At 37.3% G+C, this 72089-nt stretch overlaps 2 protein-coding genes across 5 annotated transcripts in view; one reads left to right on the forward strand and one right to left on the reverse strand.

Moving 5' to 3' along the window:
• Positions 1 to 17506: 17506 nt before the first annotated feature.
• Positions 17507 to 53683, reverse strand: TBC1D30 (TBC1 domain family member 30). Of its 4 annotated transcripts, XM_072401302.1 has the most exons (15): positions 53596 to 53683; positions 52441 to 53511; positions 41936 to 42100; positions 34028 to 34089; positions 31743 to 31808; positions 31430 to 31555; positions 30888 to 31073; positions 27552 to 27720; positions 26659 to 26827; positions 25352 to 25457; positions 24557 to 24669; positions 23556 to 23692; positions 23106 to 23306; positions 21855 to 21914; positions 17507 to 19720 (listed from the first exon to the last, which is right to left on the reverse strand). In XM_072401302.1, exons 2-15 carry the CDS (start codon positions 52988 to 52990, stop codon positions 18960 to 18962), a joined length of 2871 nt encoding a protein of 956 aa, XP_072257403.1. In that variant the 5' UTR covers positions 52991 to 53511; positions 53596 to 53683; the 3' UTR covers positions 17507 to 18959. The 4 variants fall into 4 exon arrangements, with proteins under 4 accessions (XP_072257403.1, XP_072257404.1, XP_072257405.1 ...); XM_072401303.1 differs by lacking the exon at positions 21855 to 21914; XM_072401304.1 differs by lacking the exons at positions 41936 to 42100; positions 52441 to 53511; positions 53596 to 53683 and adding an exon at positions 34571 to 34898.
• An 11361-nt stretch (positions 53684 to 65044) lies between these two features.
• Positions 65045 to 72089, forward strand: part of GNS (glucosamine (N-acetyl)-6-sulfatase) — an 18288-nt gene continuing 11243 nt past the window's right edge. Inside the window, 2 exon segments of the mRNA XM_072399021.1 lie at positions 65045 to 65331; positions 71269 to 71507. Coding sequence (XP_072255122.1) covers positions 65154 to 65331; positions 71269 to 71507 — 417 coding nt within the window. The 5' untranslated portion in view covers positions 65045 to 65153.

The following is a 72089-nucleotide window of genomic DNA, read 5'->3' on the forward strand; positions in this document are numbered from 1 at the left end:
GCATAATTATTTACGTCACTTTGTTCAGGCCCATCCACGCTTTTCTCTTTCTAGTGGTTGCACCAAAATAAACAGACAGCAGACTGGAGGGAGCCAGGGAGGATGTGTCATTAAGCAACCTGTTAGAAGCAAAATTAGACATAAAAGAGAGGTCACGATACAGACCAAACTAAGAAGCGAAATTCTGTAATTGTAAGGGTCATCTGCTTCACTAAAGAACATAATTATCATGGCAGGATGTTCTTAACACAAATTTAAAATGTGCAACTTTGTTTTGAGTCTTTAAACCCTGTTTAGAGATAATTGTGTTGGAAGTGTGTTGAATAGTTAATAGTATAATAGTACCAAAAATATTTAGTTACCAAAATAAAATTCCAAAGGTTTTTCATTCTGTTCTCTCATTAACATATAGTCTATACAAATAGTGTACAAAACAATAAACATACCAATTGGCAGAACCAGATCTTACTATTCTCTTCCATCATTTTAGTCAATGATAAATGGTGCCTCAAATAAAGAAATTTGGAAGTGTAGAATACACATTTTACTATGCCCTAACTGTAGCATAAAAATATACTCAGCTATATAAGCAACTATTCAGTATTTAATACATCTGTGTAAACACAAAAGTATGTGTTTTAAGTGATTTTGCACCAGCTGACAACTAGTATGTGCCGTCTTTTTTGTTGTATAGCAGGTAACCCGAATAATTTGTAAATCTGGTGTGCAGGTTCATGGTTTTTTATTCACTCGGTCACAGTAATTTCTTCTAGGGTTTCTTTTACAATGTTGAGTTTGGGAAAAGGGATAAGCTCCCATCAATCACTATTTAGCAGAAGACCCAGCTTAAAGAAATTCTCCTCTTTGAATGAGTCGGGGGTCCTTCTACAATGTCAAAGAGGAGCTGCTTCCAACCCTTAACTAACAACGAAGACTTGACAGCTCCTTGCTGGCAGTCAACTTTATGCTTATATCTTTCTTTGGGGATATTGTAGACCATCTCAGACAGAACAGGGCAGCCCCAGGGCCCAATGCCATGACTAGAATAAAATAAAATGTCCTCTACAAGATCATTCTTTCCATCCAGAGTGAGACAGACAAACATCCCCCATTCAGGGTTGACTTCCTCTTCTCACTATCTGGCAACGCTTACAAATCAATCCCTAAACTAGGAAAGACTTCTAGCAGAAATTGAAATCACAGTTCTGGCCAACTGCAGAATATCTGACAGAAAGAAACAAATCTAGTCACTACAGTTACTTACAAGCTTATCTGAAAACCTTTGTATCATAAAAGCAGTCAGTGAAAGCCAATGAGCCACCTTAGACACTTATGTACAAAACTGAGGATGCTTAGTCCTGTCCTCTCTCTCCAGGATTCACCAATTCCCCTAACCATCAGAACTTAAGTCCAAAAGGCCATATGCTGCTTGTTGACACCCGGTGTGTGATCCACAGAATCCTCAGCCACCTGCAGAACAGGAGACACTGCTGCCCACTGCTAACCCCTGTACACTGGTACCGGAGTCTATTGAAGGGACATGTCCATCCATGGCCCAGCAGTATTCTAATCAGCTCTAAGTAGTGATTTATTAAAAGAAGTGGGAATGTGTGTTTCACATTGTGTGTATGTGTGTAGGGGAATTGCAGTGTGTGTGATTGGGGCAGGGACCTTGTTCTGTGTGCATGTATGTCTGTATTCAGTTACATTTTGTGTATGTGTGGGGAAAGGCTCATGGGGTCTGCATTGTAAGTGTTTAGTAGAACTGCGTGAGGGGTCATGGGGGGCTGCATTGTATGTATGTATGTGTGTGGGGGGTAGTGGGAGTTTCATTGTTTGTGCATGTGGGGGGCTGCTTGATGGTTGCATTGTGTTCATATGCTTGGGGTGGGGGATGATGGTCCTGGGACTTTGTTGTATGTGTGTTTGTGTGTGTGTTGAAAGGGGGGTATTCGAATGGTTGTGTATGTATTAAGGTCCATACTACAAATCGTCATATTCTGTGTAGTGTGGTGTTACTACAAGTTACTACAATCTGTGTTTATATAGCTGGCCTAAACTTCTATCTTCTGTTTTTGGGCATTTTAAGGCTACTGAGTTGGAGTGATGCATATTAAAATGCATAAATGAAATGTATAAAATAAAATGTATACATTGCATTTTTACACTGCATTGCTGTAATGCACAGAATCTAGTGCAATGCATTGCAGTTCCATTTTTTTTTTTACCATAACACACATACAGCACGCTACAACACACTTGTGTCTTTTTGTGCACCCAGCGCACAGGTGTTACTTTATCTAAATAGTCATTTTTCTGTGCAACACCTCGAATGTGCTTTTTGGGAAAAATGAGGGGGGGGGGTCATACTTGAAGCCTTTTACATCTAAACAGAGCAAACACTAATTATATGATGCTTGTGCCTCATATTAATATGACTTTTGTATACCACTATTACTATACAACTACAGAATTTTGACACATGTATGGGATTTCAGTAGTGAACATACCCTTTAATTGAGGCCAATACCCCCACCCTAGGCTGCTACACAGTCCTTAAAATACTCCATATGGGGCCATCAGGGATACCGAGAGATCCATATGATTAAAGGTGTCCAGAATGGAGCTCAGCACAGTGAAAATACTCGAGTAGAGAAATAGAGTAAAAGCATCATGATAAGTAAGATGTCTTAAGAAAGAAAATACAAACTGAACAACTAAATTAGGAGGGTGGCAGTGATATGTAAATGGATATGTATGTTCATGGAACAATGAGAACTGTCAATACTCCACCCCCTACACTTAATGCAGGGAAATAAATGTTCAGTGGTTAGATCTTTTCTATTGCGTCTAATGCTATTTATCCTCCAGCATTTTTTATATTTTTTTTCTCTTTATGTTGTGTATAGGACATAGGATTACTTGAGTGTGAAAGGGTTAGATCTTCTTGTTGAGTTGTTTCTGTGCTGTCTGAGTGCTCTTTGGGGACATTTATCTCCACTTTTTGTCTCAAAGAATTGACAGAATGTGAAAGGAAACTTTGTAAAGTTTTAAAGCCAAGGTTTATTCTGCTTCAAATTTGCATACCTTGTTATAGACTCAGTGACATCCCCCAATCTCTGTGCTTCTCCATACAGTGCAAGCAGCTCATGACTGGTGGGAGTGGCCAATAGGGTGCTGTACACAGCTTCTTGAAAACATCACTCTGCTCAGTCTCTTGAGAGTACCTATGCAAACATCAAAATACATTGATGAATATTAGTGGTAGAAGTGTGGGCATTTATGTGCAGGCCACCTTAGGTAAAGCCCACATGTGATGCTGGGCCTCATGGTGTAAAAATCATGAAATTCAATGAAAAAAAAATAGGTGTACCAGGAACAGTCAGGAAAAAAGCTGGATGATGCTGGGTGGCTGAGAAGCCTGTACAACTGCGAAAGACTAAAAGTTGATTAGTTCAGTAGGCTAATATTTGTATTGGTTATTCTAATCAATCAAATCATCTAATCAAATGAAATACTGTCTATTGATTTAGATACCAATTACACAAGCAACCAACGCATGTTGTCAAAAACACCCCTGAAGAAGCCACACTTGACGAAACGCATTGGGTATATTAAATAACATGGTCTGATGGTTAAATACTCTGGATGGTTAACAGTTTATAAGCTGACTAGTGGTTATATGTCTAGTGCCTAACATTGGCCTATGATGAACCCCAAGAAAATATTGTGGTTCAATTCAATCATTGACTACTATGTACTGTATTGAGCAATGTTAACTTTGAACACTAGATTGTTTAGTGGCCCCTTTCATATCTGTATGTTGATATATCTTGTGTATCTGTTTACGAGTATATTGTTTGTGCCAAAAACCCTGCTCACATCTCTGTCTTTACTTCTAAATGGTACTATAAGGGTAGGCACTTTTACTAGTTTTTTTGCAACACAAATTGTGATTTACCACCACCATAAATACACTTTAACTATCAGTAGGCTAGTGTTCAGCATTTTAGTGGAAGTGGTGTCCCCATTAGAAGATATTCCTTTACTTTTTGTTATATTATCAACTGTTACTTTTTCTTTTAATTTTTTATTACTCTTTATTGTAATGACAACAGGAACAGAAAATCTGGGTAACAGTGATAAAAGTGTGTCCAAAAAAAAAGGTCTTGGCTAAGGCTTCACTTTAAACCCAATAGTATGCAATAATGTGTCATTCTTTCTTTGTGACATAACCAGCTGTATCATCAGATCAGTTGAAGTAAAGACTCAAGCTTATATCTGGACTTTCAGCAAAGGCAGCTGCCTAATCCTCAGCCTAGATGACCATAGTATTATTTGTGACTTTGCAGTGTTGTTTCCTTCAAAAAGGATCTAAAATTAGACCACCCCAGTCCAGTTATATATTTCTTTCCTGTATCACTGTGTATAAAAATTCAGGACCGCCTAAGCTTTCACATTACCCAGACCTATTCCAACTAGAATTCCCAGTATGCTTTATGCTAGTGTATTGGGCCCACCTGCCTTCCTCCGCTCTACAAACATTCAGCAGGTGAAATGAAAAGGACAGTTAACGGAGATCAAAAGGAATGTTCAAAAGAATGTGTTAATCCATGTGGAATTCTTCAGGGCTGTCAATCACAAATACAAGGCCTGCTGGAATTTTAAGTGGAATTTCTGTTTCCCCTCTTTTCAAGCTGGAGGAAGTTAAAGTAAACACTTGGCTGACAGGTGGCACTTTCTTTGAGAGTCCGCTCACTGGTCACTAGGGATGGTTCAGCTACCAGTAAAAAAAGTTCTCATCTTGGCCTTTGTTTTGGGAAATGGATGCAAGTCGTTGCTTATGTGTTTTTTCTCCATTCAGTGATTCTAAACAGAGAAAATGCTTCTGAATTTTTTTAATGAAGCAGAAAATTCACTTGCTTTGTGCTCCTTCTTGAGGAAATTCTATTGATCACTGGATGTGGAAGTATTTGTTCTGTCATTCAGAAAGAACACAGAGCATGGCTGCTATTTGGGCTACCAATGTTGTTGCATGCTTTTGTCCTGCTGTACATAGGGATTTCATTTACTATAATCTACAATAACTATTTGGAGATGAATTGTCTGAGTATAGGCGACTTCCTGTCTCAACTTTAATGATTGCTTTGATGTTTAATGTGTATGTTTGTTAGACCAATTGCGTCATGAAGGCAAGATTGCCAGCGGTGCTTATGACATAAGCATGGGTTTTAGAACAACTATGAGGAGTGCTTAAGAAACAATCTTTTCTCATACAAGTATGCAGCACTGATCCACAATACTGGCAGCACCAATAAACAACATTAAAAGGGTTTTCACATTGTAGCAGTCATCTCTGTAATTCTGGGGTTCTCCTTCACATGTGATGGATTCAGTTCAGCACGGATAAAATAACAAAATTTTATTATAGTCAGCATGCTGATGTGGGTTTATTAAAGCTGAATTCCATGCAAACATATAAACACAGTTGAAATATGTAATTGTGAGCTGTTACACGTCTAAGGATTTGTATTCCTGTCCACCCAGCAAAGCCAGAATAGTGACCCGTCTTTTCCCTTCTGTAGACGTCACCTCCCTGCTTGCAGCCTGTGATTGGACATTGAAGGAACAGCACTGTACTGATGAGGTTTATTCTTTACTCACTTATCTTGACAGCCTATTCCTTGTCCGTGTTTGTGCTTACAGGGCACCTGATAGGTCCAAAACATCGCCCTTGACTAAATTCTCACATACATGTGATTATATGAGGCTTAAAACCAGTCAAGTTTCATTTTTAATATATTTGAGTTTTATTTCTGGCCCTTAAACATAATTAAAGGTCATAGGAAGACTTGTCAAACCAACATCTGAAAAATTAGAGTATATATTAGAGTATATAAAGGAAAATATCAGAAATGATTTTCTGTTTGCTCACAGTTGCCACTGAATCAATAAGAAAGCTGTAATGGAATGTCCAGAAACTGCGGGAGTCCAGCCATTTCACCGCGCGGGGACATCAAGCGCTGTTCAGTTGGCAGCTGGATATAAACAATAATGCCCACTCATGGATTATGGTTACTTTGGAGGAGACATTGAAATTATAATTCTACAATGAAAATGTGCCACTTACAGATTACATCACTACATCTGGTTTTAAACTAAATTTCTAAATATTATCAGGGTGGACCATAGAGAATTTTTCTGGATGCTCTTTAGTATATACAATAGATTTCCAAATCTGGTATTATACTCGTAGTCAAACTTTGAATTTATTTCTTTCTCTTCACGTACCTTTTGCATCCTCTGGATATGCAGTAATATGTTGAAACTTTTAACATTTTAATATTTTAGGTCAGTGGTGCGCAACATATTTTCATCTGGGGCCGCTGTTGACATTGGGATAAAACTCACGGGCCACAATGCAAACAAACATTAAAGATGTAAGTTTAAAACTAGAATAGTTTTCTTTAAAATGAAATTAAATTGAAATGTTTCTAGTTACCGTAATGTACCTGCAACAAATAAAAGAAATGATAAATCAAGAATCTCTGCAGTGGATACTTTCAGAGAAATGCAATTCATGTGACAGACAGCCATAGGGTACGTTCATAGGGTATGTTCTTATTACTCCATCTTCAGGGCCCTACATCTCCCTGTTCCTGAGAAATTAGGGTTTACAGAAGGTTAGATATGTGTGACAGGATGGCACAGTATGATGGGTATATTTTCCTAACCTGTGATGGCGCTGCAGCAATACATTTTTAGGGGGAGTCAGCTACATAAGTCACCCACTTGTCCTACATTTCCCCTGCTCTACTGCTAAAGAGAAATTGAGGTTCACAGAAGGTAAGTGGCCAGCTATGTGTGACAGGGAAGCACAGTATGACAGGTATAGTTTTTCGTATCTTGTGATGGAGCTGTAGTGATGAAATTTTATGGTGAGTTATCTACAAGAATCCCCCACTTACATTTCCCTTTTCTTACAAAGTAATTTGGGTTCATAGAGAGTAAGAGGATAGCTATATGTGACAGGGTAGCATGATATGTCGGTTATATCATTTTAATAGGGGGCGGGGGGACAAAAGGCATTCCTTACTGGCTCCCACATTTCGAGTTGCCAACATCCCTCTGTTCCAGAGAAATTGGGGCTCACAGAATGTAAGAGTTCAACTATGGACAGGCAGCTCACCAGGCGTTGAGTCCCTCACACCTCAACGCCTGCAGATTTGACTCCAGGAGGCAGTAAGCGTCACTGAGTGTCTTCCCCAGAGAAAGGGGTAACCGCACCGCAACCTTACTGCCAACCCGAACACAGCCTTAAAGTTTTGTGAACTTTAAGAGGCACCACAGCGCACAGACAATTGGCAGTACCCTTATGTTCATTGCCGTGACAGTGGCCCCCAGGGGGTCCCCAACATGCCAACTCAATTTTGAGACCCTGGTCTTGAAATAGCCCCTCTTAATGTGAAAATATACCTGATTGTTGTTAGGATTTTATGCTTGTGATCCTGTATCTGGCAACTTGGTATGTATGAAGGGCTTAAATTTAGTTTAGTAGCAGCTCTTAGGGTCCCCTGTGTACCCTGAAAATTTCACATTTCTATGACAATCAGTGAAGGAGATATGAAAGTTTATACGTAATGGGATAATGACAGCTGCATGGACACAGACAGAGTTCTCATGTTGGGAATATCTCCCAGTATAGTGGTAGTGTTATGTTGTAGAAATGTTTTTCATCAGTAATGTCGGGAAAAAGATAGAAAACAAGATAGATGGAGCCAAATTCGAAAGTAACCTGAAGTCCACTTTTTCAATGGGGAAAAGACTCTAAGATCCAAAGATAAAATGTAGTGGGTTGAAAACCAATAAGTCTAAGAATAATTCACTCAGAGACCTTACTTCAACAGGGATCAACAGAGATTCTGCTGCAAGCAGTCATGTATATTATAAAAGTTACCAAAAAATCCCAGACACTGGCAGCATATTTAGCAAAGCCTGTGTTGCTGAAAGAATTTTGAGACTGGTTTAGTGTATTTGCCTAAGTCAATCCACAGCCATAAACAATCATTTATTTAATTAGTTGATTACTATTTAGCTTTCCAAAACAGTTGTTTAGTACTCCTATTATGATAATACATAACAAACAATATAAATGGACTGGCTAAGGTTTCTGTTTGTTCATTCCTTTTATACTGTCTACTCTAAGGGCTTTTGTCACAAATCTGTGAATAAGAGGTACTGTATGTCTGCATGAAATGTTAAAGAGACCTCGTCACAAACTTATATATGCAGGATAAAGTATAAGAATAATACGTTTTTTAAATTTTTTTTAAGTGTTTTTCTTTTCCAAACTTTTTATTTACTTGCTATATTCCCTTGTTAGATTTGACTTTTATAGTAAGAGACAGTTCTGTAGCAGTAGCACAGCCCGCTCCCTTCTTGCAGGTCATAACCGTATTTTCTTCTGGGGGAATTACTCTGTGTGGATCATTCATCTCAATCTCTCTTCTTTTTTTTTGCAAGTAAATACCATTTATACCAAGTTACCTATTTACTTGAGTATACACCCATCAAAGAAAAGTATTCTAAGTTTTCACTAGGGTCACACCACTAGATGGTGCTGTGTCCTCATGTAAAATGTGTAATAAACGCCTGCCATTGAAGACATGAGAAACTAGTTTGTTACGCATGGGGCTATTTACTGGTGGCAGATAATAATGCACAAAAAATCATTCAAGAAAATATTGACCCATCATAACCAACTCAAAAATACACAAAATATTCATCATGTAAAAAGAAAAAAATTGTACAGACTGAATCAACATGATTTAAATTTCCCCCTCTAAAACAATGCCCTAAAAATAACACATCATGGATGTAATTAATTGTGTTAATTTTTTTAAAGACTATTTTTAACTTTAGCAATTATTTTGTGCCTTAGGTTTATCTGTATATGGTGAATGCACATATAATCCTTTAGAGAGACTGATGTTTAAATGAATAGCCTGCTGAAAGGGTCTTCTTAAATATAATTAAATGATCCTAAATAAAATATAATACCGGTAATTAGATTGCATGTTGCTCATATATATATATATATATATATATATATATTTGAAAAGCTGCAATGTGGTTGAATAGTCAGTATAAGACAGGTGCATAGTTGTACACCCTATGTGCAGATTTAGATGCACCATAGTTGTACCATATGGGCACATTTCAACCACTGTGTAATACCATGTTTTCTTTATTACAATGGCATTTACACTCAGTAGTATGACTAATATCCCTTTTGGACTGGATCACTGAAGAAAGGACTTAATCAGACACCAGATGTTACAAGCAGATCTTTGAAATAAAATTAAATTAATAGAGATGGATGCGTTGCTAGCCTAGCACTTAGGATGCTATCATATTACCCAGAACCAATGGCAAATAGGCATTTATTATAATCTGAATCCAATATGATTATAATCTAATCTGACTTTTTCATGAAAACATGATAGCTTCCAGCACACATTACAGTATACAAGGATTCACTTCCAAACCTGTACTCAAAACAGCTCCAATACTTTTAGCTTCAATCACATTGAGCAGCACATTTTCTTGTTTTTTGGGCGTTTGTATTTAGCTTCCAAAATAAATGGAAGAAATATACAAAACACTATCAGATAAAATATTGGAATTTAAATTCAGGGGCCACAAGACAAGTTGCACATAATCACTTAGCCATAATACTGCCCAACAGTTAATGATTATAATTGCCTATAAGAGAAATAATATTTCACAGTTTAGTATTTTCATATAAATGTCATTGAAACACAGCAGAAGCGTTCTTCCATATTGCCAATTGATCAGAAAACATTTGACAGCTACAATAGCCAGCTCCATTGCCAAAATTACAGACATCAAATCAAACAGAGTTGAATATTACAATTAATATTTACTTTCAGTGAACTATAAAATGGATATGAGGTATTATTTTGCACACAAGTGGCTTACTACATTTACCGACATTGACATTCATAATGTATGTGATATTTAGTTCTCTTCTGAGTAGGAATTGTAATTTCCAAGAAGCATTAACTTGGGCAAAGAATGACAGCTATCTGCCAAATAGTTAATTGTAAAACAGCATCTTCTAGCAAAACACAAGAGCACATCAGGAAATCATTGCATTTGAAAAAAAAAAATAAAAAATAAAAAGATGGAAACAAAAGCCTACTGTACAATCTGCTTGTTAGTATCAAATTCTTAACCATAGCAAACACTGCTCTTTTGATGTGGGGTTAGGATGCAGATCTAGTGTCCAAGAAGATTAGTGTAACATAAACCATGTGAATGTTTTGTTTAGCGGTTAATATGTTTGTATGCATTTTTGTCTAAATCCCTTGTGAAGTCTTAAAGGGAATCCAGTGTCATTTCAGCTTGATAAGTGATTGGTCAATGAATGAAATTACATTTCTATTGGTATTGCTGTGATATCTGCATGGAAAACAGTGGCTATATATTTCCATAGCTGAAATAATTATAAAAGCATAACAGCTTTACTTGGATTGAGAATATATGATGCTGCATTATTTTACTAACACATGAAAGTGGCCATTTATTTTTTTGTGTGATGTTCAGTTCATTCACCTTAATCTGCACCTAATCACCTAAATCATTTTTAATATGAAAATTTTTTTCATCAACATTTAGTAAGATTTAAAATTAACAGTCACAGATCCTATGATTTTTGGCTTTGCTATAACTGTTGTCATTCCATAATTCACAGCTTGATTCTGAAAAGAAAAAAAAATATTCATTTTTTTCCCAGAGAAAAGCAGTTTTTTTCCTAGAAAAATTGTTTTCCTAGGCCCTATGACAATAAGTAATGTTGTTGTAGTGTCTCAAGCATACACTTTAAATAGTGATAACAAAGCAAAATAACGCAAAAAAAAATATGATTCACCTTTAAAAACTGGGGTATTCATCTGTACCATATTACACATGCAATGTACATGTTTTTATTCAATAATATATCTGTGCTGTACCTATTTTTTTTAAGTTCTTGTAATGGAAAAAAAAAGTTCTAGTGCACTTGTACTACACCATGCTAAAAAGATTTACTTTTACGGTGCTTCAACAGAAATAAGTAATCTCCAATGAATAGTTTGTCTAATCAAAACGAAAATGTTATGTTCACTGTTGTCAAGTAAGCAATTCCATCCATGTGCCTACTTTTCCAAGAAATCTTCTAACATAAAAGGTTTAAAAGGTTTGTTTCCATTAGTGTACTGTGAAATCACTTACTTTCTATATAGAAAAAATAAATATAAAGTTTTTTTCTATAATCTGCCACTCACATTTTGTGTTGTAAACATTTTATTGAAAGGTATACCTAATGATGATAAGTTCTGAAAATATAAAAAAACTCAAATATACCAGGCATACTATAGCCAATAAATGTTTAATATTGATAAATAAAATATATACAGTTAGTTACTGTCAATAAATAGTGATAGTGTTTCAATAAACAAATGATGATAGTGTTGCAACAAGACAACAAGCAAAACTCCTCCATAAATCCAAGGTTTATTTACTAAAGGAGTTTAGACTGCTCACTTAGCAGAGTTAATTGTCAACTTTACAAGGGATCATTCACTTAGCTTTAGGTAAATGAGGTAAAGCCCTGCTGACTTTAGACACCCATAGGTGTAAGTAAAATGTTTTTTTTTCTTTTTACATTTTTTTGACCAGAATTAGGTTTCCTTGAATTTGCATTTTTTTTTACCAGGATTGGGTTTCCTTGAATTTTATTTTCACTAAGCTAAGTGCAGGGTATTAATTCACTTTACAAAGTATTTTAGTAAATTATCTCCAATACCATCAGTAAAACAGGCTTGCCAGTATAAAAGAAAAATCTAGGTTATTAAGGTCTTTTTCAACATTTTGAATTTGTTGTTAAATATCTCTGAAAGCGTTCCCTTGACTAATTTTCTTGATCATTGGCAGAGTTTTATTCCGCAAAAAAAAGCAGTTTAGAAATTTGTGAAACAGCATGTGAAAACCTACCTCCAAAAAACACAGAGCAGCACAGCATTCAGGAGCAGAGGACAGTGATGTTAAAGATATGTTGTGTTTAACAGCTGGCCAATATTGCCTTGTGATAATTATTCCTTAATGGTATTTATGGTGGGATTCCTCTGCCAGCTCGTTTGATGAAATTCCTCCTGGGGAATCTAGAAGCAAATCAACATTAACCGAAGGGAGCTTTCCAATGTTTTCATTTCTCACTGAAATAGCAAAGCTGGAGAACTATCTAAATAACTTCGAATTTTCCTGTCTGCAGAGGGACCCCACTTACACACAGGCTCATTTCAGGAATATATACTGGAAATTCATAAGTTTGGTTATTTCAAAAGATTAGAAAATTGACTGTTATACATTACAACATTTGCTTATTTTCTTTAGTCAGACAAATTCCACTATATCAATATAATTGCCATTCTTATTATCTGTGGGTTTGAAATTCACAGTAAGGCACATTTGTTCCTTCTTTTAACCTTCTGGTAAATGGTAGGTATATTTTAACAAAAGTTAACTTGTTAAACAAAGTAAAATGAGGCTCACTGACAATTGTAAACACTATATTGGAATAGCACGATATAGAAATGTTAATAATTTTAATTATGAGTAATTATGAGAAGCTAGCTAGTGCAGGAAGATTATTTGATTGGTTGTTTTGGGTTTATGCACCTTTCTGCCTGTGTTTTATCAGAATAAAAAAGTGTGCATGCATAAGGGGAATCTTGCACATCTCTGCATTTTATTGGATTACATCTATAGACTTGTATAGGCTGGGATTTTTGAAACTATGCGGTAGCAGCAGTAAATGTATACATTTTGTTTCTGTGTAATGGTATGAAGTGGATTTTTGCTGGGCTGAAATGCCTAGGTGATTTTCCATTGCAGACAGGTGTGGGAGTAACAATCCCTCCCAGCAAGTTGTACTTGTACTGCTGCCAGGAAAGAAAACTATATGTCTAGCAGTCGTGGTGTTGACCGTTTTCATGCTTTTCATAGGTTGCAGTAGAGATGAATAGAGGACATAGTGATGTAATTGTCAGGTCATTTGGAAATTGCCAGACAAAATGCTTCAGATATTTCCAGTTTATGTAGATGTTGCTGGTTCTTCCATCATTACAGATAAGTAGTTGATGGGTGTATGTGGTCTGTATCATCTTGTGTGGCCAGGTGCATAGCTATCAGCCTTGTAATTTAATGAAGGGAGCCTGTGCTTCTGCTGCCTTTTTCCCCTGCCACTTTGAAGGCCAGGGTGGCAGAGCAGAGAAGGGAACCTTGAGTCTGGCCACATGGGAGGCCAAATGACTTTGATTGGCGGCATTCAGCCTAATTACACCCCACATCCTGGTAGAGTGAAGACAGACTTGGGAGCCAGAGGAGAAAGTTTGGAGGGTAGGAGCAAGCACATGGCAAGAGATTGGTTGCCTGGGGTAAATAGTTTCAGAGAAAGCTCATGTATTATGTTAAATGTTTAGGGAACAGTATACATGCTACTGTGGGTTAGTGTTAAGTGAATTTGTGTGGTCATGCATATAACTATCACTGTCATCTATATCCAACAATCACCACGGACATCAAAGGCACACTTCCCATGTAATAAAAAATGGTGCAATCACTTTATTACTATAGATGCTTACCCATTAATTTCAGTGATTGAATACCATTTTCGGGGTTCCCCAGTCACTGAAAATCATTGCCACTTGCATATTATCTTTCAAGAGCATTGATTTTTTTTAAATTTGCCAGTCTTTAAAAATTTTATGCCAGGCTCATAGGCAAATTTTTTTTCTCAGGGCCACAAACGGCTCCTTTGATCTTGTCTTGACGACACAACACAGAACAATAAAGTGAACGCCAGACCCTAGATATCTAAAGAGTTTAAATAAGCCAAGTTCAACCTGCATTTTGCCCCAGTAAGGTCCTTTTTAATGGCACATTATCTGGAATCCCAATTTTCATGGATTTGAAGTTGTACTTATTTTCTCTATGTGGCAAGAGTGTATTTTTGATGATAATTTTCTGACAATAAATTTAACTAGTCAGCTTTATTTTATGTGCCTTGTGTCATAGGTATTTTTTTTTAATTAAGATTTTATGTTTGCCTGTTAAAGATTAAAAAGACTACTAAGAGGTATACTTATTTTTTCCACTTGACTGTATTCTGAGATTAGGCTCCAAATGCAGAGCTTACCAGGAACTTAGTCTACTTATGTAAGTAACAAAGTCAAAATGCAAAGGCAGTTTGAGAAAACATGTACTCTTACCACTTTCATAGAAATTAAGAGGGAAGCAGCAGCCAGTGCTGCTGATCAAAAGATACTTGATTAATTGATCATAAGCAAGTGTGATAAAATCAGAAATTTGGGCAGTTTGCTGGTCTGGAGCATTCAGGTGTGTGATAACACAATGCTAGGGAGGAAAGACTTTACCAATGCTCAAAATGAAAGGCACACTTCCCATGTAATAAAAAATGGTGCAATCACTTTATTACTATAGATGCTTACCCATTAATTTCAGTGATTGAATACCATTTTCGGGGTTCCCCAGTCACTGAAAATCATTGCCACTTGCATATTATCTTTCAAGAGCATTGATTTTTTTAAAATTTGCCAGTCTTTAAAAATTTTATGCCAGGCTCATAGGCAAATTTTTTTTCTCAGGGCCACAAACGGCTCCTTTGATCTTGTCTTGACAACACAACACAGAACAATAAAGTGAACGCCAGACCCTAGATATCTAAAGAGTTTAAATAAGCCAAGTTCAACCTGCATTTTGCCCCAGTAAGGTCCTTTTTAATGGCACATTATCTGGAATCCCAATTTTCATGGATTTGAAGTTGTACTTATTTTCTCTATGTGGCAAGAGTGTATTTTTGATGATAATTTTCTGACAATAAATTTAACTAGTCAGCTTTATTTTATGTGCCTTGTGTCATAGGTATTTTTTTTTAATTAAGATTTTATGTTTGCCTGTTAAAGATTAAAAAGACTACTAAGAGGTATACTTATTTTTTCCACTTGACTGTATTCTGAGGCTCCAAATGCAGAGCTTACCAGGAACTTAGTCTACTTATGTAAGTAACAAAGTCAAAATGCAAAGGCAGTTTGAGAAAACATGTACTCTTACCACTTTCATAGAAATTAAGAGGGAAGCAGCAGCCAGTGCTGCTGATCAAAAGATACTTGATTAATTGATCATAAGCAAGTGTGATAAAATCAGAAATTTGGGCAGTTTGCTGGTCTGGAGCATTCAGGTGTGTGATAACACAATGCTAGGGAGGAAAGACTTTACCAATGCTCAGAATGCTATGTGGGAACCATTCATTACTGTATTTAGGAACAAACCTCAATGATATAAACAAAATGTTGTAAATAAAAATGGGCCAAAGTTCTTTCATAGCAATGTGACACTGATAAAGTCATACAGAAAATAGTGACTTCAAATTACTGCTGCCAAAAACGTGGTTTTACAAGCTACTCATGGAGTGTACTTGATTTTTCTACGTCTTTCCATGTCCATTTTGGTTCATTTTTGTTAAATAAATAAATGACATAGTGGAATGTGGTGTTTTTTTCACCTGAGGTTCAACAATTTTAGAACTTTTTTTTTTTTTTTTTTTAATAAAACTGTAGAATTAAAAGTGTTTTTTCATTTTCACATGACTGTACCTATAAAAAAAAAAAAACATTTAATACTGGTATATAGAGAATGGCCTTTATTTTTATGAAGCTCTAGGCAGAATGTCTAATTAATTCAGTGCAACACTGACCTCTAGTGGTAAAAAAAAGTATGTAAAAAAAATCACTGTGCATCTAAAAGATTAAAGCGATATTCATGGTTAACATAATAAAAAATGTGTTCCACTTATGTATTAAAAAATAATAGTGACATGGTGAATTTATTTTTCAATTATGCCTGTATTGTTAAATATTCTGCCATTTCAGATTAATGCAAAAGTTGTTATACAAATACTGTAGTGGTTTTCTAAAATTGTGGCTAGGGAGGAAAAGTGTTACACCTCCATGTTCATGTTGCTGTATATTCCAGGTAAAATTTCCCCATCTTGGTGATGGTTCTCAGATCGCAAGTCTGACAGAAGGCGGCCAATCACTGCGACTTCCATTCTCTAATGAGCTGCCGTGGGTAGGTGCTCCATGTGGCATATCCCCAAAGGCAGTGGTTCGCTGGTGTGAGGAAGCAAAAACTGCACCAGAACCTCATCTCCAATTTTTTTTTTTTTTTTTTTTTTTACTACTACTAATGTGTACAAAATCACACTAATTTAAGTACACTAATTTCTGTACACTACTACATGTAAAACTATTTACAAAGCATGGGACACTGGAAAGTTGGGTCACAATCCAAAACGGTCCTGGGCATAATACAAAATAATAATTGTATACCATTCATTGTAACCGGAAGCATCTGAATAAATACCTTCATGGCAGGATCACTTTAACTTAGAAAAAAGTTAAACTTTAGACAAACGGCAAGCTTTATATTGTTGGAATACATACACACATGTCCACAGTTTTACCCAAGGATTTAGGTATCTGCGAAACACACCTGACAGTCCAAATGGTCACCCCATTACCATTACTGCTTCTTGGTTTGGTTCCCTGCTTGCTGGACATTGCAGTGTTGCTTCATTCTACTAAATATATTCCGGTTGCTGCTTACATTTATATCAGCAGATAACCAGAAATGGGGGGCATTCCATACCATAGGGTTCAAAGGCATAAGGAAAAGATTGACCCTGGTGTTCTGGTTTATTTCTGGGTACAAATGTCTGCATACTGAATATACCAATGTACTCTACAGAATGACCAATATGGTTCACTAAAGGTATTATCTCATTGTGTGTCCCTGCACACATATGATCAGTATAAATTATATTACAGTACAACAGAAATATTAGTCAAAACCTTTTGGGTACAATACATAATAAGGCCCTGGGTAACAGAAGTGGACTACATGTCTAGTAGTGAGTACTAGAAGAGGATTCACTGTTGTTGCTTTAATTTTTTTTAACTACTTTCTAGATCTTAATCTACAAGATCAATTTAAAGATAGTCAAGTATGTGTATCACTTCTTGACACATTCATAATAATAAAAAACAGTTTTTATATAGCGCCAACATATTATGTAGCACTGTACATTAAATAGGGGTTGCAACTGACAGACAGATACAGTGAGTGACACAGGAGGAGAAGAGGACCCTGCCTCGAAGAACTTCCGATCTAAGAGGTGGGGAAGCAGCATACAAGAGGAGGTGAACTGCAATTCTATTAACTTGTTCAAAGGATGTATTGTGAGAATAAACAGTTTCTTTTTTTTGTGAACTCAAATATCAACTAAATACAGCACAGATGTATACATGAATCGAAATGATTAGCGTTACTTAACTAACATCTTAAAAAGGTCACCATTACACAATGCATTTTAAGTCTTTATTACAGAAAAAAAGAAAAGAAAGCTATGAAACACCACAACATTGTAACTTTCACTTTGCATTGTCACCATTTTAGAGAATCCTTCCTATCTGGCACTTTATGAATACATGATAGTTGGAAAACAACTAAACAATAAATGAAAAGACATTTGACACTGAAAGTGAAAAGGTATTGTCTAGCTTTCTAAGAAAATAAAGACAAACAGATCAGCACAGGCAATAATTTAGATTCTAGAAAGAAAATCTTTTGTGTAACATAGAAGAACAAGGCAACACAAGATGCAAATCAAAGCATGCACAACTTGAACAGTCAGGGGGAAGTTGCTCCTTCCATTTTTAAGTAACTGCATTTCCCAGGCCTTGCCTAATACAAAGTGTGGCAATTTTCATGCAACTGTACAAACCTTAAAGAAAAAAAAGTTAGGTCATCTTGGGATACTTCTAATTAAACTGACTTGCATAGCCACATGGCAAAATACAAAGTATTCCTTTTTATTAATATATATTTAGCTGCTGTGTCACACTGCGATCATTATTTTGGGTCATAAATTAATTAAGGTGCTACAGGTATAATGCAAAGGATCCCTTAGTCTATGCACTGAAATTTGGCACTCAGAACTGATCTTGGCAAACAGTACATTCAGGTAAATTCCAACATTTCTGAGAACACTTTTATAGAGAATACAAAAGAAAAGAGTAGCTGGGTGATAGTCATATAGAGAGACACCGATAAAGTGCTTGTTTTGGTAGGCCTATATCCGCCCAGTCTTGATCACCATCAGTTACTCTCTTTATGACCTCATGAATTAGTATAACAATTGCAGTGAATGACATTATGATTGTATTGACTCATGAAAACCTTTCTTAATCATCTCCACGGGCTTGAATCCGCAATTACTAATTTCAAGATACTACTCCTAATCTCCCAATACTTCGGTGTGACAACTGTAACTGAATTCACAGGTAAAATAATAATTACTAAGACCTGACTGCACAATGACAAACCACCATTTAACTTAGTTTTTAGTCTGAAAGCCATATATGTGAATTTCTTTGCATTGCACTATGAAAGCTCATAGTCTAACACCACAGTCCAGATTTCCCTAGAACTTTCAACCAACGAAGAAAGACTAATAAGCTATTTGCACTGTAACCAAACAGTGAAATGGCCACAGAACTGTAGGCAGTGAGAACAAATAAATAGTCAATCAGCATAACCCATCAATATTAAATAATTAAACAGATACCATACAAAATCTAGAAGCATTTTTCTAGATTTGTACTACACAATCATAACAGGACCACCTTCAACACCAGAGCACAAATTCTGTACAACATTTTCCAAAACTTCACCCATGATATTTTTATGAAAGCAATGGCAGAACGAGAGAGGAGATTAAATCAGAAAATAGTCTGTCAGAAAGCACTAAGGATTGGCTATCGTTTCTTGCTCCCTGTAGTGCCATTGGCAGGCTTGTTGAAGCTTCTGCTCATATGTGGGAAATTTACAGTCGGGGTTCTATTGTTTGGCCCATATAACCCAAGATTTCTAGCAGCAGCAGATTTTCTTAGTGGCTTAACACTTGGAAAAGGTGTAAAAACCTGTCCCCTTGGGGATTTTGATAAAGTACCAGTTTCACTAGAGGAGCTGTGAGAATTAGAAGGCGTTTGTTGTACAGCTTGGATTGTCTCAGAGTCATCTTTTTTTTCATCAGTGGAGCTTAGCTCCAGTGCTTCTAGTTGGTTCTGTACAACAGTCACATTTGCATTTTCATCCTGGAAAACAGGCTCTGGAGAGTGTCCTTCGACCTTTATAACTGTCCTGTCCGAGCCACTTTCATCTCCTGTTTCTGAGTCGGCATTCTCCACAATGTCCTCATTCTCTTTGACAGAATTGACCTGATCTTTAGGGACTTCATTTTGCTCCTCTATAAGACCAACTGTATCACCATAGCCAAGCTGACTTTTTGCCTTTGCAATGTTCTTTCTATGAACTCGGATATGGGTTCGCCATGGAGAATTCAGCCTTGCTTTGGCTTCTTCACTGGGTAAGATCATAGATTTGGAGGCTGGTAACTGGATAACAGTGTTTTTAGACGATCTGTTCACTTGCTTCAACTTTTTACCAAGTAACAGGTGGTTTATTACAGGGGAATTATTAACCTGAGATGGCAGAATGCTGCTCACAGGTCCTTTATCTAAAATGAAGAAAAAAAAATAATGTAAGGTTTTAACCACAGCAATCATTTCAGGTATCAAAACCAGACAGCATATTTAAAGTTAACAATATCCTTTCCCAGGCATGGTGCATAGGCATAGCAGGAGCAGGTTGATATCCACCCACAATCTGATTGCTGATCCATTAAAAGATTGTAGTGGATGTGAATCTGAAAAGACTTTGGAAGCACACTGATCATAAGCAACCAATATTTGGCTCATGCCAAACCACAGGGGTCACTCATTCCAAGTCCATTGGAGGGCTTTCCAACCCTCTGCCACTTTCAGCATTACTTTGCTCCCACTTCAGAAACCATCTACTTTTTAGAAAGTCCCAGAGCAGCTTTTCCGTTATCCCAAAGCAGCTATTAACTGGAGTTCAAATACTGTTGTTGACTATTAGCTTAATAGTATATAATTTGTATCATCTAATTATATAACCCATTTTGTGCAGCTAGGAATACTGCTCTTATTTTTTTTTATAAAACTCTATACAGACATCAGATAGGGGTCAGATAACAGTTGCTGGAAAGTCTTTTGTGATCTATAGACCACAATTTGATTGATGGAAGAACAAACCACTGCTCTACACACAGCACTGTTTTGTTTCATGGAGGTAAGGAATAGGATAGGAAAGCACAGTGGTCATTCACCAACCTACTATGCAGATTGATGAACAACATTGAGGGACTGCTCTACATGTGCATTTTCACCAGTACAGTCCTTTGTCTCAGGTAACAATCATCTGATGTGTGTATGAAGCTTACCAGGGCATTGCTATCAGTTACAAACAATAGACTCAATCATAATCACAGCATATAATAATTACATGTATTAATAATGTAGACACTTCTTACCACCTCAATTACATAAACCTTAAATAGATTATAAGCACTTCACCGTGTTGAGAAAAGGAAAAAAGTGACCAATATACAGAGAGTTTGAAAAAAGGAATTTAAAACATTCAAAGTGTATAATTTTATTTGAAAAATTAAAAACCACCACCAATCATTGAAACATTATTGCCGGCATTATTATTAAATCAGACACTGAATTTACAGTACTGTACATGATAGTCATGAGATAAGCATGAGGGCTGTAAATGCTGGCCTCCTGAGAATGCTACTTGACTGGCATAGCGTCAATCTTTCGCAGTCACAGATCCAAAAGAAGCTGGCAGAATAAGTGACAGAATACCTCATATCTTGTTCTAGGTCCATGGCTTAGAAAAAGATAAAGAACCAGCATGACAGACAGGGAACTAGCATTCTCATACAGATATTTTAGCAGTGGCAGCCTTCATATTTTTTTTGCTGATAGCTGTACTTTAAGCAACTGAAACTGTATGTGTCTATATTAAGCAAATCAAAGGTAAGATCATAATTTAGTGTTTTAAAGAGGTCATTTGTTATAAAACATGAACAATCATTCTTAAAGGAGCAGAGACCTTCAGCATTACAAGTGAACAGCTACAGAATACAGATGTCGCACCAAATATTAAAGGTGTCACCTAAAGCACACATGGTGTTATAAAAAAAAATAAAAAAAATAATAAAAAAAAAAAAAGCTTATGTCAGTAGAGGCATTGCGAGCCAAGACATTTCTGGTCAGATGTGCTGAGCCAACTAGAGAATGCCTATCTCCCACCCTTACTATCACCAACCACCAACATGTATCTCTGGTGAATGACCCAGGAAAACAGCCAGCCAATATTAGCACTGGTAATATTGCAGGGGAATAATACAATTTTTAAAATAATAGGATTTGGACAATGACTATTGCACCCAATAACTGTTGTCTGGTTCAGCCAGTCTATAGACCCCTTAACTTGCCTCTAGTCTGGTATTCCATCACTGATCCTCATGGAAAACAATGGAATACAGCCACCCACTCCTACTGCTGTCTCTTTATTTACACTAGCATAGAAAGAAAAATTTATTTTTTAAGTCAGTTGATATGTGATAGTATACAGTATACAAGCACATACATGTATGGACTAAGCTGAGTTTTCTATTACAGTTAACAATAATCAGGATGCTCCATTAAAGAATGATCATACATGTTAGAAACCGAAAACAAAACCCACATTAAAGAAACAGCATTATTGCTAAATACCATTATTCAGCTGATCCCTGGGATCAAACAAAATCCCAGGATTACTTTCTTCTTCGAGTCCTAAATTAACAGAAACAAAAAATACAATGTGTATTAACAAATATTAAAAAAAAAAAAATGGTACATGTTGCTAGTTTGGTCTTTAAGCCTTAGTTTAGCAGGTATAGATCATTAATGTAATCATTATACATTAATCTGCACGGATAATATAAAAGGTATTATTGGCGACTTGTCTTTGAAGGAGCAAGATCTGGAGCAGTCAGGTATTCTTGTTGCTCCATTTACTAAGTTACTGTTTTAAATATATACTTGTTTAAACCCAAGAACAGGATGACAGCTCGATCAGCAATGACCACTCCAATATTACTATTCTGACATGTCCCTTATAAAGAGACTCTTGTGAGTACACCACAAATATTATAGTACCGCAGCAAGACATGGGTGATTAAATATAACCTTAGGATCAGTAAAGTGTACCTGAAATCACTTTTTTCCCCAAAAAAAGATCTGGATGATGACCTATGAAGGTGTTTAAAACACAATTTTTATTTGTTCCCTTGTGGTTCCATTGCTAAATTATTTTATTTTCCTGCTCATCAATTCTGCCTGAATACGCTAGGAAGTGACTCTGCACCCACCCTCTGTCAATCATTCCCTTATAACAGGCTTTCATTTATAAAAACTGTGAGAAGGATGTCAGGGCTGGTATCACTGCACAGGCATAAGGCTATGTGTGGGTTTACTGCCATGGTTGACAATAAGCTCCATTATCCAGCCACAGAAGAAGGAAGATGGCAGTGTCATCTCCACAGATCCAGTGGCTTCTTCAGTGGTCAGAAGATGCATTGGTGGAAGTTCTAGCTTCCTGCACCGTTAGGCAAGTATGTGGAAACAAACAGGTTGATGGACATTATTTTATATTAATTTATGGGTATTATTTATGAAGGATCAGGCTTATTTTAAAGCCATCACACACAATATCATTATTTGTGGTTATAATTTTGTCTTTACTAAAATATTGTTTATAATTACCAACATGTGGATTTCAACCTGTATGTAACTACCAAATGTATATTATAAAAGTCAAAATTTAATTCCAAAGTACAGTGGGGTTACATTATAAAAAGAAAAAAAGAAACTGATAATCTCTGGTCACTAATGCTACTTTTTTTTTTTTTTTCCTAAAATCTGGACCATTTCTACAAGGTTCTCCCTTATGAGAAATTAACAGATACATTCCAAATTCATTACCTGCTCTGATGTAAACCTGGTGGATTTGCTGCAGCTGTCTCTTTTTAATCCTGGAGTACTGCTGTTTGAGGGCATTGATGTCAGTGGTCATACGCTCCATCATCATACTATTGAACACAGCATGATATTCCCCACGACAAGAGTCAATTGCACCTGGGCTAAGCTCTGCAATGTTGCCAAGTTTCTGCTCTTCTTTATGGTCTGGAAAAAGCAGAGATGATGCTAAGGTGTGGATAATATAACATGCAACTTTTATGAGTTCTTAGGCTTCTACTTTGGTGTAATCAGACAAGGGTGAAAAAGTAATGTGTCGCAGCATGCCAGAGTGCTGCAAACTTGTGTATACATTTAGGTTAATAGGAAAAGTAATTATTTTGTAATTAATTATGCTACATGACTGGTGGTGCAATATTTAAGTATATATACTTCCAAAGTGTAATTTTAGCTTACCTTTTATTTGTTTCTGGTACCTTTGGAGCTCTGGTGCCAAAAGTCCACTTAATGGGCCAAGGCATCCAACAGAATTAGCATTTATGTCTTCATCTTCATCATTTTCTTCATCACTGTCTCGCATTTTGCTTGGCCTCCTAATATATTAACAAAGAGTAATAAGTGCCAGATGTAATGTATTCTGTAGTTTCTTCACATTTTGATGCTAAAATATTAAAACCTTTTTTGAAAATTGTTAAACTACCTGCATGTCTGATTACTGGTCTAATCCAGCACATATCAGGGCCCTAGTGTTTACTTTAAGTTTAAGCCCCCTGGGTGCTTATCATGCCCATGTCCACAGATATGCAGATATCAGATACTTTCTCTCTCCTAAATCTCAGCATTGGTAACTAAGAATGACAATTACAATAAGAGGCCAATTTTGCAGCTTTTGTGGATTTTTTTAAAATTTGATGGAACTTCAGCTGAAAAAAATCTGCAAGTGCCCCATAATAGATATATAGACATATTTGTAATCACTCTGCCAAGGAGTGTAGTCTTCTACTGATCTACTAATTCTCGCTATTCATTCTATATTACCTGGTTATGGTATGTTTTTACAACTATTTTGCATGACGTTTTCAACAATTAACACTTGTATAGTAACAATGTTTTTTCATTCTTGTAAAGATTTATAGGTGAATATACACTACCAAGGATCCACTTATGCTGAGAAAAGCAAAGGGATTTTATTTTTCAAAATTATGTACATCAGGGTTATTTTCTCCACTGCTGTTGTGGGTACTACTCAGCAAATTTATGTGTCTATTCATGAAGATACAGGTTTCTCTTGATATTTTCAGCTTGATCAGGCATATCGCATATTCAGTGTAATATCAAATGCCACATATGCCAAGTCCTCCATTATTCCTGTTAAGCTCTATCATACACCTGTTTTTGTGTATACAAAATTGGTTTTAAGTCTACAATGTGCAAAACACAAACCTATAGCTACATACCCAGAGAAGGAAGCAGACTTAACAGGTGCTGGGAAAGGTGTGATGTTATAGGTGTACTTTTCCCTCAGTTCTGCAAGTTGTGGAAATGGAAAAGGAGCCATGGAGTAAACAGTCTAGTGAAAGCAGAGACAAATATTACTTAGGATGAATTTGCATATATACACATATAAACACACATGTATTTATATCAAATGAACTTACACACAGCAATAAATGTACAAGTGTGACAGTGTGGCATATTTGACAAACCACATACTTAAAGCGTACCAAAACCCAGAATTTCACTTTACATAAAAGGATAGACGACCTTTTTTTATGTAAGGTAAAATTTATGTTTTTTTTTGCAACACACTTTTTTTTAAAAAGAAAAAGGGTGCAGCACCGCCGAATGCGAGCGCAAAGCCTCCCGGGATACCTACGTCACACAACCAGGGAGGCTCTTGAGTACTCCTGTGCATGCCACCTGTATTGCACCTTAGGTGTTGCACCTAATGAAACAGGAATAAACAAAATATTTACTTTGAAATAAAAGGGTTGTCTACCCCTTTATGTAAAATGAAAATTCTGAGTTTAGGTACGCTTTAATTGACTGCTGTATTCTATGCACTAATGTTGTATGCTACAATGCCCGGACCATGTATTAAGCTGTACTGTACATTACATACACTTGACTCTCAACAGCCTATGGTAGCCTGCCACCATTTTAGTAAAAGTATCCTTTTGGCTAGGATAAAAAATGCATTACCTCTATGTAGTGATGGATCTACATTTTGATGTACCCCACAAATTACTTACCTGCATCAGTTCATGGCTATCAATCAAACTGTCTTCAAGCATCTCCTGTGTGAGTTTGCCCATCATACTGTAGAATTCATCTGCATTCTGACAACATTCAATCTGCCTGTAACATAGACAACAAGGTTTTGTTATGCAACTATACAATACCCTTTATGCAGATAGGTTGAATTTAGTATACGTCCCTTACTGACTGCTACATAGTGCAACATCAGAAAATGGAAAATACACATTAACAGTTTCACATATTTTCTTTAATAATTAAGCCCAGTAATAAAAATTAAAGCTAAACTTCTGACAGGACAGCTATATAGCCTTTCAAATACATATATGGTAGTTTTTTTCTCAAAGTTTATATTTAATCTGTCCATCCAGTGCTAACTTTTAGACAGACCAACCAGGTTGGAGACTTCACTTTTCTCCACTGCAGTACAGCTAGGTCACCTCCCTGCCCTATTTCCTATTTTATTAGCAAGTTGTTTTTTTTATCTTTGATCAGCCTGAAGTTAAGCTATAAATGTTACAAGTAAAATAATGTAAATTACATGTAAATGTATATTAGTATGTTTGGCATAATACTCCGCTGTGTTTTTTCTCTTTTTTTAATAAATGTGTTTTTTTGTTTGTTTTTTTTTATTCTGTTGCAACAACTTGGATATCCCACAAGTAACAACACTTTCTGTTGTAGGCTGACAACACAAAGCCACTGCCTTGCAAGAGGAATCAGCATTGTCTGTTTGCTGTGTGAATTCCTTTTTTTGACTTTTAGGCCACCTATTTGATGAGCTTGATAGGCAGCCTAACACACAAATAAAGAAGCATACATGTTGGGCTGACAACACTACTGCCATTTGTGAGGCAGGATCTTGGTGTTGTCCCGCCTCGCAAATAGGAATAGGAAGTGCTGTTGCTGACAGGATCTCAAGATGACAACCTTTGTTCACAAAAAAAAAAATTAAAATAGAAAAAGATGCCATGAATTCTGAAAAAGAGATTTTGTGTTTATATACACTTTAGGCTGGAACTGACATATTTGACAAATTGGAACATTCACAAGCACCTATGGACTACTTGATAACCAACATAAATAACAATCAATATTACTCAAATGTTTATTTTTTTTACTGTCCATATACCCCGTACATACAACTGAAAAACTAAGATCTTGCAGCAAAAAAAAATGTTATGTTCTGTCAAATTGAATATTTTTAAAATATGATCATGTGTCATGTGAATTCGTCAACATTTTTAAATGACATCTCTAAAAAACTCAATTGTAATGCTTTATTATTTTTATTTTAACTTACTCTCCCAGCTTTGCCCAAATTGCCAGTGCTACCCTTAGAATGATCTCTGACCCCTCGAAGAACACAGAGTCCCAAATCTTCAGAACAGTGTGATTAGGAAGACAGGTTGCAAACAAAGTCAAGAACCATTGCATAGTGAAGACATTAGTCAGTGGGGGCTCATAACCTCCTGAAAGGTACAAAATAAAGAATTTTAGATTTCTAAAAAAAAAAAAAAAAACAATTTTTGCCTTTTATTACTGTCTTTTAAAAGCTGTTATACTTATATACAGGCCAGTATTCTGAAATGCCTGGTGATTTTCTTAGTTAATAATTAAAATAATATCAGCAGAGATCAGCCGTAACAGAACACAATTATTCGGACCTGAATGCACAGTTATTTACAATATATTGTGTTTTATTTACTTTGAATCTTTTCCATTTGCAAAATGTGTACATAGTTGCCTATCAACATTTGCTGAAATATAACTATATATTCCTTTGGGTGCAGCAGGTCCTATTGAGAAGCACTGCAACCAAAGTATTTTGTTTTGTTTTACAAAAAGTGTCATTTTAAGATGACCATCTATACAGAGCCCAAGATTGTTAAGCAGGATAATGATTTACATAGTATGCACAGTTTGTCTGTAAGTATCTCTATATAAATGGGCACAGGCTTAAAAAAAAATATTTTCAGTAATAACCAAACCTATACCAAAGTTCTATTTTGCATTAGCAGTTAAACTTTGTATTTTATTTTTTCAGTGATCTACAAATTAAAAATTAGACTATATACTACTAGCATACATAAGTACTCATCCATAAAGAAAAATCAGAAACAATAAAAGATGTAACAGAGCAGGGTAGTCCTTTATAATAAAGCATAATGACAGACATCTAATAGGCCCACATACCACCACTCTCTTTATTTGCGGTTTTCTGAAGCACATCCAGGTGGTGAGATAGTTCCGGTAACTTCATTCTCAAGAGATCCCTAAATACAGCCATGTCCACGGAAAGTGCTCGCAGATTATTGACAAAGTAGCTCTCTGGCAGCACTTTGTCTATAAGGTAAATCATGATCTATGGAAAGAATAAAACATTTTCTCATCGTCAAATAGTGATGAATTTAAGGAAGGAAAAATGTGCATCAAAAATCTACAAATCAATAAACAGTGGAAAAACAGGTAAAAATATACATAGATATATTAATCTTAATATTGTTAATTGATAACACTAATCTACAGGAACAGTTGCAGAACTGCAATAAAACAGTTGGAGAGCCTTTTTATGGGCTACCCTAATCAATGGGTCAGATTCAAAGACATTATTAATGTAGAAGGACATTTGACCCAGGAAACTCAATTTATGACTAATTCTTTTTTCATTTTTATTAGCAGCAAGCCAACCGATAAATGGAAGTGCAGTACAATTTTGTTCAACCAAAATGTACAATACCCAAATACACTCTAGTGCGATGTAGAGATTTACTGCTTATTTAATACAAGTCAATAGGAGTAAGCTCAATGTCTCTATGGCATTGTGACACACTGTAGTTTTGCCGGCTTCTTGTGATACTCATGTAGTGATGGAACTTTATTTCTGGCATATCAACAGGTATTTATGTACATTTTTATGGACTTTTTGCAAGTTAAAAAGAAAGATAAATTAAGAAAATTTATTGCAGAAATGTGCGATAACTTTATTTATGTTTTTTTTGCCTAAGTGTAATTTAGTGTAGTAGTCCAAGTCTTACATGCATAGGCAACACAGCCACCACTAGGGGTCAGTATTGAGATTTGTTTAGGGCTGTTCAAAGCTGAGTATTGGGAAGGTTTTTTACACATTACAATTCAGATAATACATATTCTGTGAACAGCTTTGGGAATTCCTAAAACTCTATACAGACCATCTAGATTTTAGTACATTTTACAACACACATATATAATTATATCTATTAAACCTGAACATCTAATGGGGCACTGCTATCCCAACACCACACTGCATACTAGTAAGATATATCATAGAATTGATCACCATAAACAAACTACAACTGGTTATAAGGATACATTTTCCCATTAGGTTTTGTAGCTGTGCCCAAGTGAGAAAGGAACCCCATGAATAAAATACAGATTGTCCACCAGGCTGTGCAGCTATTGGCAAGACTGTATCTGTCCCTATCTTATTATATGGGTAATGGAAGAAACATTAAATCATTTACATAGAGAAGGGCTGTCAGTAGGACAAAAAGATGTTAAGAGGTAAATCAATATTAATTTTAGGCATATGCTTTGCTGAAGAAAAACACAGAACTAGCAAAAGCTTTCTTCGATAAATGAAGTTGCATTGATCTGTGAGTTTTCACAAAGCATTAAAATGTATTTGAGGTTGATTTACTAAAAGGTGCTGGTGAAGTACTACCACATGCATGTACCCCCCCATTCCCCACCTGACACAGATTTGTGTTCGCAGATAGTGCCAAAGCAGGTGATAAGGTACATGCGTTTTGGTCCTGTGCCCTCCAGACCAATTTCTGGTACCAAATCACCCATCACTTACAAATTCACAAACATGCTTTATTCTTTCCCTTATGAACCACAATGAAACTTGTCTAGCCCTACAAAAATACTGTAATAATTCACATGGTGAATGCTGCCCGGGTCTGCACCTCAGCCCTCTGGAAATCAACAGAGCTTTGCATTAAAAAATGAAACAATATTGAACTCTTGGAGCACCTGACATTGCTATAAAAAGCACAACCTTCAAATCTCAATCCATCTGCCTTTAGCCGATTGATACCCTGTCTGATGACTAAAAATCTCCTGGCTAGACAGACCACATCTTCCCTGGAGTAAATTCTGCAGGCAAACAGACTCCAACTTTTCATACAGCATGGCTGTAACTTTCATCTACTCCTCCATCGCCTTTCATCCAACCACAGCGTTTTCATCCTCCAAAACCTCTGGTCTTCCCTTTTCCCACCCAATTCTGACAATAGGATTCCAGCTCAGATTCACCCTCCCCTTCCAAACTTCTATCCCAGCCCTACCTAGTTCTCTCCCTGTACTCTCTATCTTGGAAAGAAAAAAAAAATAGAATTAGCAGCTCAATAGGCCTAATCACTACCGAATAGTTTTGGACCTCTCAGGTCATCAAGTTGTAAGCCCCATATAGACGCCAGATCACCATTGCAGGAAATCATCTTTTATTACAGTGACTAGTAAAATAGCATGGCTTCTACAACAATGAAGTAACATTTTAAAGGCTTGACAGGGATTTTAATTTAACATTAAATAATTATTCATTTTATCCAACAAGGCCCTAACACTATATGGTGGTTAGAAAATCTATAAAGAGAATTAAGCGTTATACCAAGGTAAATCATAGGAAACAAAACTTTTTGACAACAGTACTGCAAACAATTTCATGTTATTTTTAACAGAATTAATGTCTTGAAATGGGCAAACACTATAAAACTACACATTATGCGCTTTCTTCTACCCACATTCTCCTCTACAGAACTCCCGATTGTCTCCTTGGCCCTCTCCAAACCCTAATGTACAGAATAAAGAATAGACATCCACAGGGCTAATGCCATTTCAATTTTAGGTATGTACACATTTGGAAAAATGATGAATTATAACATAGCTGTATTGATCCCTTTTTTATAACATACATAATTATAACATACTGTATCAGTCCCTTTTTTATATCCACCATTTTCAGGTACAATACCACACTTTTCTTGTATACTGAACATACCACAAGGATTTTTAGAAAAGAAGCAGATGGCAATCAGGCTTTTTCCAACCACTACATTTTTTCCAGTGATGAGTTCTACAAAGGAGATGAGGTCAGAAGAGCCTGTCAATCAGGATAGCAATAGCAGGCCATCTGCCAAGCACAGGCAAGGGGAGGAAACATCTGTGATAAAAATCCAGGGAGTTTTTTTTTTTTACCACACATATTCTAAAACAGAATCATTTTTGCTTTTCTTGCAGAGCCATCAATGTATTTTATATAGAGTTACACAAAGCACTAAATAAAATCAAAATAAAGTATATTGTATATTATATACAATGTAAATGGTGATGCAAGCATTTGCCAAGAGCTGGAGTATCTGTAATCTACCAGCATTGCAAGTACTGAAAACCATGTGTAAAACAGACACAAAAGTACAATAATGCCGCAATAACAACAAAATAGAAAATAAAAGAAAGGAATAAGAGTAATAGAACAGCTGTACATACCTTAAGTGCATCACCTTCGTTACCCTCCATTACTTCCAGGATAAGCGCAGCCAGAATGTTAAACCCTTGACAGTAGCCAACAGACTTGTTCCATCTAGCATAGGCCAAAAGGACCCTTTTAAGTACCACTCTATCCTGTTCTGCCTCTTGTCCACAGTAAGAGCTGCAGCCAGTCCTGTGGAGATCCTAAAAAAAAAGTATATATTGCTCATGAAATTGGTAAATGCATGCTTAATGAACTGTAATATGACCTTTATATAACAATCTGCTTACATGACACTGGCTAGGCTTGTGGCCTCCTGTCACATGATTCTGTGCTAAACTAAGTACCGTAATCCAAAGCACTCACTTAAGCCAATTCTAAATTGGTCAAAAAACAAAGCTGCCCACCACATAAGGAAAGTGTTCGTCACAAATAAATAGCACTTCTTCCTCGGCTTTCAGGCTCTTACTACATATGCAAGCATGCACTTGGCCCAGGTCCAATAAAAGTGCGCAGACATCCCTTTCTAATACTAAAAGCTGCTTGTGAAGGGTATTACCTTGACAATTTGGATTCCCATGGAGTCATCATCAGGATTGCTCCTTTCATTGAATGTAAAGCGCATAGTTTTATCCCAGTCTATAGAGATGCTATGTAAGTAATGATCTGCAAGTGTCAGCCATACCTGAAATCAGTAAAATAAAAACAGATTCATTTCACTGTGATTGTGATTTTACGCCACAAGGTAACAAGATGATATTTTTTATGAAATATACAATCATTAGCATTTTATATAAAGAAAAGAAAATTGATTTGCTCCTTTTAATAATAATAAACTAAACGGATGTATTTAAATGTTAACAAGTACTTACTCTCCTCCTCCACTCCTTAGGTATTCCAGTGGGAAGTCTGGCAACAGCTTTGAGTGCATCGTACCACTAGAAACACAGAAAACAGAACCATGAGAGTCCCTTATCTTTACACACTCCTATTAAAAGCAGAGAGTAACCCACTAAGGATAATCAAATATTTATGTCCAACATTTTTAAATAATAAGCTACAAGTTTTTAATTTTATTAATACCATTTGAAGATACAGTAATGTACCCAGTGCAAACCGGTACTCATAACTATGTTACCATTCAGTGTAAAATAAAAGTACAATGTAACCAGACTGAATATACAGCGTATATACTCCATGTACTATTTTCACTGCTTAGAGAAAGAGAAAACAAAAACATAGATGGAATGCTTAAAAACAAATCTACCTTCTAAATTGTAAGTGAAAACCTTATATGATTAATAACCCCTGAAGTGTGCTGCAACCCTGAGTTTGGACTTCTCTATATATAAAGGGTAAAGCTGTGATAACCTCCTGTTGCTTGTGTACATTATATCCTACAAGGGGACACAGGTACCTGTTAAAACACAGGTTAAAACACCCATCAGGTTTAACTGCTCTATGGGGCACTGTTGGTGAACGTCTTTTACTTCTGCTTGTGTTGCCGTTAGACATTTCCCTACACTTCCTGCCCTGGCATGACAACCTTGGGTTGGGTAGATCTCCCCTCCTCCTTCTCTCCGATGACAACAGTGAAACTTTCCCATCGATTTCTGCCCTGACAAATAAAGAGGAACCCCTGCTTTAAATACTACATCCAGAAAACTTACAGTACATCAGTGGGGTCTTCAGCAGGAAGAATGCCTCTTTATAAACTGAGCTAGCTGCTCCAGGAACCTTTTAAGAAACCCTGGTTGAGAAACTCTGCTCTACACAGTGACACAGACAGCGGGGGTTTTATTAATGACAGAGACATAATCTGTATGTATTGCCAAAAAAACACTTGGAACATGCAGTCAATTAAAAGATGTCAGCAACAGATTATATAGATTGTACACACTAAGCATGGTCCAGTCTGATATTTCTCAGGCGATATTCAATACAGGTGTATAAAAACATGCTGTGCAGAAATTTAACAATTAGATCAGGTATGGATGTATGTTTTCATCAAGTGTTTGAAATGTGACCATGTGATACACATTTTACCATGTGTGCCAGCCATGGTGCAGTACCTAGGCACACAACATCATGAAGCCTCTATGCTGGACTTTCTCCAAACTTTTTACCCCAGAAGAAATCCTAAAATGATTTTCAAGTCTTGGGGAACCCCTGCTAAAGTGATTTCCTCAGGTGTCAATGGGAAACATACCCCTTACATTAGAGATCAGTTGGAGGAATGCTCCCCAAATGAATGCCACCCTTGAAGAAAGCTTTAATGATCTCTAGGGTCATAGTGCTGACTGTACAGTAGGGTTGGCTGAAGAACTATGCAGGCGCCATCAATCATTTACAATTCAAAGAACCCCTAGGAACCCATAGATTTCATGAAGCCCTGATTGTGATGGGCTTCTCTATGCAGGCGATAGTTTCGCAGAGAACAACCTAGTAAACATAGTTATGGAAATAGATTACTAAACTTTACATATCATCCACATGGAAACACTGACTGTATTCTTTTTTCCATAATAAATGTCTTTACTGCACACTTTTATAGTTAATGGTTCAACTTTAGCTGTACATATTGTTATTAAATACACTTAGGGTCTATTTAAAAATGTTTTGTACCCAGGATTCACCCAACTTGTACCTGAAATGTACACATTTTCACATTGGATTCAAGTAGAAAAAAAACGTATAAATCATAGGTTGATCCTAATGAAATCCGATGTGAAAAATGGGGTGAAAGTATATTTAAATACACACCATGGTTGCAAGGCTGAACCATTCACCACAATATTGATGGAGACTTTAACTAATTTCTGTTATTATCTAAAATGCCAAAAATCACAGCAATTCTTTTTCCAATATATAAATACAATTTGAAGATACAGTAATGTACCCAGTGTAAACCAGTACTTAATAATAATGTAAAACACAGTACACTGTAACCAGGCTGAATATACGGTATATACTCCATGTACCATTTTCACTGCATAGAGAAGGAATAGATCTATAAAGAGGACTTGTATAACTATATTATTATTTTATCAGTTGGGTTACTGCAAACTCTACCTATGTAGTATTCTCTTCTAGAGAACTGTATCTAGCATGGTTTATAAGAGCACAGATTTACAAACACAAATCTCCAAAGACTTACCTGTTGAAATCCATTCTGCCCCAGCGAAGGTTCAAGTGTAAATTTCAATTTTGTGTCTACCCCTGTAAAAAAAACATATGTATGTTTAGCTATTAGGTGAATGCAGAGAACAATGCAGACGGGATATGCAGAGATCAGGACATATATGAGGAATGTACAAAGTGTGATGATTTCCTGGATGTGAAGGGCGCTGTCCAGTGCTGAAGCTCATCACACACACATCTCAGCCATGGATTCACACGTGTGACGTCATCAGCTTCCTTCTAGGCACCCATTCACTGCCAAACACGGACAGCAACAGGCCTTCCATCTATGAATCAATCCAGATCCCTGCCTTGTACATGCAATACACATCAAGATTCATACCAGGTGAATACATGGCACAGAGCCCCTTCTGATAACAAAGCAACTGGTGCTGAGCGGATTAGCTGAACAAGATTACACCACGGATGAATCCTGTGCCACCTTCTCCTACCCCTGATGACTCATGACAGCCATGGCACATTCGCCCAGCACTGCCCCCACATAACCCGCATCATTCACCTGGCTCCAGGGTGCAGAGCAGTCGGGGTGCTGTCCTGGCGATGCAGTTCCTCTTCTTTAGCACATTGCTGAGGATATTGCCCACTCCTCCAGCATTTTGCCTCTTCAAGCATCTCCCCCCTTTCCTCAAGCTGCAAGTACTTTTCTCCTGTCTCATCTAGGTGCAGCCCGGTGACAGATGCGGCTCTCACAGCAATCACACCAATGCATCTGTTTACCAGATCTCCAGCCTGGATCACCCGGGATCACCGATCTCATCAAACGGCAGATCCGGGGAATCGCTCGTACAAGCCGTCTATTGTCAGGAAATCTGCAGTGCGGAGGAGTGTACATTGCAGGGATGAGGAGGGACTGGCCTGGGATGCTCCACCTACCAACACTTATCCCTGATATTCCCAATATTGGGTGAATGGAAAACAATCACCACATTCACCCTACATGGAAACATAGCACTCCACTAATAACTAATGCTGGACTTTCATTGTGTTATCTCCAGGTGTTACTTGGCTTCATCCCCCTTTATTTCTATAAATCATCTCCTTGTTTATGCAGCACACATATATCAGGGTGGTCCGCTTGCTTGCTGTCACCTAATCCCCCCGCCACCCATATAATACATTTAGTATGAATAATAACAAAGAGTCCTCCAGCTGCTTCCTTTGGCTGCTCTGATGGCCATTGGAATGCTGGTGTCATCACATACAGTGGAGGTAAGTTTGGGATGAGGAACCCACTTCTAGAGACTGGACTGAATTTAACTTTGATGCCTAGACATTTCTTAGCCCTTACAGAACCATTACCAGTCTTTATTAATTCTAACTTTATCATGTTTTACCAACATTTACATACATATACCGCACAGTGCATATTTTACCGTTACAGAATAATAAAGCCATTTCCATACCAGAAGGAAAAACAAACACACCCTCTCTCATCTCTCCCCCCAGTTCTGCACCCATGAATAATGATCACATGGCATCCTTTTTTTCGATATGGTCATTTTGGGTAATTACAGGGCTTTGTTGGAATTCACCCTATTAGGTCTTTTTCTCACTTTCTTGTCACCAGGGGAGAACATAAATATCCCAAATCAGTTCAGCAAACGGGTTCTACACAGGGGCCCAGGGTTGGCTACAAAGCTTTGGTCATAACCACACGTTGTGTTCTAATGAGCCCAAAGCTCCAATAAACTGCCAACAATAATTGCTCTTATCAAAGCGTTGTGGGGTATAGTATCATAGATAAAACCTTGTAGCTATTTTCCTGTATCTGAGCTGAAACAGAGGCCTTGTGGGTTCATATATATGTCTTATAATACGTCTCAACCTTGGACAGTTTTTTCCTTTTACTCTCGACAATAATTATTTATTAACTCCAATTAGATTTTTAACCCTAAAATATACATTTACACTTTCAAAGCAACTCCCATTTTATTAATTCCTTTGTTCCCTTCTCTGAGCTGTTCATTCCCTTAGCAAGTTAGTAGTGCCACATTAAGGAGCTTGGGTACACTTCGTCATTCATGGCTTGGGGGTCAGAGGACCTCCTTATACTACACAAAGTCTGCCCACAACCTGAGGCATGGGAGGGAAGATAACATGGTAAGTAATTGTTGTTTATGTTACACCAGACAAAAAGTATCCTTAAGCCCATGCTAAAACTAAATACACAGATGAAAAATATATATAGAAGAAGTTACTGTCATATCAGCCCAGCCAGACAGATGACTCCACTTTCTGTTACAGTTATGGATATTAGAGAACTACATGAGACATAGATATTAGATTCAGAACTACAGCAGTGCGCTGACTGGACAGTAGAAGAGCAGCAGCAGACTGATGGGTTCAGTGCTTTGCTAACTTATCTTTCCTTCTCCTGTCAGCACATTTGCATGCAGAATAACTAATTGTCTCCAAGCCCTATCCCTCTTTTTCCCAGTGCAGCTGTATAGGGGGCTGGAGAAAGCAAAAGGCAGCTCAAATGCACCGGATACGTTAACAAAACCTTAGCAAATTTTCCATGATTTGTGTGGCAATCTTGTATAACTGTATCTTACATTGATAGCATAGGAAACAATTCGAATACATAAAGCCAATGATACAAATATATATGTACTTATTTTCAAAATGTCATTACAAAAGCCTCTAGAACATGTCCAGGAAGTGAAAAGGTGCTTTACCAGGACACAGATTTTATTTCCTGAAGAATCACTTTCATTAATCACCACTCCTCTCTCTCTGTCCATTACCTTTCCAGGACAGATAGCACTTTGCAGATAAGCTAAACACATTAAATCCAGGCTTTCAGTGTGCAGCTGTATTTTAAATAAGGGGATGTTATGGAAACACTGGCTCTAGGCTTTAATTTGATTAGTGCCTTTTTAATTTTGGAAAGTATAATGGTGCTAAAATATGGGTAGTCATTTCACACATCTGGGTTCTTCAGTGTTCTTCTCTTAGTAACATTTAGACACTGCCAGCAACACGTTTCTATGAAAAATGCCAAGCTTTTGTTGCCAATTGTTGACAACTGTAATTATTGCCACATTAATATAGTTGACAACATATAGTTCAAACTGTCATTAGCAAAAAGATGCAATTGCACACAGAGCCCTAGACATAGTGATATTACCTAGAATGACTTCTCGCAAGGATCTGATTAGGCAAAATAAAATGATATTCCAGGCAAGAAATAAAGAACACATGGAAATGGACGCAGTGCCAACTTTGTACTGGCTCTGTGGATAACCATTACTCATCATGATTGGGGAGAGGAGATACAGAAACAGCAAAGAGGTTTTTCAAATGGTAGACAGCTGATATAAATATTTTTCACTTTACAAAAATAGTTTAATGTGCAGAAAAAAAATTACATTTTTTTTACAATACATTAATTTACATTTTTAATTTTAGAGGTTCAGCTTTATTACCCCTTAATGAACTTAGGGTTTTGAACTTTCAGAGGCTCTAATTAGGGTATCCATCTGAAAATTCAAGCTGCCTGGCTTTCCTGACAATTGCTCCAAGACTCTGCTTTAGTACTAAAGTATTTCCATTTTTTGATTTGTATACTTTTCCACATCAGTGATTTAGAAAGTATAAAAGCCAATCACTGGATCAGCTTTATAGCCAGTTACATGTATAGCATGCAAAAGTTTGCTGCCACACAGGAAACCAGCTCCCCCTAACTTCAGTGCCAGCTCCCAAAACTGCCACACAAGTCCTCAACCTGGACGCTTGTACGCCATCCTCCTATCTTGTCAAAATCCCATTACAGTCAGTCAGCTAGAATTTTAGGAAGGCCACAATGGCAGCTCTTATTTGTTGACATTATTTTACTTTTAAAAACACACACACCTATACACCTTCAAACAACTATAGCCAATATTTGAAATAGATGTTGGGAAAGTCCTCCTAGCCCGACTTTATGGTGAAACTTTCAGGTGCACAGTTTTGGCATGAGTTTTTAAAGGAAAGGGGCATTTATTGATAGAAATGACCATGTCAGAGGACCTGTGGTTCAACTTTTCATATTATTCAGAAAACAACAAGAATCCTACAAGCATTTGTAAAGATGTGTTTTGCCTCCACATATATATTTTTACTTTCATAGTAGATTGCAGTTTTCCTTTAATGTTCCAGTTTCTGAATAATCTGTGACATTATGTGATCTTCAGTGAATCACTATAGGACTCAGCTTTAGCAAACACACAATGCTGACAAAAACCTCTCCCCCAAAATCAACTTTCTGACAATTCTTAGTAAGACATGAAAAACATCATTAGCTCATGCTGAGTGGGAGAGAGACATCTGTGCCTACTCCAACGCCAAGGACACATTGCCTGCAGTCTTTAAAAAATAAGTGCACTTTTAACACAGCCTAACCCATGTAAGTTAAATACCAATCCAAAAACACTACATCAATAAACTTTAACTTGCTTACTTCCTCCTCTTTCTTTATCCGAAGCCTAAGGTTTTTTATAACAATGCATATATGGCTTCACCAATTTATTCACAGTAGTAGGTGCACCAAGGAAAGTATCTCCAGGTTCACTTTCATTGCATGTATTGTTAACTAGTGACACCTTTTATAAGACATGTTGCTCTTTTTGTCAATGAGTCAAACAATTAGGAGGGAAGTAAAAATATATATTTTTTAAACCACAGTATTATGCTATGTTAACAAATACACATAAAAAGAAACACTTGAATTGCTTACATGATCATGGTTTAGACTCTCTTGGCAAAGATATCAAATCTGAAACATACAGTGAGCAATTTCTATTTTTAAATGACTACACTCATTTATCACAAAAACAATCAAGATTTCAGAATATAAATAGAAAATCCCTGTAATGTAGCTACCTCTGCACTACCTCTGCTCATTTAGAAACAGGAAAAATGTAATCATGTTTTCTTACTATTTCCACACTACCACAGGCTTCTACTCTGTGCAACATGTGGTCTCCTAGAATTCTCTCTATTCTGTAATTACAGGCACTGTTATCACCTACAATGAAATGGTCCTGCTTTGTAATTGAAGAAATGTAGGGCCCACTCACAACCTGGCGCATCAGAGAAAATGGAAGAGTAATGGCTGCGAGGAGTGCAAGGTATAGGAAAAATTAGGTCCTCTTTTATTGTCCCCCAGTCAAAAATGAGAATTTAACCATTGAAATGCAATGGTAGACCCCATTGCAAGGGTTCTTGGTTTTAATTTCTAGAGCTCAATCTAATTTGAGCCAATAATTTAATTATTTATGATACATAAATATATATGTATTTTTTCACTTGGATTTAAAAAGAAAATAGGTTATAATAGGTTATTAAGCTAAAGAAGTAGTCACTAGTAGTCATATTCAAATTGTATTTGCTTTCATTCTCTCACTGCCAGGGAATATCTTTGTAAGGCTTTGCACTAAAATCTTGACTATTTACCCTTCTCTGCTGTATGCAAATTGTAAGATTTACCAAAAATCTGTACTAAGGAATCTAGGGATGGTCTTTACTAACACTCCTCTTGAAAATGCTAGTTGACTGGCTATCATGCTAACCTAACCCATGGTAAGCAGAGCTCAGTAAGTCCAGCAACACGGATGCAGACCAAAAGCTCACTTGAACTTTTATTGCATGTCAGTTGCTCAAAGTTATTTAGACCAGAGAATCTGGCAGCTAGCACAAGGTGGTTTTCAATGGGAGCACTTACATTTCTCTCCGTACAATGTTGGTTTTAAAAAGAACCTGCATGAACAGAAGTCAGTCAGCCACCATTACTGATCATCTTTTAAAAAGCTAATTGCCTTGTTTCCTATTAGGTAAACCCATATGGAGAAAACCTGCTATTGTGGACCCCTTTATTCTGAAAATTCTGGTTGCCTGGATGCCATGCTGATTCAATGGCTTCTATGCCTATCACTAATCACCAATTCTAACCAGCATGCAGATCGGGTGTTCTGCATACCTATTACAGGCCGGAGTTTCAGAATTAGAAGTTTCCTTTAAATAAGGAAAGCCAAACATGAGGCAGCAAGAAAGCCCAGATAAAAATAATAAAAATAATGGAAATGTGTCAGCAGACATAAGTGACATAATTGTCCTTTACTTAAAACAAAATGCAATACTCCCTAAGTTGATGCAGTTTTCCACTGCCTGGATATATTCATATTACCAAATACAGAAGTTAATCGACAATGCTAAAAGTAACTTTAGAAACCTTTTATTCTATGTTATTTTTAATTTTTTCAAGTGATAGTTTTAGGTTAGCATGAAATTTAATGTCTTACAAACTGAACTAACAATTTTTCATACTTCCACAAAACAAGACTTTGTCCACAAAACAATGTATAATTTGTGATAATTTCCTTGCCTAAAATCCTCTACAATGCACATAAATTGGCATATAGACCTTTACAAAGCACTCCAATTTACAAAAAAGATGTTGAATTTCTAAACCAAAATGCCGGGAAGTAACATTACTTCATATTAAAATAAAGGCAATTCTGTGGCAAAGACAACCCTTGAGTCTTTCAAGAGTCTTCATAATGGAACATAATGCAAATGGTAGCAATAGATAGGAAACCAAACATACCAGAAAAAGTAAGAAACCAGATATGTCATTTATTATTGGACAGGTATTGCCAATGTTCAATGTTTTGCCAAATATTACCAAAACTGCATTGCTATTTGTAATGAGATGGCTGAGAATCACAAACACACTGATGCAGTTATCATGCTTTTCAAATTACTGTACCTATTATTGCCATGCTGCATGTAAAAACAAAACACAGGTTGGTTAGCTTAGAACATTTGTTTAAAGCAATAGCATACTGCACATTAAAGCAAAAGCATTTATTTATTTTGGGTTATTCATTTACACCGCGGTATCAATGGTTCCTTCATATAAACATCTGGTGATAACTGAAGGCAATGCTTGCCATGGTTATGACTTTATAATAACAATGTGAAATAAGATATAGCAAAAAAATCTCACCCGTCTAATATGCCTAAACTAATTAAAGATAATAGGCTATCATATAACTGGGGAAGAAGAGCCCAAGGCTTCTTTACTGGAATACAACTATATTCAAATACACCAGTACCAGTAATACAAATATATTTTTCTCTCAACATCTTTTATTACATGCAAGTTTACTACATTAATGAACTGTAATCTTCATCAATCCCTTATATTCTAAAGGTCTGTACATGATATCACTATCTGTATCCTTTACTTACACTAAAAGCTGTTCCACCAATATAGTTCCCAGTTTGGTAGTTATCTGAACCAGATCACCAAAACCTTGACCCAAACTGATGTCCTTCATAATATATAACCTAGTTCTAAACTTAACCCTTTAAGTAGATCCAATCCCTAAACATCATAACATTTAACATAATAATGTAATTTTAAAAGATGTTTACCATCTTTTTTAAAATATGAAGCCATCATTAATGAGTATGCCTGTTTTAGTATTAGATTAGGGAAAGATTAAATGCCAGTCAGGTTTTTACTCCTATATGCGTCTCAGTTAAAGGTCCAAGATATCTCCCCTATCTTTTTCACAATTGTTTCACTAGACAAACAGTGGAGACAAAAAGTCTAAAAGCCACACAAAGAAAATTGTTTTAATAGATATAAATGATTTTATACTAAAATATTATATTTAGTATATATAGAGATTATGTGGTCTGTGCACCTGTTGCATTTTTTCCCTAACTTGCTGATGAACACATTGACATCAGAAAAGCAATGTTACCCATTAGGGGCTTCATTTTATGGATTACTGCCGTTTAAACTTTGCCAAGTATTTTGTGACATGAACACTTTGGGTTACCCACATTGGGTGGCTGTCCAATAGATACTTACAACGTTTTTGGGAAACCGCCTGGAGACATGCTGTAACAATATCACAGTTTTTTTGCAGTTTGTGATGTAGTCTGTCCTTCTGCTTCAACTGGCGCAAGAGCTTGGCAGACTGAACCTCAATGCGACGTTTAAGTTCTCCTCTTATTGATTTCAGTTCACTGCAATCTGCAATAATTAAAATAAACTAGTCAGAACAAATAGGAATAATGCAACAAACTGGCCAACATAATTGGGCATTTAGGTGGTTCAGTGGTTAGCACTCTGGTCCTTGCAGTGATAGAACCCTGGTTCAAATATCAGCCAGGTAACTATCTGCATGGACTTTTGCATGTTCTCCCCATGTTTGTGTGGGCTTCCTCCAGGTACTCCTGTTTCCTCCCACATTCTATAAACATGCAGTTAATTGGCTTCCCCCCCAAAATGGACCTTAGACTGTATTAATGACATATGACTATGGTAAGGACATTAGATTGTGACCCCCCTTTGAGGGACAGGTAGTGAAATGACTATGGACGCTGAGTAATTTGTCGGCGCTATATAAATACTGTGTAATAATAATTTAGGTAAATTGTTACAAGTAGCAAACCTTAACTATACCTGTTCTAGACTATATATACACTTAACTATTACATATTCCTAACAAGGTAAAGTGTGTTTAACAAGCCACCCTGACCTAGATGCTTTTATTTGGAACTTGTATCTTCTCAAACACAGATCACAACAAAGACTCGAGTTTCAGTTAGTTTCTAACAACTTGGAAACATCTGCTGGTTGTTTAGAGATCTAGCAGGCTGGTAAGGTTTTAGTGCTAGGGAAAAAATGTTTCCTCAATGCTTACAGGTACAGATATGAATGAGGGATGATTTCTAATCTGCCTTATCAAAATGTATAAAAATAGCATGATTTGGTCATATGTTCATTTTATTGATTTACTTTAAAAATCCCCCCACCAGAAGATCTGAATTAGAATAACACAAAATCATAACAAATCAAAATACATTGCAGCAAAAGTTGTTTTTTTAATTTTTAGTCTATGGGCTATTTATTTTTGATCTCATTATTTTGGGTTAGAGTTCTGATTTAAATGGAAAAGAGGTCTTTTAAATCCAGACCAATTTTATCTTTTATTTAACAAAAAAATGTGTCATGCTCCAGAAGAAGATGCAACATATGGGCATGAGACACTAGTACATTTTATAAAGCTATTGTGAAGGATAAAGAAAACAAGGACACATCTCATGAACATCCTTTGTTGTGTTACCTTGATAGATGGTTGTGCATAATGTTGACTGAACATTTACTGAAACAGGAAATCTCTTGAGTAGGTTAAATAGCAAAAAAACAGCCTTCTCGCTTACGTATTGACACTGCCCTTGATCTTACTTCATCCTGCTCTGCTTTAATGAAACATGCAGTATTGCGACATAATAAAATGGTGGCACCTGCCACAGTACTTGAAAAAGCAAACAAAATTAAATAAACCCTTTACTGACTAGAAATACAGAACACAGCACAGAATACATTTCCCAGGTCTATTTAGGGGAGACTTAACTTTCCAATGCTGCAAGTTCGAGATGTTCCACATTCCAGGCAAAGTGTAGAGCCAGGGATCATGGTCTCTAGGAGCTTAGGAACTCTTATGGAGACCGTTAAGCAGCAAGAAATGAAACAGCCATCACTGAGTTACTTTATAGCATAGAGTTGAATGCTTTTATGTGAATCAAGAGGTTATATTTTTCACTGAACTGTCCAGTGTTTGAAAATTCTGTGGTTTTAGAAGGGAGGTAAGCAGCGCTAAAGGTGACAAAAGATGTGGTATAAAGGAGCTGCATGAATATATTTTTAACTCCATTATCATCTAGTGTATAGAGCACAATATAAACAATAGCAAGTAACAATACATTTCAACAGTTCATGGTATGGTATTTTTATACAAAATGAGGGAAAGATGTCTCCCTGGGAGGAGATCGATAAGGACTAGATTCCTGGAAGTAGATGTACGAGGCCTTGTGGATAAAGTTCCGTTAAGCAGCAAGTCTGTAAAGCAGTTTAATAACTCAAATGGGTGTCAAAGCTATGGCTTAAATATTAAAAAGTAAAAATTATGATAAATTATTGGCAGCATTAAATACAACGATAATGTTGAATATGATAATGATTAGTGCATCACAGGCTATATATTATAATGGGGCTACTGCTGTGGGACACAGTTCTATAATGGGGAGACAAATGTCAATTCACATACTACATACCTGCAGCATTCATACAATGGTCCTAGTCGCCAACCAGTGGTCCAGTCCTCAAGAAAATTTTAGTGGTACAAAAATTTGGACATTATTTGCAATTTTTGTGTTTTATTAATAAAACAAAAATGTTCTAATGAATTCCTATATTTCATGACAATTTTCTCCTTTATATTGCACTAAATTAATGAACTGTACTAGAGATGGAAAAACAAGAGCGGAACAGTGTGACGTCAGTGTAGTCTTAAGTTGTATAAGGCAACTGTTGCCAAGCTGTACGCTTCAGTATTGTTTCCACCTTTATACCAGTCACCCCACTCCACGAATACCGATTAGTATCTGATTGTTTTATTTTATTTGTTTATTTCTCAGATGCTCAGATGTTCTTTTAGGTAAGTATGACCTTAACTCTGTATTTTCTTTTAACTGTTATTTAATGGGATCAAACAGTTTGACTTTGATAAATTATTTCTTGTTTGCTCCTAGATTTCAATGAAATAAACCCATAATGAGAGAGAAAAAGCAAATTAATATTTTACAAATGCATTTATCTTTTTGAAAAAAAAAAAATCATATTATTGGTCCGTGGGATTCAAAATTATGAATTTAGTGGTCTTTAGGTTGGCAACTGCTCTTCATACGGTCTTCCAGTGAGAAAGCAATTCAACTATAGACAGAACACGGCGGTCTTATAAAAACACATCTTACACATTGTTCTTCTGCCCTAGGCAATGTCAATAAAGCTTGATGATGAGTCTGACACCATAAGAGCTTTAGATTTGGGGAGCACAATGAAGGCATTAGGTTTGTCTCCCGTGTTCTAAGCAGCAAATACAGACATCTCACATTGACCACATCCTGATACAAGCAGGACAAAGCAGTCCACCAACCTTACGTCCCTAATATGCTGATCTCACAGAAGAAGAGGGATTTAGAAGGCCAGAGATGACTACCCTGGATCAGAATGCAGGGGTTACAAAAGATGGAGATAGGATTATTTTAGCAATCACAGTATGCCCATTTACACTTCAGCCAACCACTTGGGTAGACGTGTTCCAAATCCAAAAGGAGTCTTTTCCCTGGGAAAATCTTGTAGTTAGCTACCCAGAGTTTCATTTACTTTTGTTACTTCTCCAAGTCTTCTTAGCTCAGGGGTTCATTTCTCAAGGAAGATAGCAGATGAACAGCAGTGGAATGCTGGAAAATATCGAACATACTGAATCTTTAAAGCTCCAACCTGCTCTTTATTGATGCAACACATATTTAAATAACATTTCACACGTTAGATAAATATAAAAAAAAAATAAGCTTTTTAGTGTTACCTATTTTGAGTTTCTCACTATTTTTGTTTAGGTCGCTAAATTTCCGTGATTAACTATTTCATCATGTCCATTGGAAGGAGCTTTAAAGAGTACAAAAGCAAAGAGATACAGGACTTTAACAGCAGTGAATATTGTAAAAATCATAAATCTTTAATTTCCTTAATTAAAAAGCAACAATTAAAATATACATGCCTCTTTCCCTATACCAAATGTCAAAAAGAGTCTAATTGACATTTTAACCTACATAGGCTAGATACATTGTACATTACATATGTTGAGATCATCCGACGCGTTTCGCAGACTGATGTCCGCTTCTTCAGGGATGTAATTGGTACAGCTAGTGGATGTATCAGCACAAAGGTTTTCACAATCACACATTTATACAGGAAGTAAAGAAGAGCATATTTAGTATACATAAAACTATACGGTGGCTCAGGGGTTAGCACTCTGGCCTTTGCAGCACTAGGTCCCAGGTTCGATTCCCAGCTAGGACATTATCTGCATGGAGTTTGCAGGTTCTCCCCGTGTCTGCGTGGGTTTCCTCCGGGTACTCCGGTTTCCTCCCACATCACAAAACATGCAGTTAGGTTAATTGGCTTCTCCCTAACAATTGACCTTAGACTACATTAATCACATATGACTATGGTAGGGAAATTAGATTGTGAGCTCCTTTGAGGGACAGTTAGTGACACAACTATGGACTTTGTACAGCGCTGCGTAATATGATGGCGCTATATAAATACTGTATAATAATAATAATAATAATATACCAACAATGGGGGTGTAAGAGGGCTTAGTGCTGAAAACAACCTAACAAGATATGGCATATATGGTATCTCCCGCTGTCATAGCTACAGGGAGTCTCAGGAAAATATTTTACCTTGACATCATATATATCAGTGGAAAAATCATCACCTCATCAGCTTCTAACAATTAAAATACAATACTTTCATTTAAATAGATACCTAGAGTATCTAAGTAATAAATAAACACAACATTCAATGTTCAAGCACCTGAAAGCATAATTCTACCAAAAAGTATTGAAATAGGATAGGATGTAATCTCTGAGCCCTGTTAAGGAGATCCTCGAACTACTTCCTCAGAACAATGTCACCGTTCTAGTAAGATTCAAATTAGACAATAACACTGCAAGCTCAGATTGGGAGACTAATGCTAAACAGTTGTTTCTGGGCTCTCTTTTGAGTGGCTTTCTCTTTAAGCCCTATTCTAGAGAACTCAGGCAAAAAATAACATATTCCACTTGTGTTGGTATAAAAGCTTTATGATGGAAAAGGCTGACCCAATGAAATAAAGCAATAAAACTGCTAATCCAGCACTGTATACATGTCAATTGCAGTCAGTCCCCTACAGTCCCTTGGCTCTGATGCCACTGCTGCAGACTTTTGTATCCTGAGCAAACCCTGCCTTACCTGGAGATTAGCTTTAAAGCAGAACTACACCCTGCTATACTCTCTTCGGCCATCTTCATTGGGTGGGTGGGAGTTACACAAACCTGGTAGCCACAGGGGCAGTCTGGATTGCTGGGTATCCCGACAACCAGAGATTTACACAGCAATCAGGTAGGTATGGATGCTTAATAAAGAATGGACAACAAATGTCCCTTTCTATAACAAAGCCCTGCCTAATCAAATATTTGTAAAGTGCGGCTTTTGATGCTTCCTGTGTCCTCATCAAGGAGATTTACCATCATATTCTGTTCCACCAACATCTGTCATACTTCAACACAGCCAATAATACCAAACTTGACAATGGTTTTTACCCTTACCCAATTTCACCCATACAAAAAAAGATCTGGATGGAGCAGGGTTATCATGTTCCCAGCTGCAATAGTATCAACACACACAAGAAGGACATTGCAAACAAATGACAATCTACAATCCTAGACATATGATACCTTCAAAAAGTGCCATATATGGTTTAATGACTATCAGATGAGATCTAAACTTTATCTGCCCAATTGTTACATATAAAAGGGATTCATTCATCAATAGCAATGACAAATTATTAGCAAGTATTCCCAATGACAGCAAGCTCAATTTCCAAGAGGTAAATGAGAAAATATTCTTTAGTTTCCATCTACCCTTATAACTTGTCTAGCTTGGGCAGTAGTGGGCTGCAGGACACTACTAAGAAGATATGTTGGGCTGGTAGCCCTAAATGGAGATATTTCACTATTTAGACACAAGAACATTTGGTGAGCATTTTATAGCTACTTTACCTCCCCCCTCCCTTCTTCAGAACTGAAGTCACACAGTTTGGCAAAGGGAAATCTTCCAGCATCAGGTTCCCTTGCAATTCTAAAATGTCATGTAACCAAATGCCATGAACAACAAAGGAAACAGATGCTGCAAGATTAAAAGGGAAAAAAAAAAAGTTATGAACACTAATAATTTACATCCATGCCAGTAATCACTAAGGCACTGTGTCATATGTTGCTTGACGCTTTTTTTTAGTGAAATATTATAATAGTATTTCCCTTTTGATTGTGTTTGCCCCCAGGCTAAAAGATTTCAGTATTCTGACTGTACATCTGAATCTGTAAATCATATTGGACAAGTACAAAGAGCACACAAAATCTTTGTAAATGACTAACATGCAATTACAAAATAGACATGACCTTCTAATCACCCAGCTAGACCCATGTCAATCAGATGTTGAGCTACAAAAGCAGCAGACATTCCAATTCAGGCAGCAGAAAGGGAAACATTAGTTTTGACAAGTTTAAAAAAAGAAACCCTTGACTGATCACTATTTTGTTCTGTAACCTCCTCTCCAGTCCTTAATATGCTCAGCCTAGTTCAGTGTAACAGCATGAGCTCAGCCAATTGATAGGCATACATCCTCGCAGTCAGACTGCGATCACAATCAATATTAACATTAAATAGTGAATAAATTCTATTTACTGTACTGGTGCAGTTTATAGAAATAACACATTAGGCCTATATTCAGGACTTGAAATAGTTAAAAAAATAAAGCCTGTAATTATTTCACAGTCTCATCTCCTCCTTAATTAAATTTTGCTGCTATAAAACAGGTAGGAGAGAGGAAAGTGCTGCAGTAATTAAAGCTTTCTGTGATCTGCACAGTACATTTCCTTGGGCGCTTGCCTACAGCTCGTTCTCCGCACAATCCAGACACGCCTCACCATGCAGGCCTATAACAATTCCTGACATTCTAAGCGATGACTTTCCATCCTCCTATTGGATGACAATGTCATCATTAGGAACCAGAGGTATAGAACAACTGCAGCCTGTACTTTCTCTGGATCAATGATTACATGAATATAGATGTGCATCAAACAGTTAGGGAAACTTTCTATGAACCGACTATGCAACCCATATGAATAAAAACATGCAAAACAAGCACAGATTTAAATCAATGTTTAAAGAGATAGTTTGCAGAGTACAGTAACCTACAGAAAACACTGATTCTTGTAGGCAGATTACATTGGTTCTCCCACATTGCTTGCTGTAATAAAAATTATACACCGAAAACACAAACTACACTGGCTTTTCGTTACCAAGGTCATTAAAAAAAAGCCTTGTTAGTTGCTCTGGGTGCACCCTGCATGTTATTCTTTGCCATAGATATTTAACAGAACAATATTAAAGACTACATGTGTCAGATTTCTTCCTTATATTAATAAACATTCCACAGCTCTTGTAGATGAATGTTAAGCAGAGCAGTGTTGTTATTGTAACAAGGGGAGTGCAGAGGTGTTACTATACCATCAATTGGGAAAAATTAAGGTGTAATGATTTTATCAAATCTAATGCCTTATATTTTGAAATCTTTGACCAGTGTATGGCCACTCTAACTAATTGGTTTGATAATTGTGGTATCCTTATCTATTGGGACCTGTAATAAACTGTGTATGTTATGTTGAATACATACAAAAAAATATATTTGTCCAAATAAATATTAAAAAGTCTAAGGAAATGTAGTGTAAATTATGTCAGGAGTCCGGAATAACTGATAAATATGTAACTGCAATACATATCTCTCTCATCATAAAATGCTAGTTGCATGGCACAAATACATACTAGATTCAATGCTTTAGGTCACTGACCTGGATGCAGAATGTTACTTTCAACTTTGCCTATTTGCATGCGGTTATTGAATCAGCATCAAACTATCACCCATTATTAGAAGAAGGTCAGCAATGCCAAGCCCAATAAATGTTTCACTTATGACAGGTTCACTGCAAGTATTTGTTTCTGAAATACCCTAGCCCAGGGGTGCCCAATCCATGGATCGCGATCTACCAGTAGATCGTAAAGGCAACGCAAACAGATCGCGGGGCCCTGTCTATAAAAATAAACTCTACCGCGCACAGGAGTTACTAAGTCTAAATACCATTCCACCATGACTGATGATCATTTGGAAGTCTATTTGAGGCTGGCTACCAGCAACTACTATGCAAACGTTGGCCGATTCCATCCAGTTTAAGACGTCATCGGAGTAAGGGAATGGCCAAAAATGTACAGAATTGTATTGTGCCATACATGTTCATGCTGTTATGCAAGGTAAAGAAAATATATTTTAAATAAATATAAAGTATACTCAGTATTATATATATATATATATATATATATATATATATTTAGCATTTTTATTGTTGGTAGATCATTTTAAAAGTAGCTTGCAAGCCAAAAAAGTGTGCGCACCCCTGCCCTAGCCCATGTGTGAACATGACTGAAAAGGTTATCCTTCTGGTCCAAAATGTTGTAAACATGTTTACAGACTAGACTGAATGCACTGTTGTCAGCAGTGATACCCCCAGGTATTAACAGTTTTCATTTTTATTGTACTAGTTATGTCCTGCAAAAGACATATCAAGGCAAATTCTTTGGTATGTGAAATTGTTTTTGTATATTTATTTATTAATGGTGTGTTTAGCTTTTTCAACAGTGAATATTATGAAAGTCACTCAAGATTCTCCATCTAAATATATACATTTGCCAAACCCTCAAATGGACAATATAAAAAATTGAGCAACTAGAGAGGGTTTTTTGGCAATATTCTGTATATTTTAAAACGTGAAAGTCAAAACACGTTTGTAGACAAAGCTCAACTGAACTGTAGATATGACAAAACATTAAACGTTACAATAAAAACAATTAAAGAGAGAGGTTCTCTCATTTCCCGTCGTGTTTTGGCGTAAGGCTTCCTCAGGGGATCATAGTGACTTTAGGTTAGAATCGGATGGGTAGAATTATGGTTTCTCAAGTGGGTTAAGAAGTGTTAAGAGTTTGGAGTTCCTAGATAAAGAAGAGGTCCACCAGGCAGCTTATTGGTTTATCTTTGTGTGTGCATGCTCAAGGCCCAGCCATTACATTGCCACTACCATGTGGCATAAATAGCCGGGAACTCATTCAAGCTCCTGGATTGAGCTATGAACACAGTTTGAACCACTGCTGCCCTGACTGCCATCCACTGGAAATCCCATAACCTTTACACAAAAATTAACCAATACAAGCTGCCTGGACCTCTTCTTTATCTAGGAACTCCAAATTCTTGGTGGGATCCTTTAAATGTGACTTACAAATCCAAAAACAGTACCTAAACGCAGCCGTAACTTATAAACATTGGCAAACTTGAGAACATTAACCTCCCACAGGTATAGATTTTCTGTTATCAACACAAAATAGCAATTACACAAAGAGAATGATTGTCTCCCCTTGCTACAAAGACATGGTCTGTATGTCTGGCAGCAATAATGAGGTTACAAGGTGCACTGGATTACATAGAAGGAATAAAACATGACAACCATTTCTGAAAGGAGTAAAAGACCCCAAAGTAGTATAGAAGACAAGATGATTTCAGAAGCGATGATGTACCAAAACAATGATAAATGAAACTGTGTGATATGCAGCAGCCCATGGCGATTCATCACATTCCTAGTATGGTGCAGTTAGAATAAAAGATCATTACTGATTTGTTGCTAAGGGTTACTGTACCTGCTTGTTGCTTTAATAATCAGGGATTATTACTTTTTATTTTTAACTATTTGAGTCAAGTATTTAATATTGTCTGTGAAGATTCACTTTCTCTTTGGTCACTGAAAAAAGGGAAAACCTTTTTTTGTTTTTGAGTAGTCACTGGAACACAAATATGGGCAAAATTGTCTAATAAGGACACCTCTTCTGATGATGGCTGTATAAGGGAGATTTCCTTCTCTTTGGATCAATTTCTAAACCCTACTATGTGTATAGACACACGTGTGCACGGTCTTACAGAAATGTACAATGTATGTGGAAGTGTGTACTGCAGTGTGACAACAACACAATTCAACCAATGTGTATTGTAATGTATCAACAGGGCACAGATGTGAATAATCTGTGCAATGCATTGGAAAAATGTGGCATGCGGGGTTCTAGGCTCATTGTGGCCCATCCAAACCGAACAGGCTTTATAACACAACACATGTAAAATATGAAAAAATGCATGCAGGTAATAAAGTCCTATGGGATATAAAGAAAAAATTGAAAAACATTTTTTTTTTACTTTTGGATAGCATAGGTAATGGGGTCAGAAAGTCAAGGTTTTCTTTGAAACCACGTATAGGGGGAGACATTCCCCACAGTAGCTTTGCAATTTCTGTTTTAGATACACCCAACCGTTTGTTTGGCCCTGTTGGTCACCATCTGGACAGACTATATAGCATTTAAAACGCAGACCATTACTGTGTGTCCCCCCTCAGGTACTTACATTTTATTACACCTGGTAACTTCACGTTATCATATTAAATCACAAACTAAAAATCTAAACCTACAAAAAGTTTTTATGGATTTGTTCTTTTAGTCATTTTACTATTTACATGTGCCCACAACAAATTATGGACACTACATTTGAGAGCCTTGTGAAGCATATGGCTGGAACATGGCTTAGTCACACTATTAATATGCTGTGCACTCACCTTTCTGCCTGAGAAACTGTATTTGATGTCTGCGGCTCTGGCGCTCGGACAACTCTTGCAGAAATCCACATTCAGGGTTACTTCTGCTCAGAAAGGCATCCGATCCCGATGCTTCTGTCGAGCTATCCACACTATCCTGATATTGCCATTGACCTGATCCAATTCTGCCACGGTATGTGTCGTAGAGTTCGGTCAGCAATCCATTTACTAAGGAAGAAGTGCGACTCCGTGCTTCCTGAGACCTGGCACTATCAGCACTGCCTCTGCCACTGGAATTCTCACTAGGCAGCACTTCATTTTCACAGTCCTCAGAGGGTGAAATTGGCCAGACCACTGGAAAAGTGTTAGGCCACAAATTCAAATTTTGAGGGAGGCCATACTCAGATGCATTGTTCATAAATGCATCATTGTCATCATCTATGCATAACTCCTCATACATGGCTTCATCCATGTTTCCACCTGTAGGCGACTGTGAAGACATGTTTCCAAATCCAGCAGTGTCACCCATAGTAAAATAAAGTGTAGTTAACCAATAAAGGCCCCACGGCATCCATAGCTGGTTCAGTCCCGGTCAGCTCTGTGCCAGCAGTTCCAACTTTGTGACATAGTAAGTGTTCCTGGATTGTACTATTCACATTCTAGGGAGTGGAGGCACTTTTCAGTTTTTTACATTCACTGCAATTTTCTTATTTGTTTTCCCTTTCCACCCCCTGCCTTGAAATAGTGCAAACCAGTTTAGTAAGTTTCTCTGCAACTTGTTCAACAGGTGAATAAGAAGTGTGACGTCTCCAGTCATTCCACCTGCAGCAGCTTGCAGGTATGCTTGTCAGATGGCCAGGTTTACTTATCAGGATGGGTGGGGTGAAAAGGATAAGAAAGACATGGACATTCACTATTACACCCAAAATGCAGTAAGGCTCAGAGAAAACACTGTCCAAGGAAATACTCCTTTTTCACATAAAATCCATCACATGAAATATCATGAAAGCAGGCAGACCTTTATATTGTGTTTTCAATGACATCTGGTATTTCCTGTGTTCATTCCAAGTTTGTAATATCCAGGTCCATATCCTGTTGTAAGAGCAGACATGAAAGCTTTTTACAGGGAGAACACACAACCTGCATGCAGCATGGACACACAAATATATATTTTACCTGTCCTGGATCACACTTGGAAGAGTCAGTCTAGCAGCTGTAGCTCAGACAACTCCTGCCTTGTCCAGGGCTCCTGTGTCTGCTGGTGTCACATGGAAACTGAGCACCCCACACATAACTTCAGCAGGGTGGAGCCAGGCTCTCATAGTAAGGGAAGTCCAGACAGCTGACACTTGGATTTGGGAATGATATACAAAGCTGCACAATATCACACACTCACTCCCTTTCAATATTTGCATTGTGGTTCTATGAGCTAGGATGTGAGGCTATGCAGAGCATTTATAAATATTTTGACAGATTCACCTGATCTCTAATATTAAAAAGCTTTAAAGAAAAAGCTATGGGACTCAGGATTAACTTGACTTTTTTAAAGCAAGTAAACTTTAACTGGATGCCATTTGGCCCTTTTAGCTTTTTTGTGTGTTCCTGTACTCGCTCCAGCATCAACTGCCTATTACGGCTATTGTTCCTTGATAACGATGGTGAACCATTCCTGTGTGCTCATAGACTCAGTGGGAATGAGGTGGGGGGCTACGTTGTACACTGACAATGCAGTTGGGGGATGGTTGACATTGATAACAGGATGAGCCTAAATAAAGACTTTTGTGGAAGGATCACCAGGTATTCTTTTATTAGCAGATGATCTTTGGCTATCTTGGGTGAAAATTACTCCTTGTGAATAATATTTGTCAGAACTACTAATATTAATACTAATAAACAGGATTTATATAGCTCCAACATATTACGCAGCGCTGTACACTAAATAGGGATTACAAATGACAGATACAGACAGTGATACGGGAGGAGAGGACCCTGCCCCAAAGAGCTTACAATCTAGGAGGTGGGGGAAGTAACACACAATAGGAGGGGAGATATGGAGTGGTGGAAGTAGTGACGGTTTCAAAAGACAAAATAAAATGGGTAGGCAAGTTTGAAAAAATGGATTTTGATTTACACATAGATGAAAACTAAAGTCATTGTTCTCTTTTTTTTTTTTTTTAGTTTGAATAAAGGGTTAGAATATAAGATACGTATTTATTACTCTCTGTGTCTTGGTAGAAAAGATTCCCTTTACTTCCCATTCTGCATCTAGAACAGGAAGTGTAGTGGATGTCAAACAGTGACAGTAATGCTGGGTCTCCTTTTTAAATAGCCGAGGAGTAGTTGTATGTTCACCAGACTAATTGTAATCCTGTTGGTGCAGTTCCTCCCTTTTAGACCTATGGAGTACAACATTTCTCCAGTTGTAAATTGCAATCTGATTTCCTGTCATTAGTAAGGCTGCTTATTTACTTTTCACTCCTTTTCCTTCCTTTTTCCTATGAACCATCTTCAGCATCATTATGAGGGACTTTGATTCCCCTACCCACAATACTTTGAAAATGGCTATTGGTATTATCATTTAATATAATCCATGGGAATGATATGCTATAACAAGTACTGCATGGAATGGTTTGACTCTAAGTCTGACGTGCTGAGCCTAAACAATTTAATCATTAGGTAGAAAGGTCCAAACAACTTAACCAAGTCTGTTATATTGTCTATTACACTGTTAGGCCTAAAAGGCTAAAAATTAAAAAAAAGGAAATGATTGCAACCTCCACATCTAAGGACGAATAAACTCCAATATATTTAATCTTTGGGCTTGGTCTTCAAAGAGCTTTAGGAAATCATCATGCTACTGCAATGTGCATTTCTCAGGTAATTGTGGATAGGAGAAGTTTTACTTCTTTTGCTGCATGTAAACTCAATACATTTTAAAAATATGAGGTTTATTTCCTCAGTAATGGTTGTGTCGAGTTATTGGACCTGTGACATTAAAAAAGATTTAGCACAGGAAATTTGTGAATGATTGAACCCACCAGTATCAGCTTAGTACTAAAATATCAGTTTTTGGTGGAGGGAACCTTTACCATTGTGTGATGTCCTCTGAAGACAGCAATAATATATACAGATTATTTTCCTCAAAGTCATACTGATTGTTTTGTTGGCCAGATGAGGAAATGAGATGAGTAACAATTAAGGTTTGTGCCCAGGTTTGTATGTAATAGTACACTGCAGGCTTTCAGAAGAATTAGCTGCATCCTATTCATTGAAGTTTAAAGCTGCAACATAAGACAGCGACTGCAAGTGGCAGCCATTGTTACAGCCATGGCATTTAAAAAATCTGAGCTCAATTCCGTTTTAATTAAAAAAATCCTATACTGCATATTCACAAGATACTGACTTTAAACAGAGCTTTACCCCCTAATATTTCAGGTTAGTTTAGCAAATGTTTTGGGAAGTCTTGATAGTATTCCGTAAGTCCCCCCAGTTTTTGTGTGAAGCAGATTTCAGATCATATAAGATGGTAATGTTACTATACTTTATGCTATCTATAAGCACCAGATCTAATTTCTGTCCCACATTCTGACTTTGCTGGACCACCACCAGGGAGACCTGTTGACACCCTACAATCCCTTCGTTGGATCATGATCCTGTGCTAATTTCTTGTTTATCATTTAGAAACACCTTCTATCTTCCTGGTTGCTTACCGATACTCTCTTGATTAGAGATAATTTAAAAGATCCAATTGCAGAATAAATATAGAAGAATATCTTCTTTGGTTAGTTTGTGTTCAAATGTCCTCTATACTTTAAAATGAGCATATGATTTTAGGGAAAAAAGAAGCTGACCGTCTTTTAGCTACCTAGGTTTTTAGGGATAATCTGTCATAGTGCAATCTTCATAAAACCGGGAAGCTACAAACTAAAACTAAAGCAGAAGTTCCATTTTAAACATTTTGGATCAGGCCGGGCACTATTACTGAAAGGGATAGGCAATGTCCTCTTTGTAGTAACACTGGGGAATGCATTTTTTGTTGAGTTAGATCTTACACTTTTTACTAATTTTTGGGTGGTGAATCCAGAAATGACCCCAGTTTTTTGCTATCACATTCAGATTTTACGATACAAGGTACTCTCCACTTTTGTAAAAAAAACATACAAATTTTACATACAATTAAAAAATAATGAAACAATAACTATGACATTTTTTTTTAAAGTAAAACATTTGAAAATTAATTGGGTAAGCGGTTAAGGTAAAAATTTACGCTTATAGCTTTGCCTGGAGTGTTCAGTGTTAGGACAATCCTGCCAGATGCTCCCAAAATAATCAGCCATCATATGTACATCCCATCTACCCTGATACCTTCCTTCCATGACCTTCAAATCTTGGTGGAATCGTTCACCTTGCTCTTCACTGACTGCAAGGTTTTCCGGGAAGATAGAAAGATGGCTATGCAAAAATGGCACCTTGATGCTCATATTGCAACCAAGCATTTTATAGCTCTCCAAGAGTTTCCGGACAAATTCTGTGTAATTTTTTGCTTGTGCGTCCTTGACAATGGCTTTGAATGATAACCAAGAATTCTTTTAGTCTTCTGACATTGTCCTGATAAAATGTTCATCTTTAATGAGCTACCAAATCTGTGGACCATCAAACACACCGGCCTTTATTTTTTCAGCTGACAGGCTAGGAAATGCCAACATGAGGTACTTTAAACAGTCTCCTTCAGTTGGCAAACTTTAAAAAACTGCTTCATCAGACCCAGTTTCATGTGCAGAGGCGGGAATATAATATTCTGTCAACAAGTGGCTCATGTAGAATGTTTGGATCACCTGGTTTTAGGGCAGATCTTGGAGGCCAATTCCTTTCCACCCAATGCCTCTCACGAGCTCTGCTGTCCCACATGCACAGATAACAGGGATACTTGGTGTATCCACGTTGCTGACCAAGAAAGAAGCATACCATTTTAAGGTCAACACAGATGACCCAATTGTGTTGGTGATATTGCAACAACTCAATGACTCTCTTTATGTCTGCATATTCTTCACAAAGAGAAAATGAATGGCCAATTGGGACTGACCCAAATATATTGTCATTGTGAGGGAGGACACACTTTAAGCTCTGCTTTGAGCTATCAATGAATAGTCGCCATTCATTCGAGTTATAGATCGGAATTCCCAATTCCTCCATTAAACCAGGTATGTTATGGTCATACACAAAGCCACTGTCAGTTCTAAAGTACTGCAGAAATGCAATTTCTCTTGTTTGAAAATACGATACCTTTGTTTTTCTCACGCAGTCTTGATGCTAGGAGTTCTGAAGCCTTCTTCGATGTGCCAAATCACTCAACTCATACTGATCAAATCCCTTACGAACAGAGTCCTCTTCAATTTCAAACTCTTCATCATTGTTATCACCTAGTTCATCACCATTATCATGTTCTTCAAGAGAGGGTAGTGTAACGAAAACCAGCACTGGGATTTCATCTGAATGAGCCACTAGCCGATGGTAGACTAGGATACTCTATGTTACATTTATTTTTTATTTTTATCCTGAAGTTTTCACTATACAAAAGTAACAGTCACTGAAATGATCTCACCAAACTATAGGTATACCAAATGGCATCTTATCACATGTTCCCTTCGTCCACATCCGTAAACCCTTCGACACATTTTTGTTTCGTTTGCACACCTTATGAGGGGGCCCAAGACTTATCTCAATCACCAAGTTTAACTTTGAAATATGCCAAATAGGCTTGCTCTACAAATGTGCTGATGTTCGCCCTTTGACTAAATGGTGAAACTGCCACAGATATAACAAAATGAATCAGGGCTGTTTAGGCACTTACGACAGGAAACAGCAGAGCCAGACATGATCTGAAAGAAAGGAAATACGTGTGTAAGTAGAAAAAAAAATTTGGCTTATTCACTACTTATTCACTTCTGACCACACTGTCTTGTGTTTAAATAAATTGCCTATACAAATCCACACTACAGTAATCACATAATATAAGCGGCAAAGAAACAACCTGACGTGATAGAAGAAAACGAATTGCACTTTCAGAACCAGCATACCTTTTTTAGTGAAAATAAGCTTAAAAATTGAAGTTGACAAAAATTTTGTTCAAAATTGTTCCCCAGTGTAATCATTCTTACCTGCCTGGATCACTCTGGTGAACTATCAAAAGAACTGAGCCACTGGTTGCCAGGATGCTCAGAAATCCCAGCCTACCCTGGACTTGCCAGAAGCAAATAAATTGTTGCACACCTGCGTCATCCCAACCTGGCCAATCAAGATAGCCAAAGATTCCAACTAGGAGGAGGAAAAGGAAGAAGGTGGCGACTGGATGGAGAAAGGTGAATATAGTGAGGTTTAGTTCCTTAATAATTTGAATTTAACTAATGCTGCAGTATGCACTTATTACAGATTTAAGCAACATTTCTATCTTAAAGGTGATAAAAACAAGGTGGGATTTATTACCCTCCGCCAGGTATTAAGAAGGTTCTTCATTTAATCCATCTGGCTTGTCTTTACTCTCAAAAAAATGCAACTTTTATTACTAGATGTAGAGAAAGCATTCAATTGTATTTCCTGGGGTGATACTTTTTATAATCCCAGGAAATAGAATTGAATGCTTTCTCCACATCAAGTGATAAAACTAGCATTTTTTGAGAGTAAAGATGAGCCAGATGGATTAAATGAAGAAGCTTCCTAATACCTGGTTTAGGGGAATAAATAGGCCTTCTGTTGTGTGAACTTTATGCTTTAGCTAGTGCATGATTCCTCTGTTGAAAATATACTCCTGAAGAAGAAGTCTTATAACTGTGAAACCTGTTAACTTAGAGGTGGACAATATTAATCATGCCAAGATGTATAACATAATATCATCATTCTGATGTAATGTTTGTAATAACATTGCAATGTTGTTGTTATACAATAAAATATGTTTTCAGTTTATATTTATAATATTTTATTGGAGTGAAAAACCCCTAAAAAACTTTTACAATTGTCTCTTTTAGGCATGGTCTATGTGAACGGTTTAAAAAAACGCATATAAACGTTCCTACCATGTTCATATGTGTTTTTATACACCTTTACAAGCGTTTTAAAGCTTAACTTTAAAACGCTAAAAAACTTTCATAAACGCCTATGATGTGTTTTATCGCAAAGTGCCACGATTTGCCACAATTTTGCATAAGCGTTTATAAAAGGTTTACTTTTAACCCTTTCAGGGAATGAGTACAGGGGTACATAAAACCCCTTACTCATTCCCTGAAAGGGTTAAAATATGTGTAAAAATGGATGAGGCTTTAATAATAAATTTTTTTATTAAATGTGTGTGTGTGTTTGTATAACAATATTTTTTTTTTTCAGGTTATCCCAATAACAGGATGATTCCTAGGGCCGCAATCATGACATGAGCGCAGCCATGGAACTCCTCCTGACACTGAGGGATTGCAGGGCACTAGGGGTTAAATGAGGACATGGCTCTCTATTCACCCCTAGTGCTCTGTGATTGGCTGAGGGTTTCCTTTTCTCAGCCATTCAGCACTAGACTTGAATAAAGAGACTTGTGCCCATTAATCTCCAGTGCTCTGAGATCGGCTGAGAAATAGGAAACCCTCATGACAGCTCAAGCATCATCAGGATTTCCCTTTCCTCAGCCAATCAGGGAGCAGAACAATCAGTGGAGCTCTGCTATGCTGACAGCTCTGCTCCTCTGATTGCTCCCGCAGCCCTAGAGGAACTGTGACATGTGTTTTGTATCTGTAGCACATACTACAGCTCTATTACCTGAGAAAAAATAACATTCAGTAATCAACAGAAATGGCAATCAAATTATTGTAAATAAATACGTGCACCATGAGTTATTTTTAAAACATTTATTAAAAAGCGAAAAGAAATTAAAATTACATGGGCTTTTATTTAATTCAAATTCCTAAATATTTTTTACATTTTACAGGTCAAAGTATTTTAAGTAGGTTTTGATGGGTCACTTGTTCTTAAATGTGCATTATTGTTGCCATTGTAAGGAGTCAAGCTTTTAGTATGGTAGAGAATGCAGATCCTGATCATCATTGTTGTAACCAGTAGATGGTGCTGTGCCCTCATGTATAGAGTGTAACAAACTTTACTATTAATAATTTGCTCCAGCATCTTTTGTCTGTCTGTTTATGCATGCAGAATGCTCCTCCTTCTGCTGTTTATTTAGAGGGGGTTCTCTGGATGTTTTCCGCTTTTTGGTTTATTGAAACAAACTGAGAGAGGCATTTGTCATCTATGCATGCAGGACACACTTCCCTCTACTGTTTACTTTGAGGGGGTCTCTGGATGTTCCTCGCTTCTTGGTTTATCCAGGAAAACTGAGTGACTTTTGTCTGTCTATGCACGCAGGGTGCTCCTCCATCTTCTAGTCCCTGTGAGGGGTTCTGGGCATTCTTTACTTCTGGGTTGTTATAAACAGCTGGACAGTGTCTTCCACTCATCTGGATGGAGTGATGTGGGGCAGCTGTTTTCCAGGCTTGCTGTCTTGCACTGAACCTCTGGATCTTGTCCTAAATACAATGGGAGAAATTTTGCCCTGCAGTGATATAGCAATGTTTAATAAACTGAAATTATTTTTCTCCCAGGCCAATCCTTAATGAAAGATACAAATAGCATTTCTTTGTACTTCAGGGTTTTTGGTCCCATCCTCTAAAGCTGAAACAGACAGAATACCCCCTTTCTTCATAACATAAAATGTTTTTATTATGTAAAAGAATATTCTATTCTGTAACTGGTGCCAGAATATTCAACCTGATTTCTATTTCTATTTTACTTTACTTCTTATAGCCACATGGGAGGTATGTTAGGATAATGCAGATCTGATTGCTTTATGGATCTATATTATAATATACACTATAAAATATATTCACAGTAAATGACTCTTTTACCACTACCCTCAATTCAAAGAACACTATTTTTCAGTTTCCTTAAAACTGTGTGAATTGAGCCTGATCCTTTTTTGAGGGAAAGTTCATTAACTTTGTAAAGTGCTGTGTAATACGTTGGAATTATATAAACATTGGATAATAATAATAATAATAATGTTATTTACCAACTAGCTTTAGAAACACAAACTTCCCATATGTTAGATCTGATTGTGAGCTCTTTACAGACTTTCCCTTTGTTGAAAATTACTATTTTAATTTTGGGGGTCATCAAACATAGTAACATCAATAAAGGTAAGTTTGTTTTGCTAGGAAGCAAAAACTTTATTTAATGAGGGAAATATATCTCTATATCAAGTATGGTTTACCTGATATAGATTGTGGGGACTCTCTCCTCCCTCATAATTTACATAATGGAATTGTCAATATGTTGTCAAATGAAACACTCACTTTTACTTGACAATATTAAAAGTGATTTATATCTTTCCTTTTATTCCGATCTATTGAATTGGATTCCATGGTGTAAGGTGTTTTGTATGTAAAGCCACATCCCAATTTCGAGTACCTCTACATTGTTAGGATTTTGAAGTGGCATAAAACATTACAAAAACAATTTTGTTAAAATTGTTTCATATTTTTATTTACAACACATGGATAAAATTTCGTAAAACATTTTATACATGATCAAATACACAAATTTACATAATATATAATGTGATTGCCCATAGGGACCCAAGGTAGCTCTTAAGCTTAACCTCTGACTCCTGTAGAACGCTTATCTCAACGCGTTTCACAGAAACAAGTCTACTTCTTCAGGAGTATAGAAAGTGCGTTTTCTATATGACAAAGAAAATAAGAATAAATCAATATGTACAAATTCAACAATTCCACTTTTCTTTTACAAATATCAAGTTCCAATAGATTTACCTTTTTTAAATTGTGTAATAATACCTCAGCCTTAAACATTCTTTTTTCCTAATAATAAAAGTGAGATAAAAGATGACAGATGTAAGACACATACCTTGGTATATCAGAATATTGGACATGTTTCTTGTTTCACTACCCAAATTAATTGGCAATGACAGGGACTAGTAGTAATTACAAACCTAATCATTCACAGATCAGAAAGCTTTATTTATGTAATAAACATATAAAACAAGAGGCTGCAACATTGAATAAATATAAATTCCTAAAGGCTGCAGACATGCAATAGGATATGGTAAGACTGCAGACATGGTATAGGAGTTCTTGGAAACCGAGCACATGCTATTGAGATTAGGGGTGCTCAGGACTAAAAAACTCTTGGAACAATTTCATTCAGAATAGTTAGGAAATCAAAGTCCAAATCGGAATTTATTTTTTTAAAAAGAGATTGAAATAGCCTAGATTTGTTTATAAAAATATTTTAGGTATAGACATATGTTATACTTGTTAATACCAGGTGTGTGTGGTTATGATGGGAGTTTGTCATTCTGCCTGCAGCTGTATATGCTCAGTTTTATGATGGTTGTGTACAGCGTGAGGTTTGTGTAGGAGAGTGAAGCTTTGAGGGCCCCTTGCACAGCTTCCTGTGTTGCCCATATTCTACTGGGGTTAGAAGTGGCTGTTAGGGGCAACACAGACACACGGATGTTTTATTCATTACTTTGCTCCACATGGGCTCAATGGTAAGCTAACAAAGTGTAAATACAGGTAGTCCCCGAGTTAAGGACAGCCGACATATGGACGCCTCCAGGATAAGAATGGGTCTTCCCTGCTTGCTGTGTGCAGGATGGAGGCTTAAGGCAGGGGTTTGCATGACTTGCAGAAGAAATCTTTTGTTAAACACAACTGAGGTTGTGGGTGATCTTAGGGGGTGAGCTCTTTCTGCAGCCTAATGTAACTCTTTAATGACCAAGACAAACTCTGCAGTTGTTTCTTTTTGCATATCAAAGCACAGCTTGCTCCAGAAGTTAATGAATGTCTAGACTCCATAAAGATTTTGTTTGTGACTAGCTCACAGTGAGGATTTTATACATTAACTGACACCACACTGGCTAATATTATGTTGAGACAAACATCTGTTCTAATTGCATTTATTAAAATAATGTACCTGTTCTAACTTACATACAAATTCAACTTAAGAACAAACCTACAGTCCCTATCTCGTATGTAACCCAGGGACTACCTGTAGTGTGACATCTACAAATTATACACAAATTATACACACCCAAAAGGTAGCACTGCAGACTTTCTGTTCATGAAAAAAATGACTCCATAGCAAGATAGAAGTTAGGATGGCAATCCTGGCCTGGGCAGAGCATGGCAGTTTACCAGGGGTCAGAAATCATACCCAAAGGTGCCCATAGGGGCTTTTTGCATCCTTGTCAATGAGCTCTGTCAGCATCTCCCCCATTTCCTAATTATCATTTATTTGCTAAAATAAAATGAATTACAGCTGATTTAAATCCTTTAATTGAAATTATGAAGGTGGTCTATGTAGTTTAATGTTGTAAATTAAAAAAAATCTATTCATCAGTTATAAACCCTTCTTCATATTTCAGAGTCTCCCATCCTGGACATTACCCAGATAGATTTTCACTCTAAAAAGACATTTTTTTTTTACTCCCCATGCTTTTTCTTTCTTGTTTTCAGCTAGGTGAGAATAATATAAGCAGCGTACAGGTGGTCCTGGCGCTGGTTGTGTTCCACCCCTTAGGTCAGCAGTCGCCAACCGGTGGTCTGCGGAGAAAATTTTGGTGGTCTGCGGCTCTGGCGGGCGCCCCACCGAGCGGAGTCAGGAAAAGGACCCCGCTGGCAGGGCGCACCGGCCAGAGCCGCTGACCATGTCCCCCGAACAAATCCCAGGTTCAAGGAACTGGACTAGAGACACAACCCGCCCACTCTCCTATCCCAGGCTCGGATCTGCGATGGGTGAGTGGGCAAGGTTCTGGCATCATGACGTCACTATCGGGGAGGTTTCTTCCCTTTGAGTGGCACCCGGCTCCCCGCCCATGCGTGGTTCAGAGCTGGTAATTTTAGTGGTCTGCAGGGGCGGAAAAGGTTGGCGACCACTGGTTTAGGTGACTGGACATATGACTCCTGCTATTGTCATTAGAGCTTCTTAGTCCTGACACAGAACAGAGCCAGTCCATGGACAAATGTGTTACTATGCATTGGGTTTAGCAGTCCATTCATATACATACACAGAAATGTAGTGCACGCTGCGCTTTTTTTATGTGCAGGACATAACAGCCATGCTATTGCCATGTGTTTACAAAAGTATATTTCATAGCACTTTAACTTTTTCTTTTTTAATGTAGGTAGAAGCTCCTCTTCAAGAAGTAGCTGGGATTATTCTGGTCATAGTGACAATTCAGGGGAAGTTATGAGCTGTAATAAATCGCCTGTTAAGCATATTCCTGTTGTGTGACTACACAGATAAATATTCCCATCAGCCTCTCTGCCTCTGACTACAGCCGAGTGAGGAAGCAGAAAGGGAGCTCAGACACGCCCCCTAGCGGCGACGCACCGCCATCTAGCGATGAGACACGCCTCTAGTGTCACTGCACGTCTTCTAACGGTGAGACACGCCTCCCTTATTGGTAAGACACGCCTTCTAGTAACGACGCACGTCTTCTATTGGTGAGACACGCCCCCGTGTTAGCTGCCGCCTCCCCTCTCCCTCCCTTCCTGTTATTCTCAGGCATGTGACTTGTCTGTAATAGAGCAGCTGACCAGCACCGTTGTACTTCTTCCTGCGTGCTGTGTACATGTGTGCCGAGGCATGAAATAGAGGAGCGGGATTCTGTACTGTGACACATGATGGGTTCTCTGCGATCACCGGGCACATGGATCTGTCTTGTGGTTTCGGCTTTCCTGTGTGTATTGGTTGTGGAGGGGAAATCCCGGAGTCCTAACATAGTGCTGATCCTGACAGATGACCAGGATGTGTCTATGGGTGGTATGGTGAGTCAAGTTGTTGTTGGGGTGTTGCTGTGTGTGCCAGGTATAACCATGCTGAGTCTGTGCAGTGTTCCCTGTGTAGTATTAGTCCCACATATAATAATATTATTAATAAACAGGATTTATATGGCACCAACATATTATGTAGCGCTGTACATTAAATAGTGTTTACAAAGGACAGATACAGACAGTGACACAGGAGAGCTTACAATCTAAGAGGTGTTTCTTTTCTTTATCTCCCCCCTGGGGATCAATACCTCTGATCAGTATATCACCTGGCCAATCCAAGCACCACCATAGCTCCTTCATGATACACTCCTTTGGTGGTGCAGCCACCATCACACGTGTAAAGAATGCCCAGCGATCTGGTGTTGTCATTGCTTTCAACATATTACACAGTGCCAGATTTTAAAGAGGAACTAAACCCAAAACTGCAAAACAAAAAAATACACACCTTCAATCCCGCAGGGCAGTCCGATCCCTCTGGGGGTGTCCTGCATCGCGTCCTGCGTCATCTGGGAACTCCGGGCACCGCCATCATGTCTTCTTCTTCTTCTTCCTGTTCTTCAACCCACATCACCCGACCCAGGCACAAGATTGGGTGACGTAGGATGAAAAAAAAAATTTACCGATCTAACTGTGCATGCATGGGATCAGCAAATTTTTTCATTTTGCGCAAAAAGGCTCCTTCTGCGCATGGCTTTGCTCTCCCATTCATTCCTGACCTTTAGGGCTGGTGCTGCACCCCTTTAAAAAACAAAAAAAAAAAAAAACAGAACTTTTACTTTAACAGGGTTGGCTACCCTTTTATGTAAAGTGAAAATTCTGAGTTTAGGTACGCTTTAAACTGATGTGCGCTTTCATTTTGTCCAATCACATACCGCCTTTACCTCTCTAAAGGAGCTCAAACTGTTGGGTGCCAATGGGTTAGTGTTGTTGGCTTGCTAAGTTTGTTACTGGCAGGATTTCCAGTTAAAAATCTTTGAATTATATAGAGATGACAGTCCCAGACTCAGGTATTTATCTGTGTTACACTACATGTTCTATCTGAACCCTCAGGAAAGGCCGGGTGCTTGGTAGGTATAAGGTGTGCATGTGATACTCTCCTGGGGTGAGAACGTAGGAGGGAAGCCAGGCTGTCATTAGACCTGTGTAAGTTCCTACAAACAGATGTGAGCTCATCAGTCATACAGTGTAATGGACAGACAAGATGTTGTAACGATACGATTGTTCAAATATAATCCACCAATAGTGTACACACGCTAGATACAATCGTTCAAACGATGCAGGGAGTGACATGTAAAGGATAAAGTGTATTGCAGAAACATGCACAATCACTGAACGACCGTACACACAATTGTGAACGACCATTGGCCAATCGGATCCGCCGTGACGGCCATTCATTTCCAACGACAATCCTCGTTCGTTGGCGTCGTTGATCACCTTTTTTGTGAACGATTTTGGTCCTTCGTCGTTCGATAATTATTGAAAGTGTTTACGCAGCTTTAAGTCTTGGTAAATATATTTTTAACTTTTAGCAATAGAGTATAAACCCTTGGCTTTGGTCAGGATTTAGTTAATCTGTTTTTTTATATCTGTAAGGCAGCAGTAAAGTGTTGGATTGCTAATGCTACTTATTCAGCACATTAAGTCTCCAGACTGTAAAAACAAAGGGTGCAGAACCTTTGAACAGCCCAGCACTTTTTTTTTTTTGCATTTGACTTTTGAAGAACGTTTAACGATTAATGTGTACATTAAACTTCACTTAACGCTTATGTAACCTATAAATATTGGTCAACTCATCAGAAACATTTCACAATCCTTGCTACACTGGTAAATTTAAGGGTAACTCTATTTAACTATATTTATTTTATTTTTATTTTTTTTAGTCTTGAACTCATGGGCATCACCGGATGCTGGGTTTCCTCCTTTTTAATGCTCTGCCAGGCTTTTACTGCAGCGGCTTTCAGTTGCTGTTTGTGGGCCTTTCTGTCCAAAGTTTAGTCTTCAACAAAAGAAATGAATGCTTAATTGGGTTCAGATCAGGTGACTGACTTGGCCATTCAAGAATATTCCACTTCCTGGGTTGCTTTGGCTGTATGTTTTGGGTCATTGTCCATCTGTATTATGAAATGCCTCCCAATCAATGTGACTGCATTTACCTGGATTTGGGCAGACACTATGGCTCTGAACACCTCAGAATTTATTCAGCTGGTTCTGTCCTGTGTCACACCATGGATAAACACTAGTGTCTCAGTGCCATGGCAGCCATGCACGCCCAAGTCATCACACTGCCTCCGCCATGTTTTACAGATGATGTGGTATGCTTTGGATCATGAGGTGTTCCACGCCTTCTCCATACTTTTTTCATGCCAGAATTCTAGTAAAGGTTGGTCTTGGTTTCATCTGTCCAAAGAATGTTTTTCCAGAACTGTGCTGGCTTTTTTTAGATGTTTTTGAGCAAAGTCCAATCTAGCCTTTCTATTCTTGAGGCTTATGAGTGGCTTGTGCCTTGCAGTGCACCCTCTGTATTTACTTTCATGCAGTCTTCTCTTTATGGTAGACTTGGATATCAATACGCCTACTTCCTGGAGAGTGTTGTTCACTTGGTTGGCTGTTGTGAAGGGGTTTCTCTTCACCATGGAAATGATTCTGCCATCACCACCACTGTTGTCTTCTGTGGACGTCCAGGTCTTTTGGCGTTGCTGAGTTCACCAGTGCTTTGTTTCTTTCTCATGATGTACCAAACTGTAGATTTTGCCACTCCTAATATTGTAGCAATTTCTCGGATGGTTTTTTTCTATTTTTGCAGCCTAAGGATGGCTTGTTTCACCTGCATGGAGAGCTCCTGTCTGCATGTTGTCTGTTCACAGCAAAATCTTCCACAGGAATAATACAACATTTCTTTAACAACAATATGATTTGTAACTTCAGTCTGAACAGTAGTCAGTCCTACAACTTTCACCAAACTCAGTGTACATGTTTATTATGTCCAAGTTCATCAAGTAGATGATGTGGATATATCCAATTATGCTAAAGGCATTGAATGTTTTGATTGCAGTATTTTAGTGCCCTAAAAGTCCCTTAATCTCAACTGGAGTAATAATGTCATGGGTGATCTGACTATGGGACGTGGGACACATTAAATGTAAATATGTGAAATATTTTAGTTTTTTTAAATTCCACAGATTTTGTTTCTAATAACAAACTAGGTGTTGCAGCTAAAAGTTGGGAGTGACCAGTGATCTTTTTTTTTTCCTAACATCCTAAACTATTGGGATTCCCATTGGAGTTGCCTGTTAAGTTAACCCACCACAACACTTGTACATTGTACTTGTGCTAGATCCATTTAAAAACATTAGCAAAAGGCATTTACCATTAACTTTTAAATCATTTTCAGTTGAGCTGGAAAATGCTGCTTCAGGGAACCTAACATCATTCGGCTTCAGGCATTAGTGCTTAAAGAGGAAGTAAACTGAAAAATGGCCAAAACAAAAACAAAAAACTATAGTCCCGCAGCACAGTCGACCGGTCCGGAGGTGTCTTTCATTGGGTCTTGTGTCGTCCCAGCATCCATCTCCAAGCCTGCGCGCCGGGTGCAGCCATCTTCGCCTTTTCTTCCTGATTCTTCTTCCTACGTCACTTGACCCAGGTGCAAGATCAGATGATGTAGGTTGGAAAAAAACTTGCTGATCTCATTGCGCATGTGTTAGATCTGCATTTTTTTCTCTAGGCGATTGAGAATTAAGGAGGAAAAAAAACACAATTTTTACTTTACATAGAAGGGTTGTCTATCCTTTTATTTGAAGTGAAATTTCTGAGTTTAGGTACGCTTTAAAGTTCCCCTGCAATGCTAAAGGTATCAATGTAACATGCCTACTGCTCCCTTAATATTGGAGTACCAACCGTGCAATTGGAATTTGCTGACCTCGCGCTTATTAGTACCTAAGGCTACATACACATGCAATAATTGTCATTAGAAAACTAACGACGACAGAACAATCCATGATCACTAAACGACCGTACACACTATGGATAGCAAACGATCGTCCCTCAATCAGATCCGTCGAGATAGTCGTTCATTTCCAGTGACATTCTCATTCATTGTTGTCGTTGGCCAGTCGTTCAATTTTTTTGTTAACATTTATCGGACGATCGTTTCCAACAATAATTATTGCTCGTGTGTACGTAGCCTTACAGTTGGTTATATAAATTGAGAGCAACCATGGATGTTGTAATTCTGGGGAAAAAATAAATAAATTAAACACTCCATGATAAGTAGATTGTGAAAGTGGTGTCAAGTGTCTGATTTCATAATCCCAGGCGAGCAAGAAACTGGATTGTATTTATTGATTTTTAAAAACATTTTAGGTGTACTGAAAACAGGAGAGTTTTCTGTATGTATGTGTTAACCTTGTACAACTGGGATCTTAGGTTAGAAACAATTATATATAGAATAGAATCAATTTTTTCATTTAAAATCCAGATAAATTCAAAATTGAACAGGGAAAATTCTAATAAACAGGTTGATATGTTCATAAAAACAGTGTTTGTTAGCAGTACACTGCTCTACTGCTATTTCCTCTTTTCTTTGGATGGGTGTAAGGGTCAGTCATGTGTGGCCATGTGATACTTAAAGAACAAAGAACAAAACATAGCAGACTGCATTTCTAGCATGCATGCATGCATTACAGGAAAAACAATGCGCCTGAAATATTAAAGGTCTCCAAGGCTTGAGAATAAAATCAGTTGGTAAATGTTTTCCATCCTGGCTAAATCCATTGCAGATTTGCTGGATCACCCATGTTCGCCAATTTGTCTTTCCATTCCAAGTCTTGGAGAGCTTTGATAATTCAGGCCCCATATGTCTGCCTGAGGAGGCTCTGTAGTCACAAAAAGTAGGTGTCCTAGTTTGGAACAAAAGCCACAGTGCATTCACCATATCATAAATACACACACAAAGCATGTGTTCTGTTTAACACTAACTTATTAGTGTGATAGTGTGGGGAAAAAAACTGGGAATGATGTGCAAGGTGCAGACACTTTCCAGATGGTGGAGGCGTAAGCTGTTTTTCAGGTTTTGCCTCATTAACCGCATGCAATATTTAGTGAGGGATGACACACAAGTTACAAAACAACTTAGGCTACTGTTAAAAATACACACGACAGCTTTTTTTGTCTTTATTGGAGTACAACAAGCTCCTGGCAACAGCTTGCAGTTGGAAATAGTTTTCCTCAGTATTAAACTGTGATTTAAAAGCACCTAAAAAAGCTTATCCGTGGGTCAGTTTCAGCAGATAAATATCCCAAGCAGTGCACACATCAGTTAAAAAGTTTCTTGTATTTTGCTATTATTTTAGCATACATTCAGTTTTAATTCATAAATTCAGACCTCATCAACATCCTTAGTATCATTACAATATTGACTGCTGCCTTGATCCTACAGAGGTTACAGTGTCCATCTATATCCACAAGATATCTAAGACGTCAGGGTGCACGTGTAACCATATCCTGCATATCCTCACCAATACATCCTGCTGCTAGAGAACCGATTTAAGTACATCTTTGCATATCATCATCCTTAGCATAACTTTAATCTTGATTGCTACATCTTTTTTGTTTTTATTGTCTTTGCAAGATGTTTGATGTAGCATAGCTGTGATGCACAGATGATGTCTTACATGGAATATTAGGCATCCAATACTGATCTCAAATACTAGCTGAGTGCATATGAAATAATATATCTATACACAACTAATTTAAATAAATATAATATCTTATTTTAAGTGCAGTAATCCATACAAAGTTTGAATTATTCTTGTACTGTTCTGATTGGCTGCTATTGGTTATTTTGTTAGCACTAAGGAGTAATAAAGCTATTGTATGGAGTTATCCAATAGCTTTATTACTCCTTATAGAGTTAGAGTTCTGATAGACTATTATATATAAATATTTAAATATGCTGATTTAGTTTATAAAACCATTACCTTTTCTTCTTGTCCGCAGTATGTTGCCAGTGCTCTGTGCTGCCCAAGCAGGGCCAGCATTCTTTCTGGAAGATACCCACATAACCACCATGTTATCAATAACACAATAGAAGGAAACTGCAGCAGCAAAGCCTGGCAAAAGACTCAGGAGCCATACACCTTTCCAGCTCTCCTTCATAATATCGGATACCAGACATTCTTTGCTGGAAAGTATTTAAATCAGGTAATTTTTTGTTGTTTCTCCAATTTTATATACACCTTTGTTTCAAATTCTTGCATGTTCCTAGATTGGTTTATTGTGACATTCTGTAGTTGCTTCCATCAAGCCTCTATGTTCTTGTGCACATATTTATAGAAATTAGAAACCCTAGAAGTTCTGTTGGTCTTTAATATTTTCCATTAATATCGAGCAAATCAAGAAAAAGCTTGTTATGTCAGTCTAAGTTTTATCGGCCTTTTCTTCGCTTTTAAAAAATGACATGACAAAATATACAACAGACATGAAAAAAACTGACAACTAGTCAGTTGGTGTTTAAAATGTAGGTAAATTCTGAATAAAACAGAAGGAACTTTGATAATAGATGTCAATACAGTTCAAACAAGAATGTGAGGAGTACCAGCTACCATAGGTTATATATTACCACTGCCTAATAAATAACAAAAGTCTGTACAACAGGAAGGGCCTAGGATTACAGGGTGCAGCTGTAACCATACCTTACATATTACTCACTGCCTGCCAAATAGCTTATGTCAGTACCAGGGAATTGGGAACCCAGGACTGCAGGGTGCATCTGTAACTTTACAT

Source organism: Pyxicephalus adspersus, chromosome 2, assembly GCF_032062135.1.
Source record: "Pyxicephalus adspersus chromosome 2, UCB_Pads_2.0, whole genome shotgun sequence".
Classification (NCBI taxonomy): Eukaryota; Metazoa; Chordata; class Amphibia; order Anura; family Pyxicephalidae; genus Pyxicephalus; species Pyxicephalus adspersus.

Excerpts from the sequence above, each read along its gene's own strand:
- TBC1D30 (XM_072401302.1), bottom strand. The coding sequence starts at position 52,990 with ATGCCGTGGGGCCTTTATTGGTTAACTACACTTTATTTTACTATGGGT. Across the intron at positions 34,090-41,935 it reads GGCGGTTTCCCAAAAACGTT|GGGTAGACACAAAATTGAAA; the intron begins GTAAGTATCTAT and ends TTTTTTTTACAG. Across the intron at positions 26,828-27,551 it reads CGCAAATAAAGAGAGTGGTG|GAGGTTATGAGCCCCCACTG; the intron begins GTATGTGGGCCT and ends TGTACCTTTCAG.